The sequence below is a fragment of the Setaria viridis genome, chromosome 2, assembly GCF_005286985.2.
Source record: "Setaria viridis chromosome 2, Setaria_viridis_v4.0, whole genome shotgun sequence".
In the NCBI taxonomy this organism is placed as follows: Eukaryota; Viridiplantae; Streptophyta; class Magnoliopsida; order Poales; family Poaceae; genus Setaria; species Setaria viridis.
Genome location: NC_048264.2, coordinates 23,579,487 through 23,650,083, shown reverse-complemented (window position 1 = coordinate 23,650,083; position 70,597 = coordinate 23,579,487). Strand labels below are relative to the sequence as shown.

Here is a 70,597-nt window from a genome sequence, read left to right as displayed (position 1 = left end):
TGTATCATGATCAGACACAATGGTTCATGGCACATCATGTTGACGCACAATTTTCTTGAAAAACAATTCAGCAATGTGTGAAGCATCATCACTCTTATGACAAGGAATGAAATGAGCCATTTTGCTAAAGCGATCAACCACAACAAAGATTGAATCCCTCCCCCTCTTTATTTGAGTTAAACCAAGAACAAAGTCCATAGAAATATCTTCCCATGGCATACTAGGAATAGGCAAAGGGGTGTATAAACCATGAGGGTTCAAGCGTGACTTAGCTTTGTGGAAGGTTACACAGCGTAGGATGTATCTCTCCACATCTCTTCTCATCTTAGGCCAAAAGAAGTGATTAGCCAGGACTTGTTCCATTTTCTTGGCACCAAAGTGGCCTATTAATCCTCCGGCATCAGCTTCCTGCAACAGCAAAGGATGAATAGAACAATCTGGAATGCATAGTTTGTTAGCTCAAAACAAAAATTCTTCATGAAAATGGAATTTTTCCCAGCCCTTGCCATCACAACATTTAGAAAACGGTTCAGTTTGACACTTTCCAAACCAAGAATTTTAGCATCAAGTTGAGAAAGCAAAGTATGGCGTCGTGATAAAGCATCATCAACAACATTTTCCTTCCCTTTCTTGTACTTGACAATGTAAGGAAAAGATTCAATGAACTCACTCCATTTAGCATGTCTTTTGTTTAGTTTTAGTTGACCCTTAAGATGTTTCAAAGATTTATAGTCTGAATGTATCACAAATTCTTTAGGCAAAAGGCAATGTTGCCAAGTTTCCAAACTCCTCATAAGAGCATAAAGTTCTTTGTCATAAACTAAATAATTGAGAGTTGGACCACTTAGCTTTTCACTGAAGTATGCAATAGGCCTCCCTTCTTGCATGAGCACGCCTCCAATCCCTACACCACTTGCATCACATTCAATATCAAAGGTCTTACAAAAATCTGGAACTACAAGAAGTGGGGCTATTGTCAACTTCATTTTGAGCTCTTCAAATGCCTTCTCTTGTGCTGCACCCACTAGAATGGTACTTCCTTCTTTGTCAACTCATTGATTGGGGCAGCAATGGTACTGAAATCTTTCACAAACCGATGGTAGAAGTCGGCAAGTCCAAGGAAGCTCCGCACTTGGCTCACATTTTGTAGAGGCAACCATTCATGAACAGCTTGAATCTTTTCTTCATCAACCTCCATGCCTTGAGCTAAAACAACAAAGTCAAGAAAGACTACCTTGTTAGTGCAAAAGGTGCACTTGGCAAGGTTAGCATACATGCAATCCTTTCTCAAAACAGCAAGCACACATTTTATATGTTCAACATGTTCATCAAGAGACTTGCTGTGAATCAAGATATCGTCAAAATAAACCACAACAAACTTGCCAATGAAAGCTCTAAGCATATGATTCATCAATCTCATGAAAGTACTAGGTGCATTGCTCAATCCAAAAGGCATCACCAACCATTCATACAACCCAAACTTAGTTTTGAAGGTTGTTTTCCATCCATCACCTTCTCTCATTCGAATTTGGTGATAGCCACTTCTCAAATCAATTTTTGTGAAAATGATAGCACCACTAAGCCCATCAAGCATGTCATCAAGCCTAGGTATGGGATGCCCATACCTTATGGTGATGTTATTAATGGCTTGGCAACTAACACACATTCTCCATGACCCATCTTTCTTTGAAACTAAAAGAACAAGAACTGCACAAGGTGAGAGACATATTGTGGCGGAACCGCCCAAATTAACCTGACTAAAATGCACTTAAGTCGCCTGACACGCGATTATGCAGTTTAAGCAAGTCAACTTGGTCGACCGTCGGATTTCATCCGATGAACCACTTACACAGGATCGAGAAGCATTGATCACACGAAGGTGAGTAGCACAGAGATTACAACATTCCCATCACATGAACTTAGTTCAACAAATTATTACATCAGAGTTTTTGAAATTCAAACAAGTTTGTACGGTTTGAACAGACAAAATAAAACAAGCGGAAGCTAAACATCGATACACGATATCATGACGAAGCCGATCATGACATCAATAATCCCTACCCTCACCGTCCGAGGAGGGGTCTCACTCAACTGTCCAGTCCGGAGGGAGCTGGGTAGGCCAAGTGGTGCCAGCAGCCAAACTATTAACATCACTTGAAAAGTTAAGCCACAACAAGGCTGAGCAACTAATACGCAGCAAGACTGACCCGTCGGGTGGTAACTATTTTCACCAAAACCTAGACATGCAAGGCTTTCTCGCTTTGGGTTTGCTTTGCCAAAAGCGTCTATAGTCGGTCCTTACTTTCAATATTTTAGCTTAAGTTCTACGTTCTTTAACCAATCTAGATTAGCAACTTATACTAAGCAAGCATAGTTTCCAAGCAATTAAAGAACAAACACCAAGATTAATATCATCATCATGTTCCATCTTTACTCAGTGCAGAATAGCGATCAAGTAGTCCCAAACTGTGAGAGGCAGACGAATCGATTTGAGTTTATTAACCATGCATGACGAACCTAATCTCACAATATCCGCGCACCACGAGGGGTCGCTTCATTTGTCAGCCATCCCCATCAATCGCTTAGGCACGTGTCAGGGCCAACTGCCTTTGGCATGCAATGCTCCATAATCCCGGCCTCTACCGTACTATGACCGCACTTGCTGTTGGAGGTATGCCCTAGAGGCAATCATAGAGATGATGATATTCCATTTGTATCCATGATTTGTATATTGTGTTCATTGAATATCCATTAAAGGCTACTTGAATTGATTTGCAATTATGTGAATTGTATGTGAAACTCTTTACTTGTATGGTTATTCTAAAGTTGTCTCTAGTCGGAGTTCATGTGAGGACACACATGAATATTAGACTAGCACATGTATTAGTTGATGACTATGTTTCACAAAGTCATGGACATGGAGATGTTGAACTAATAATGTGGACACATGTGGAGACATGTGTTAGGACTGACCCAACACGAGAAGTAGTTCTCTCTTTAAACAACATATACGCTTTGTCCTTAGACCTGAGATTGTCGCATGTATTCTAGATGTGGATCGACCTACTTAGGGGCTATCAAACGCTACGCCGTAACAGGGTAGTTATAAAGGTAGTTTTCGGGTTTGTCAAGAAGCATGCTATGAGACATGGTCAATCAAGATGGGATTTGCCCCTCTCTGATTGAGAGTGATATCTCTGGGCCCCTCGAGTGATCGGATCCGAAAATGCATGGCCATGCTACGTACGGTTAAGAGTTAACCTACAAAGGGATTCCGAATCACAGGATCGAGAAAGAGCGGTCGGCTTGAAGCTAGACCAAATATCGTGAGGCAAAGGGAATAGCATGTATATTATGTTGTGATGGTTCGTCTGATATGATCTTCGTGTGCGTATAGGAGTTGGCACGTCTTGCTAGAGGCCGCTACCGACTATTGGGCCGAGTAGGAGTACTCGGGCCATGTCTATACGTATCCGAACCTATAGGGTCACACACTTAAGGGGCTGGAAGCCCAATTCGGATCTGATCCGAGTTGGATTAGGTTTAGGAGTACTAATGGGCCTCGGATCCAGAGGCCCATCAGGAACCTCTATAAATAGAGGGGTGGGGGCGCCCTAGGGTGGACACCTTTTGGCTGAACACTCTTGCCGCGCCTCCCACGCCCTCGCCTGTTGCAACTCGCGGATCTAGCAATCCGGCTTGCGACGCTTCCTCCCTGCACGTGTGGATACCTTGGAGGTGTTGCGCCTGCAGCACTTGGACGAGCCGCCGACGAGCTACGACGAGCCGACGACGAGCCGCGGTACCGGAGGCGATCTTGCTGTGCACGTGGACGAGCTGCTGAGGAGCTGCTGCACGTGATCGACTACGTACGACTACGTGATCGTCTTCACTGCACCGACGCATATCTACATCTTCCGCACCAGTAGTGCGTCGAGTGGTAATCCCGTGATCCTTATACGACAGTTCTTCCTGGTTATACGCGGTAGAAAATTTTGTTTTGCGCTAGTGTAGCCTACCTCGTATCCCAACAGTGGTATCAAGAGCCGTAGCTGCTTAGTTTTGGATTCGGGATGTGTGCATATGGAGATATGCGAGTTCTCTGTTTGATCTATGTCCTGATTTCGTGCCCTTGCTGTAATGGTAGTGTAACGACATACTCCTACCGGTCGGTTTCCGCCATCGGAGTTAAGTGATACACGTAAATCCAATTGCAGTAAGGGAAGATCAATATGATTGGTCAAATCGAGATCCAGGGTCATTCGCCAGGCGCATTAGATGTGCAATAGTAGATAGGATCTACTGCCGGGGTCGGGATTTTGCCGTATGCGTATGCTTCGGTAAATCAGCCGTAACTTTTCGGTACGATCTCGGATCGAGGCGATTTCTATACGAAAATTGATCTACAGAAAAAGTTACACATGAATTTCAACCGCTTTGCCGTTTTCGGCGAAATTAGATTTGCCAAATTCGGCTTGGAAGATGGAGTTTCGGGCCTCCGAAGTTTGGAACGTTAGGACGCCTAACTCTATTTTGCAGGATGTATGCATGTATCTTGTGATCAGTATGGCCCCCTTGTGTATGTGATGCATGTGTGTAACTCATTCGTGACCTGCGTGTCGCGCGTACGGCAACACGGCAAGAGCCATATGTGTTGTCACTTTATTGTAATTAATGGTCTGCGTACCAATCTGTGATGATCCAAGCAACTATGTAATCTTCATTACTAGATTCTTTACTAGCTATTAGGCGTAATAGCATGCTCTAGTTCTTGGAGGACTCATCACCAGGAGGATGGCGCACATGGAACATGGAGATGGAGATCACCATGGTGAACAGGTTCTATGGAGATGGAGATCACCATAAGAAAAACGGGCCATACTGTGTCACAACTGTGTGAAAGCTATTCTGTTTATGTTTTACTTTCTGCATGCTGTGATGTTAGAAGTAGAACGATCCCTCACAAAGTTTAAGTTAGTATGCCCTCCCAACTAAAACTTGCACTGTCCCATGTCTTGTACAATTAGTGGTGGGTCTATGAAATTAGGGTGCCACTAGTTTTCCTTGACTAGACGGGTTTGTGTCGGACACTTACACGCATAAGGGTTGGTTTGCTTAACGAGGTCATCTTAACGGTTAAGGACCTTGGGGCATAAAGGTTGGGCGCCGAGACATGGAGATGTCACCCAACAACAGGAGTCATATGTGATATGATTAGCAAAAGTTGCTTACCGATCTACCTCGTTTGCTAGCGGTGATGCTAAAGCTCACTAGTGGACTTGTTAGTTGTGGATCCTGAATCACTAAGTTTCAATAGAGGGATATTGATTTTAGTGGGAGTAGATTCTGTTAAAATAGTTTAATGTAATTTGCTCTATCATGGATACGTTTGTCTTAGTGTATTTTGCATTACTTTTGTTGTAGATTAAATGGCACCTAGCAACACCACCACATCGTTTGCTTTGCGTTCGGTCCTTGAGAAGGACAAGTTGAATGGAACAAACTACTCGGATTGGATCCGTAACCTGAGAATTGTTCTCAGGGCTGAGAAAAAGGAAGATGTTCTAGACAACCCACTACCAGAAGAACCTGCTGAGGATGCACCCGCTGCTGCTAAGAATGCTTACAAGAAAGCATGTGATGCTAACCTCGAAGTAAGCTGCCTTATGCTTGCTTGCATGGAACCCGAGCTGCAGATGCAGTTCGAAACAAACCATGAGGCGCACGATATGATCGTGGCGCTTAGAGACATGTTCCAAACACAGGCCAGGACTGAAAGGTTCAATGTGTCTAAGGCCTTTGTTGAGAGCAAGCTAGCAGAAGGCGCAGCAGTAGGACCACACGTAATCAAGATGGTTGGTTACACTCAACGGTTGGAGAAGCTAGGCTTCCCACTGGGCCAAGAGTTGGCCACTGATTTCATTCTTTCGTCTCTTCCGCCCAGCTATGGGAACTTCATCTCGAACTACCATATGCATGGGACGGAGAAGGGTCTGAATGAGCTGTGTGGTATGCTCAAGACAGCAGAGGCTGACATGAAGAAAAGCGCTAGTACCAGCCATGTGATGGCGATACAGAACAAGCCCAGCTTTCAGAAGAAGGGCAATTCTTGGAAGAAGAAGGGCAAGGCTGGAACGTCCAAGCCAAACCCACCGCCCAAGGCTAAAGCTGGACCTGCTCCAGATAAAGAGTGCTTTTACTGTCATGAACTTGGTCACTGGAAGAGAAACTGCAAGCAGTACCTAGCTTCGTTGAAGAACGGCGGAAGTAAGAGTACTTCTACCTCAGGTACGCTTGTTGTTTATGTTATAGACAACATATTTCTCGCTGATACAGTTATTAATTCTTGGGTATTTGATACCGGATCGGTTGCTCATATTTGCAATTCGATGCAGGGAATGATAAGAAGTAGAAGCGTGGAAAGAGGAGAAGTTGATTTCCGCGTGGGCAATAATGCAAGAGTTGCTGCTTCGACCGTCGGGACGATGCAACTCCACCTCCCGTCAGGATTTATTATGGAGTTGAATAATTGTTATTTTGTTCCTAGTTTAAGTCGAAACATTTTATCTCCTTCATGTTTGATGAAGGATGGTTATTCATTTGCGAGTGAAAACAATGGTTGTGTGATCTCTAAGAATAATATGTTTATGGCTTTTGCACCCATTGTGAATGGATTGTTTGTTTTAAATCTTGATGGTTCACCTGTCTGTAATGTAAGTGCTAAAAGGCCTCGGCCTAATGATTTGAGTCCTACCTACTTGTGGCATTGTCGTTTGGGTCATATAAGTGATAAGCGCATGAAGAAGCTCCATTCTGATGGACTTCTAACTTCGTTTGATTTTGAATCATACGAGACATGTGAGGCTTGCTTGCTAGGCAAGATGACCAAGACGCCTTTCACAGGATTTCCTGAGAGAGCAGTAGACTTGTTGGAACTCGTACATAGTGATGTATGCGGACCAATGAGCACGACGGCTAGAGGAGGATTCCAATACTTCATAACTTTCACTGATGATTTTAGTAGATATGGCTATGTCTACTTGATGAGGCACAAGTCTGAGACCTTTGAAAAGTTCAAGGAATTTCAGAATGAAGTTGAAAATCAGTGTGGCAAGAAAATTAAGGCCTTACGATCTGATCGTGGAGGCGAGTATTTGAGCCACGAGTTTAGCAATCATCTAAAGAGTTGCGGAATTGTTCCACAACTTACTCCGCCTGGAACACCTCAGAGAAACGGTGTGTCCGAGCGACGTAATCGAACTTTGTTAGACATGGTTCGATCAATGATGAGCCAGTCGGACCTACCGTTGTCATTTTGGGGATACGCTCTAGAAACAGCAGCTTTCACACTAAATAGGGTACCATCTAAATCCGTAGTTAAGACACCATATGAGATATGGACTGGAAAGGTTCCTGGTCTGTCTTTTCTAAAGATTTGAGGATGTGAAGTGTTTGTCAAGCGACTTCAGTCGGACAAGATCACACCCAAGTCGGATAAGTGCATTTTCGTGGGATATCCAAAGGAAACTTTGGGATATTATTTCTACAACCGATCAGAAGGCAAAGTGTTTGTCGCTCGGAACGGGGTTTTCCTAGAGAAAGAGTTTCTCAAAGGAGAAAAGAGTGGAAAGACAGTGCATCTTGAAGAAGTTCAAGATGAGCCAATCGGGCAAGAATCAATGAGTGATGCTAACGTAGCAGAACAAGTTGAGATACCCATGGCAAGAGAAGCACCGCCACAACCACGAAGGTCGGCAAGGCTCCGCGAAATGCGGGAAATATTATTGTTGGACAATGATGAGCCTGCGACATATGCAGAAGCAATGATGGACCCAGACTCCGAAAAATGGCAGAGTGCCATGCAATCCGAAATAGAGTCCATGGGAGACAATCAAGTTTGGAACTTGGTTGACCCGCCTGATGGTATTAAAGCCATAGAGTGCAAGTGGATCTATAAGAAGAAAAAGGACATGGATGGAAATGTTCACATCTATAAAGCACGACTTGTCGCAAAAGGTTTTCGACAAGTTCAAGGAGTTGACTACGACGAGACCTTCTCGCCCGTAGTGATGCTTAAGTCCATTCGGATTATTCTAGCTATAGCTGCATATTTCGATTATGAGATATGGCAGATGGATGTCAAGACAGCTTTCCTGAATGGAAACTTAGCTGAGGACGTGTATATGATACAGCCCGAGGGTTTTGTCGATCCGAAAAATGCTGGAAAGGTATGCAAGCTTCAGAGATCCATTTATGGATTGAAGCAAGCATCTAGGAGTTGGAACATTCGTTTTGATGAAGTGGGCAAAGGGTTTGACTTCACCAAGAACGAAGAAGAGTCTTGTGTTTACAAGAAGGTTAGTGGGAGCTCTGTAGTATTTCTAATCTTATATGTGGATGACATATTACTGATTGGAAATAACATTCCTATGCTTGAGTCCGTAAAGACTTCATTGAAAAATAGTTTTTCGATGAAGGACTTAGGGGAAGCGGCATATATTCTGGGCATTAAGATCTATAGAGATAGATCGAGAAGGCTTATAGGTTTGAGTCAAGATACTTACATTGACAAAGTGTTGAAGCGGTTCAGCATGGAAGAGGCAAAGAAAGGGTTCTTGCCTATGTCACATGGCATACATCTCAGCAAGACTCAGTGTCCTTCGACTGCTGATGAGCGGGATCGCATGAGTAGAGTACCATATGCCTCGGCTATTGGATCTATCATGTATGCAATGATAAGTACTCGCCCAGATGTTTCATATGCGCTAAGTATGACAAGCAGAAACCAATCTGATCCAGGTGAGAGTCACTGGACAGCGGTGAAAAACATTCTTAAGTACTTGAGAAGGACTAAAGATATGTTCCTCGTCTATGGAGGTCAGGAGGAGCTCGTTGTAACAGGTTACACCGATGCTAGTTTCCAAACCGACAGAGATGATTCAAAGTCACAATCAGGATTTGTGTTCACACTGAATGGTGGCGCTGTTAGTTGGAAGAGTTCCAAGCAGGAGACGGTGGCCGATTCTACGACAGAAGCCGAGTACATCACGGCTTCGGAAGCCGCGAAGGAAGGTGTTTGGATAAGGAATTTTCTCATTGAGCTTGGTGTGTTCCCGAATGCGTCCAGCCCATTGAATCTCTACTGTGATAACAATGGGGCAATTGCGCAAGCAAAGGAGCCAAGGAACCACCAGAAGAACAAACACGTAATGCGGCGATTTCATCTCATTCGAGACTTCGTTAACCGGGGTGAGATCAAGATATGCCAAATACACACGGATCTGAACATTTCTGATCCGTTGACAAAACCACTCCCGCAGGCTAAGCATGATGCGCATGTAAGAGCTATGGGTATTAGGTACCTTCTAGATTGACTCTAGTGCAAGTGGGAGACTGTTGGAGGTATGCCCTAGAGGCAATCATAGAGATGATGATATTCCATTTGTATCCATGATTTGTATATTGTGTTCATTGAATATCCATTAAAGGCTACTTGAATTGATTTTCAATTATGTGAATTGTATGTGAAACTCTTTACTTGTATGGTTATTCTAAAGTTGTCTCTAGTCGGAGTTCATGTGAGGACACACATGAATATTAGACTAGCACATGTATTAGTTGATGACTATGTTTCACAAAGTCATGGACATGGAGATGTTGAACTAATAATGTGGACACATGTGGAGACATGTGTTAGGACTGACCCAACACGAGAAGTAGTTCTCTCTTTAAACAACATATACGCTTTGTCCTTAGACCTGAGATTGTCGCATGTATTCTAGATGTGGATCGACCTACTTAGGGGCTATCAAACGCTACGCCGTAACAGGGTAGTTATAAAGGTAGTTTTCGGGTTTGTCAAGAAGCATGCTATGAGACATGGTCAATCAAGATGGGATTTGCCCCTCTCTGATTGAGAGTGATATCTCTGGGCCCCTCGAGTGATCGGATCCGAAAATGCATGGCCATGCTACGTACGGTTAAGAGTTAACCTACAAAGGGATTCCGAATCACAGGATCGAGAAAGAGCGGTCGGCTTGAAGCTAGACCAAATATCGTGAGGCAAAGGGAATAGCATGTATATTATGTTGTGATGGTTCGTCTGATATGATCTTCGTGTGCGTATAGGAGTTGGCACGTCTTGCTAGAGGCCGCTACCGACTATTGGGCCGAGTAGGAGTACTCGGGCCATGTCTATACGTATCCGAACCTATAGGGTCACACACTTAAGGGGCTGGAAGCCCAATTCGGATCTGATCCGAGTTGGATTAGGTTTAGGAGTACTAATGGGCCTCGGATCCAGAGGCCCATCAGGAACCTCTATAAATAGAGGGGTGGGGGCGCCCTAGGGTGGACACCTTTTGGCTGAACACTCTTGCCGCGCCTCCCACGCCGTCGTCTGTTGCAACTCGCGGATCTAGCAATCCGGCTTGCGACGCTTCCTTCCTGCACGTGTGGATACCTTGGAGGTGTTGCGCCTGCAGCACTTGGACGAGCCGCCGATGAGCTACGACGAGCCGACGACGAGCCGCGGTACCGGAGGCGATCTTGCTGTGCACGTGGACGAGCTGCTGAGGAGCTGCTGCACGTGATCGACTACGTACGACTACGTGATCGTCTTCACTGCACCGACGCATATCTACATCTTCCGCACCAGTAGTGCGTCGAGTGGTAATCCCGTGATCCTTATACGACAGTTCTTCCTGGTTATACGCGGTAGAAAATTTTGTTTTGCGCTAGTGTAGCCTACCTCGTATCCCAACACTTGCACCCACATGATGCACCATGGGAATGACATTCCAAGGACAGCCAGGGGAGTATGCCACGCCCTAGTTCAATCAGGTACTAGGCTTCCCCATCCCATACTAGGTATGAGATTAGTGCTTTCAAACACTTGATCACAAACGCCGATACGTTTCGACCTTAGTCCAATTTCATTTAGACAGATGGGGCAATCCACCAAGTATCAAACCTAAGCCTGACCCCGTCCGTCGTCCTTATAGTTGCAACATAAATAAAACATCCAACTCCTATAACTCGCGAGTGACAGGAAATCACTTGACTTTTACTGGGACCTATTAAGCATTGCAACTACTCGACCTTAGCAACTAGTATTCAGATCAAGGTACTAAGTTCATGCACCTACGGTTTCAATCAACTCCTACAAACGTAAATGCACAATCTTAAGCATCAACAATTGGCATAAATTTAAAACAGGGAATTCATGCACCGGGGCTTGCCTTCAGGAAAAGTTAGCGGTTCCTCAGGGTATTGATCTAGCTCGGGCTCACCCTCCAAGTGATGAAGCTCCGCGGCGGGTTCTTCCTCCGGTGCAGGGTGGAGCTCGTAGGTTCGGTCAGCGAGATTAGCTTCTATACGACATGCACATGCAAGAGTTTAGTTGTATTCGCACGTGTACCCAACGATGCAAGGCATGGCTTAAGGTAGAAAGGAAATTGCATAAAGGCCACATTCACCTCGACAAGGTTTTAACTTTCTTTAACTTCAAAAGAATGTGGTCGGTTTAAACTTGAGGTTGACTTTGATGGCGATTGTGTACATATATAGCTTCTTACAACTTAGAGTTGCACAAAGAGAGTGCAAGGTCGAGTTTGGGGTGGTTCAAGTGCATTAAGAGAGTTACTTACTTCTGAATATTTTTATGTACCTCTTCCAATTCCACTTATTTAGCGTATTAGGATTTGTGCTTCTTTTTATTCCTTTAAGTCGATTAACTAACCAAAAATGATTTCATAAACAAACAGTAGCTAAAGGTACTGAGAAAATTATAGCACCTCACGTAATCAATTGATAAGTTACTGTAAAATTTTGGAAGCCATTGGATTACCCCAAAAGGAATTATATGCATTTCATTATTAAAGGTAGCATGAGCTTAACTTTTTCTATCTCCAAACTTACAATGAATCAGAGGGTGAAATCTTACCAGTATGTTGAAGGTGTGTTACAGGAGCTTTGGTGAATTTTTCATGATTTTGGAGAAGGACAACTATTTTCCCTATTTACCTTCTATTTAAACATGCTTAACCAGGAAGGTGATTTTCTTTCTGATTTTTTACCACAACTCATATTTTTCCTGTAAACTATGCTGCAAAACAAACTCAACCCAACTGGTTTCATATTTTTCTGAGCTCTGGATCAAAACTTATGCAAAAAGGAAGATTTAACCCTAGATTCCAATTAAAAAGTTAAAGCAGTGACTTTAAGTTCTAGACCAGAGCCCTAATTATTTTTCTGAGCTTCTACTCATAGCAACAAGCACCACAAAGTTGGTTTTACATTTTTCTCACTTTTCTTCTATTTCCTATGATTTAAAAGGCCTAAACCAGAATTAAAAGCATAGGATATTATTTACAATAGTAACATGAGCAAACTTATTTTTCTCAGGAACTAGACAGAACAAGGATTCCAACAAAAATGGTTTGACATTTTTCTGATTTTTCTATGATTTACTGGGCATTTACAAAGTTTAATCTTTTTTCTGCTGATTTTTAAACTAAAACCGTGGCAAACTTGCATTCTACCCCTAAGTCTAAGGTTTAAACGCGTAGGGGTCACTGAGTTTTGCGCCCAGGCCCCTGGAAAGATTGGGGAAGACGCGATGTCGTCCCTGGGGGTGCGCACGGCGGCAGCGGCGAAATCCCCGGCGGTTCGCCGGCGGGGACCGGGCAACAAGTTGCCGGAGAGGCTCAGGGGCTCACCTGAGCTTGACTTGGCGGGGTTGGGGCAACGGAGATGGTCGGCGAGGGTCAGAACATGGCGGCGGCGACTGGGCTTGGCGGGTGGCGGTGAAGGCGGCGTTCCGGCACACTAGCGGCGTTGGGAAGGCCACGAGCTGCTCAGAGACGTGCGCGGAGGGGTGGCGAAGCGGGCGGAGAAGTCGTCAGAGTGCGGGGTGGTGTGAAGGTGGGAGCTCCATAGGAGCCTAGCGGCGGCGCAGAGGAAAAGCAGGGGCGCGGTGAGCGGGAGGTGGCAAAGGGTGGCGCTAACGGCGAGCTCGGCCCTTTTATAGGGCAGAGGTGGAGCAGGGGGTCGAGGCGGGGCTCCGGTGGCGGGAGGATAAGGCCGTGGGATGGTGGGTGCGCGGGCGAGGTGGCCATTGGCCAGTGATGCCATTGGTTGGGGGAAGCGGAGCTCCGGGCGCGCTCTTGTTGTGGTTGGCCTCGGGCGAGGTGTGGCGTGCACATTTGTGGGTAGGCGAAGCGGAGCGCCAAGGCTCTGGTTGGCCGAGCGGGCGGAGGCGCGGGACTACGGCGGCGTGGCGGCTTCTCCGGTGAGCGGGCAAAGCTCTGGTTGGGCGGAGCGGATGTGCGGCAGGGGCGAGGGATGCGCTGGGCCGGTGGTTGGCTAGCCCGACGCTCGCCCCGTCTTGTCGCAGGCACGGGTTGGGCGTCGAGGCTCCCGCCCTGTCGCTCTCTCACCGGGGATACGGCACCGGCGAGCTGCCAGTGGCCGGCGGCCACGTGGCGCGCGGCGCGCGGGCGAACATGCCCAGGCGCGCTGGCGTCGAGGCCGTGTCGGGCAGCAAGCTTGACCGGCTTTGGGAGCTCCCCTCTCAAGATTTTTAAACTAAATGTTTAAAACTCCTTTAAGCAAACTTGTACAACTCTAGTTGTAGTTCAAACTTTATTAAAAGTGTTTGTTCAGATTTTGAAAGGATTTTGAGATATCTCGAGCCAAAGTTTGCCCAGAACTAAAGTTCTCGGACTTAGGCATTTTAGCCGAGTGAACGAAAATTCAGGAGTTTAGCTATCTTTGACTCAATTTTTGGGCAGCTTCTGAGTTGAATTAGACCAAAGCATTATTGAAGGAGTTACTCTTCAAACTAAGGACTTCAACTTCTATTAAGGGTTTTTCTTGAGTTTAGTTCAAAAAATTTGGAGGAACGCCCTCGCCAAGAGGCGTACTCTGGACGGTTTCCATACTTAGCGTTGGAATGCCCAGGGGGCTGAGTTGACTGTTTTACCCGACTTTGATCAAGATTTTGAGCAGGTTCAGATTCGATTTGGACCTAGGTCAGTGTAACAAAAATGGAACACACTCAAGGGACTACAACTGTTATTAAAGGCCGGAATTGACGTTAGATATGAATTTGTGAGATAACAGGTTGTAAATTTGAAGGAAAACTCAAATTCCAGGACTTGGTGGTTTATAGGGTTCTATAATATTTCTGTTTTGACTCCTGTTTTTGACCTTCTCCCACTCCGAATTAGTCAAAGTTTCTTTAACAAAAGTTGTTTGAAATTAAATGTTTTACAACTCTTATTTGGGCAAAAATTTAAGTTTGCATATAAAATCTCAAGTTTTATTTTAAACTCCAAAAAGATCTTCTTAGGGTCAAAATGAACATTTCACCTCTTTTGCTTAGTGACTAACCACTTGTTTAGGTTTAAAAACACTTAATTAAGGTAGAGTTGTTACACTTGTGTAGCCGATGCGTGGTCTTGTGTAACCGGTGGGATGTCCACATCAGCATCCTGGCGGTGACAGATGGATATGTGCACATGGAGTTCTTGTCGATTAGAAAGCCCAATTCCTATCTTCGTGTGCTCAATTGGGAGACCATGATGCGGAGCGTGTTTACCAACAATAATACTACCAACAAAGTGTCACACCCAGTTTTAAAACAAAATCAAGTGCTACCTATATGTATGCTAGAATCTAGTTTCATACATATCGTGAAACCATTAGTGAATAACAGCAACAATATCACATAAAGGAAGATAAATAAAAACTTACGAGTCTATCAAAGATATACAGCTTAATCCTGGAAACGGAGACTCCAAACTTCTCAGGCAATCGACTGGGGGCTGCGTACACCTAGAACTCAGCATTATCTTCAGAAAACTTCACACACCTTCTTCTTCTAAGTAGTACTAAGCAAGGGTGAGTACACTTATGGTTGGTACTCAGCAAGGTCACAAGAAATAACTAGAATATCGATTTAAGTCCATCTTCAAGTTTATTAATCATGTGAGGGTCCAGGTTGCTCTTCACCATGAGCACGACTAATATACCAGTTTTACACTCTGCAGAGGTTGTACACTTTCACCACAAGTCGCGTAAAAATTCATAAGAACTTGGACCCAATCATGTTGTGCAAAAGTAGGCACTGATCACACTACCAAGGTGTGATTGCATAGCGACGCTACGAGGCCTTTATAAAGATTCCCTAATAAGTGGTAACCCGCTAAGGTTTCAGTGTCTGGCGCGCATAAACCTCCCTAGTAGGCATAGTGTCTTAGCAAAGCTCACTTCCCAAGAGGACCGGGCTATACAACGACTCAGCCCCCCTCTTGCTCTTTCAGCAAGATTACCCCAAATTAGAGTCTCTAAGTAATTAGCCAAGACCAGAGCCATATAGTCTTGTGGTTGCACTGTTTTTCTGGTTGGTTCTCCATGTTCCAATTAATACATGGTATTCTTGTAAAACAAGCATAGATAGAAGGATGATTAGGGACACTTACATTTCTCCAATGAAAAGTTACTCTGACAGCTCTTCAACTCTTGCTATCTTGAAACTCTTAATCTTCAAAGCTTTCGAACAGCAATCCTCTACTCGAAGCAATCACTGGCACAAACATACAAGCAAACAAACAAGTACAACTAAGAACAATACACCAAAACAAAATAAAAAGCTTTAAAAGAGTAATAAAGGATAGGGCTCGATTCTAAGATCAAGAAGGCACAAGAAACACTAAAGACAGAACTATGGTTGAAAAGACAAAGCTATCAAGAGGTTTGAATTATAAGAGGGAATAAAAAGACTATATGCTTGATCCATTTCAATTAAATAAAACATGCACATAGATTATTTCGGAGAAATACAACATTTGGAATTAAGCAAGTTATATATTTAATCATTAAAAACATGATAAACTTAATCATATTTTATTTGTAAATATTCAAGTACAAGTTATGCCAATTTAACAACTAACTTTAGAAACTTAGAGCATGTGTAAGACATCTAATCGGATAACTTTGTATTTTGATTTCAACTGAACATGTTAATGTGGAAAAGGCATTTAGAATATTATTAAGCATATTAACTTTATTTATGAAAACTGATGTATAACACTAGATATCTTTTATTTTGAAAAGCTGGTTATCAATAAGAATTAACCAATTAAATCTTAATTTATAAAAATCAGGATAGAACCTAATCAATTTTTTTATTTAGAAAACTAATTGAATAAGAATTAGTCAAGTTAATATTGATTATGAAAGACCGATGTAAACCCTACTTAAATTCTCATTAAGGCATTCAAATAGGCATTAATCAAATTTATTTTTAAAGAAATGCATGATGGAAAACATCACCACTATTGTATAATTTATGTTATCATGAACCTAACGCAACTTGAACGGATAGAAACGGAGCTAAAACGTGTAATCTATGAGTTAAACAAGGTTGCAAGGACCTAATCATGATTAACCGCAGACTTCAGGGGCTTGCACAGAAAATTCACAAGCCACATGAAACAATGCTCATGAATAGATCTAAGATAAGGGTTAGATCTACAAAGTTCACACCTTGGGGTTCGGTTGAAAAGATCTAATCTCTTCAGGGGGTAATTACAGGGTTCTTCAGGGGCCTAGACGCAAAACCACCGTCTCATCTTCAACCTCCCTCCACCCGATCAATCCCGTGCCGGCGGAGGGACTCCGACCAGTGGCGGTGGAGCTCGGGTGGCGGCCAATCTTCTTGGTGGCGGTGGCGCTCCGGTCCTCCGGCTTCCCGCGGACCACGGTGGTGCTTGCGCAGGCGCGGCACAGGCGGCGGCGGGCGGTGGCGAGCGATGCACGGTGCAGGTGAGCGTGGGCAAGCGCAATGCAGCCCGGGCGTGCGAGGTGCGAGGGCGGCAAGGGCGTGCGGGGTTCGGGCGATGCACAGGAGGCAGCGGCGGCGGCCAGGCGTGCGGGGCCTAGGCAGCGCTAGGCGATAGCGGCCGGTGACGCGAGCGGCGGTGCAGCGCAGCGCCAGGCGAGCCGGCGGCGCAAGGGAGCAGTAGCAAGGCGAGGATGGGCACGAGGCGACGCGTTTTATAGGCACGCATGCCGAGGTGGCGACGGCGGCGGCGCCCGATGGGCTTGGCGGGCCAGGCCCACGGGCTCGACCTGATAAGATAGATTTTCTTTCTTTTTTTTCTTTTTTTGCAGAAAACATTTCCTATGTAAATAAATATCCAGAAAATCTAGATAATTCATTTAAGCCATGAAAAATACTTTGGAAATCCCAAAAATTCCATGAAAATTCCTTGAGATAGATTGGGCCACGAGGAGTCCAAATAAAATACTTGGAGCTCGTGAAAATGAAACTAGAGCCCTCTGATAAATAGATTTAGCTCTAGGAAAATGAGAATAAATTTCAGAAAAAGCTGAAAAATTCTCAGAAGAACTTGGTCATCGTCTAAACGCATTTTGAATCCTTTTCTTCACTCATGGAATACCAAGATGTATTGGCATGAATGCACACACAAAGAATAACTTTATTTAATTCAGAAAAACAACCTATTTTTTCCTATACTAAATTTCCTGTAAAAAAATAAATGTTGGAAAAATTTTAAAATTATGAGAATATCATTGTTTATTTATTCTTTTTAATCACATCCTGAAATTCGAAAAATTAAGGTGTGACACAAATATAGAGGTCCTGCGTTTCCTTTCTCATCCCCTTGGGCGTTCGGCTTGGCGCATCTTGAGAATACCCTGGGGTCACATCCACCAAAGTTGGTATTTGGCGACATGTTTATGTCGAAGCAGTCTCGTGGTACTGCAGGTAGTATAACACACATACTATAAGATCTTTAAGCAACTATATATAATTGTGTCCGTTTCCTTTTCTTCTGTGTGATTACTGTTAAAATGATTAAAACTGAAGGTTCTTTTCAACTCTTTGATTCTCAATTGTCAGTGTATTGCTAGCAGCATAAGACGTCCTTTCCCGAAGGTATCTTGGAGTCCTGCGGCATACTAACTGTCTTCTGCCAGAATGCTGAGCTGGTGTAATGTAGAGCACACCTCATTTTCCCACAATCTGACGGTGCTCCATGTTAAGCCAGAGTGAACAGCATGCTGAGTTTGTCATAAGGGACAGCCTCATCACTGCCTTTTGTCCTCGTGAGGCTGATCAAATGGTCTATACACTAGTAGAGAATTGGCTTTCCATGCGCCCCCTTTTGTCCCGGTTTAAAGTTGGCCCGGGACAAAAGGTTCACCAACCGGGACTAAAACTCGGTCACTGGTGGGGGGCTCACCAACCGGGACCTTTTATCCCGGTTGCAAAGACTAGTGGGAAAAAAAGACTCTGAGAGGCCTTTTATCCCGGTTTGAAACACCAACCGGGATAAAAGACCCCCCCTTTAATCCCGGTTGGTGCCAACCGGGATAAAAGGGTCAAGAGCCTTTTATCCCGGTTTGTAATACCAACCGGGATAAAAGGGGGTCATTTATCCCGGTTGGTGTTTCAAACCGGGATAAAAGGGTCCCCAACGAGGTGACTGGAAGGTGACTGGAAGAGGATTAAATCCTCGAACCCTTTTATCCCGGTTTGTAATACCAACCGGGATAAAAGGGGATCTTTTATCCCGGTTGGTGTTTCCAACCGGGATAAAAGGGTCCCCACGAGTTAATACAAAAGGATAGCATCCCCTACATACTCAGATGTGGTGTGTAGGTGGGATGGCAAGGAAGCTACGCGCGAGGCTGGAGGCTGGAGGTATTACCAACCGGGATAAAAGGGGGTCTTTTGTCCCGGTTGAGTGACCCGGGATAAAAGACCCCCCTTTTGTCCCGGTTGGTTTATCCCGGATGGATTTTCGGGATATTTGCACCTTACCAACCGGGGCTAAAGCCCAATTCTCTACTAGTGATACAAGAGAGCTCGCAGCACAAAGCGGTTTCAAATGTTGTCCTGATGCCCACCATTCTTAAGCGATGCCATTAGGAGTTCAACATCAAAATATTTTACACATATAAAGATATATGGAGCAATGGATTGGTAGAAACTAATAAAATGAAATGGCAAATTGAGTTTTGGGGGTTGCCACTAAACAAGGTGAACATAAGAATCAAATAAGATGGAAGGATTCAGGTCTAGCTTGATGCACATAGATGAATGGTATATGAAGGGGTTGAAGGATATATGAGTTGGTAGACAGAGTCAATGAACTTTACTATATAGGCAATCCGCTTCCGGAAACCCATAGATATACCCCATCATGTACTATGTTATGGTGAACATAGAAAAAAATATCAAGCACAAAGTATTTCACCTCACAGTCCAGCATAGTGAAGCATCATTTTCACTGGGACATGCCTGTTGTGGGTAGCATATATGCTAGTTTTAACCTCTTATCATAATAAAAATATAGTTTACTGTTTGGTAACATGCTTAATTATTTCAAAGAAGATGCACGTGTTGTAGGTTAATAATCAGCAACTACTTGGTGCAAAAGTTTCTTTTCTACTCGTCTCCTATTTATTCTTCTTTGTGACCATGGCTACGACCATAAAAACTGAAGAAGCTTCTCATCTCTTTAGTTCTTATAATTTTTCCGTCTTGCTAGCTATTAGCTATTACAAATATCCTCCCCCGTATTAGCTAGGACTGATGCAAGCTACATTGCTGTCCGCCGGCAGAGAGTTCCTCTACATGCCAAGGCTCTGTGCACACTTGATCTTACCGTGAAGCAACACAACGGTAGAATCACACCGGTAGCTCAGTCCATGTTCTACCTGGCTGCCAAGCTAAGGAGCACAAAGATGTTTCTAGTGTTCTCCTGATGCCCGCCATTCTTAAGTGGTGCCACTAAGACTTTGGTGCCAAAAATATTCAATATGGTTGGAAGATATGAACATGTATGGAGCAATGGATCGGTAGAAACTAATAAAACAAAATGGCAATTTGAGTTTTGGGTTGCCCGTTGTCACTAAACTTTTCCTCTCTTCTTTTTTTTTTTATGTATGCGGCCCCCTTACAATAACATCGGAGAATAAACTTACGTTGGGCGTCATGGAAGTGGTCATATATAGGTCACAAGAGAGCTCGAGTTGTGTGTGGTGACTAGTGAGCAAGATATGATCATGAATGCAACCTCGAGAATATATATAAGAATGAAATATGAAGATGGAAGGGGCAGTGAATCTCACTTTATTTGAATGGACAAAAGGTATATGAATTGGTAGATGTAGTAGTCATCAGCCCTCTAAATCCAGTTAAAGCTCTAGAGATATCATTTTATTACGCATCAGTAAGAAATTAAAAAAATCAAGAACAAAGTTTCACCAAACCCAACAATCTGTTTTTTCGAATCATCATGAGCCTTCATTACAAATTTTTCATATACCAACAAAAGAAAAATCGACTATACATGATGTTTTATGCACCACCAATGATACATATACCTTCATATATTGCCCAGCAAAATTCCACAAAACCAAAGTTAGGCACACTATCATCAAGTTAACACTAAGAAATAAAAGAAAGAATGCCTCTACTGATAAATGATGAGTTGTGCTCACACCATGTAACTTCACACTTACCTTTTGTTGCAATTGCAATGCTTTATTTAGTGTCTCAAATATACTGGCAACTGACATATTGATGCCACAAGAAGCCTGACAATAATTCAGGTATTTGCTATCTATATAGAAACTAGAAAGAGACTAACAAACATTGCTAACTGCACATCCTTCGTTCTCACCCACTAATGTTCTGTTTGTCCACTAACTGATCCAATTGAACTACCTTTGTGAAAACACTACGGATTTTAAAACAATATGCCTGGTTTCATTATTCATTTAGGGCAATAAACAACCATCCAGTTCCTTGGTTGATGTTTAAGGCTAGTCCCAGTGCAAGGTTTTATCGCACTGTTTCCAAGGATGCCACATCATCCCATGAGTGTATTCTCATGAATGAAACAGAGAGTCCCAGTACATAGTTTCATTTCACGATTTCATATGATGACCATGACATTTAATTGTGAGGCATGTGATTGGATATGGTTAGATGAAATGAAACTCTATAGCCCCCAATGCAAGTTTCATAGTCTTGGAAACAGTGTATACACAGTTTCATCCTGATGAAACTCCTTCCCTCTCTCACTTCATAACTATCATGCCATGTCATCACATATGCTGATGTGTCACTGTATTTAATATGCATGAAACCAATATGAAACCCCCACTAGGATTAGTCTAATAGACAATGCTCGTAGTGTGCAGTGCATTTCAGCTAGTTATTAGTTCCATTTTTTTGCGAACATATATTTCATTAAGAATTGATACAGCCTCGAGAAAATTGAACCCTTGAGGTGCAAAGTTACAACACTACACCACACAGACCGTGGTACATCAGCAGCAAAGAAGAACCTACACCACATCACACCGCCACAAACAGTCTCCTTGACAGGCACAAAATCAAGGGAGGATTCATGCTGTGAATACCATCTGTAACACCCCGCTTCAAAATCTGCTTACGACCCAACTCCTCACGTGACACGGACCCGCATACGCATAGCACCTCTCTTACACTTTCGTCCTCGCTTCGTATAAAAGGGTTAACCTGGAGGTGCTATATTTGGAATGACAAGGATTATAAGCTGACCCTTCCCCCTAAACTTCCAAAGTAGTACTAAACCCACCAACGACAACCATAATTAATTGAATCACATGGACCAACAACTTCAACTGCTATAGTATATTAGGCTGTGGTATTACAAGTTCTTTACAATAACGTGCGTCAACTTACTCCCACACAGAAAATAGTATAAGGTGGGGTTATTGGTGGGCGTATCCTCCAGCCAGTAGTAGTGGTAGGAGCCCAGGAAAGAGATCAGATCGTCATAAAGCAGTCGACTGAATTCGGCTAAAAGTCCTCGAGTGCCCGAGTTTATTTCAGGAAATAAAACAACTACTACTAGTTGTGTACGAGCTCATTTATAATAAAACAATTTATGCGTGCACAGGACGACATTGGACTCTCTTGGTGCTGCAATCTTCGTTTTCCCTACACCACGACAGATTTTGGGATTGTGATTGTTGTTTTACTTATTGGGGCACATTCTGCTGCAAAAAGGCAATCAACAAGACATTCCCGATAGAGATGTTCTTCCGATGCCTCTGATTCCAAAGAAGGTGCACAAACAAATGTCGCCACTAATGAATGTTTAATTGGCCATCCGAGAATAAACTTAGACGTTAGGCTACATGGAAGAGGTCATATATAGCTTACAAGAGAGCTCGAGTTGTGTGCGGTGACTAGTGAGCAAGATATAATCATGAATGCAACCTCGCGAAATAATGGGCCTGTTCGCTTCAGCTTATAAGCCGGCTGAAAAGCTGAAACGGCTGATTTGTTGTGAGAGGAAAACACTGTTTGGTGGCTGATAAGCCGGCTGAATAAGCTGAAGCGAACAGGCCGAATATATGAAGATGGGAGGAGCAATAAATCTCACTTGATGTGAATGGACAAAAGGTATATGAAGAGTTCGAGTGATATGAATGGGCATATTCAACTTCATAAACCAACATATATATAGTATACCAGCAGTAGTTGACACTCCAGCATGCTGGTTCGTTCTCAAGTTTAATTTGAGCATTCACTTTAAATTATTGTTTATATAAGGGTTTGTGATAATGCTAAATATCATAGTTTGAAAAATGGTGATGAACACAGAATACCTAACCAATACCCTACTCCTTTAATCTCGGTTTGGGGTACCGTTTCCAAAACCAAGTCTAGAGGAGGTTTTGGAAGTTGGAACAGTACAAAAATAAGGTTCTCTAGTAGTGGTCAGGGGCGGATCTAGGGCCCGGGCTGCCTGGGCTGCAGCCCGGGACGAAACCATGGAGTCATTTTAACATATGTAGCGTTTAACCTAACAAAATGAGGCTTAGGAGACAAGATTAGACTATTTTGGGCGTGATTCAACAGCTCAACCCGGAGCACAGCCCCATTCTGAATCCGCCCCTGGTGCCTTGTGGCCAGCAAGGAGCAAGTCATATAGATCTAGGCCCGTGACAACAAAGGTGGATCATCGGGATGAAAGTGGTAAGAATATTATCCATCCGTTCGTCCGACCGAAGGGGTTCAGATACCCAAATGGATAGTTCGTATCCGAATCCGGACCGTACCGTATCTGAATATTCAAAGTTAGATATTTAATGTGCGAGTAGGATGAATACCATTATTCGCCACATCTTGACACTATTCATATCCATATTTGATCTGAGAAGAAGTAACTATCTGTATTCTTATCCGTATATATTCGTTCATATCCAATCCATTTTCATCGCTAGGTGGATGGCTGATCAAGAAGCAGGACTCATTGGTATAGCAATTTGAGTTGTCGAAGCTGCAGCGTAATGAGTGACGAAGAGGGTGTGATGGTGACAGATGGAGATGTGCACATGGAGTTCTGGTCCATTTCAAAGCCCATAGAGATCATGCATTTCCTTTCTCCAACCCATTGGCCGGTCGGCTTGGTCAAGATGAATATCGCTCAGGGGCAGATGAGAGACCAGTTGAAGAGTTTTTTTTTTTGCGTTTTACCCTCATAGATGAGGCAGGGGTCCAAGAGTCTCCATTTGGAGTTGCCCTAGGAGTAGCTTCAGTGTTGAGATTTTGAGGGTGCTCTGAGAAGAGAGAAAAAGATTCCTAGGGTGCTACACGCTGGAGAGGAGGGTGTTCTAAAGCATCAGGTGCTACAAATTAGTAGGTGGTAGGGTATGAATTTCAGTGAGTGAATGGGGAGAGATAGAAGTTATTTGATGAATTTTTTATTCAACATGGAATCTACTTTTTAAATAATATTGTGTGGCTATATACTGAAGTTTAGTAACTATATCAATTGTCACATTCGTATCACCACTCTCACGGTTATACGTGCGGCTGCTCTAACCTTGTTCATATCACCACTCTTAAGTGTCGCACTCGTACTGTTCTGGAGTCTGGCCTGATGCCCTGCTGTTCACGTGAGGTGTCAGCAGTCTTTTAATGCACATGGATCATGGATGGCGTGTGACTCCCACCGGTGTGTCACGTCAAAAACATAACTCCAGGAAAGGATCGCGGTCACTACCCCAATAATGGCAGTGATGGATGACCATGCGTTTTCTTGGAAAAATAAAAATCTATGGGACATGATGAGGGTGCTGGCCTCCCTCCAGTTTTCATGAAAAGAGAAACGTCGCCCCCGTGCATCAATTCTTATTTTTGTAGCATACTTCTCTTGCTCATCTTCGTTCTTGCATTTCACTCGACATGCATTTCCTCCACCTCCTTGTTGTTCTTGGACTCCATTATTTCTCCACGCACACTACCTCGAGCTCGGCTGCCACATACACACTTCCACACGGACATGCCCTCACCAGCAACAAGATGCTTGTCTCTGGCAACGGCAAGTTTGCACTTGGTTTCTTTCAGACAGGCAGCAAGTCCTCCAATAACACCTCAACTCTTACCTGGGCATATGGTTCAACAAGGTCCCCAAACTGACTCCAGTGTGGAGTGCCAATGGGGATAACCCGGTCTCCGAACCCACGTCGCCAAAGCTCGTCATCTCCGGAGACGGAAACTCACAGCCACATTATCTGGTCTACCCAATGCAACATCACAACCAACAAGACCATCGCTGTACTATTGGACAATGGGAATTTTGTTCTTCGGAGCTCATATAACTCTTCAGACATATTTTGGTAGAGCTTTGACCACCCGACAGACACCCTTCTCTCCGGTGCAAAGCTTGGCCGGAACAAGATCACAGGTCGGAATCACCTCCTTGTTTCAAGGAAGAATACTATTGACCAAGCTTCATATTGGTCTAGTTAGGAGTGGAACAGTAGATTCAGTTTCTTCAGCTCAATACCGGAGATTTCAGGCCCTACTATCTGTAATTTTACATTTGTCGACAACGACCAAGAGGTTTACTACATGTAGACCTTGTTGGACAATAAATTAATATGATTGGCAGGATCTGCTAGATGTCTCTGGCCAAAGGATATCGCGCATATGGAACTCGCAGGATTGGGTGAAGTTTAGCTACGAACCAAAATATCATATGCTGTCTGTGGCCCTTTCCCAATCTGCACAGGCAATCCTTAGCTCTGGAACATCCTCTATCCTACTCAATGGGGTTTCATGAAAAGTTTTCCATTGCAGACGAGGTGTTAGGCAAGGAGACCCTCTGTCCCCTCTTCTTTTTATTCTAGCAGCAGATCTACTCCAATCTATCCTGAACAGGGCTTAAGATGAAGGAAACATCCGACTACCAATTCCTCAAAGAGCTGGTCAAGACTTCCCAGTGATCCAGTACGCAGATGATACCCTGCTGGTTATGGAAGCTAACTCTGCCCATCTACTACATCTCAAGCAACTGCTCAATCTCTTTGCTGATTCGACAGGGCTCAAGGTTAACTACTGTCATGGTCCTACTAAATACCCCCAAGAGAAACTACAACATCTGGCATCAACTTTTGATTGTCAGGCTAGCTCTCTACCCTTCACATATCTAAGCTTGGCTTTGGGATTGACAAAACCAAACATTGAGGAATTTTTCCCTCTGATTAAGAAAGTCAAAAGAAGGCTAGAGGGCATTTCAAACATGCTATGTCAAGGGGGCAAATTAAAACTGGTTAACTCAATATTCTCATCCACTGCAATGTTCCATATGGCTACCCTTAAATAACACAAAGGAGTGATCGACCATCTTGACAAATACAGGAAGCATTGTTTATGGTGAGGATCTGATCTTTCTTCCAGAAAACTGTCCAAAGCAGCCTGGCCAATGGTATGCCTGCCCAAACAACAAGGAGGGTTGGGTGTCATCAATCTTAACACCCAAAATGAAGCACTACTATTAAAATTTGTGCATAAATTCTTCTTTAAGACTGATATCCCATGGGTAAACCTAGTCTGAGACAATTATTATCATAATGGGAAACTACCTGGACAACAGAAAAAAGGTTCCTTTTGGTGGAGAGACATTGTTAAGCTTCTGGACAAATATAAAGGAATAGCATCAGCATGGGTTTCGGATGGTGACACTGTCTTATTCTGGCTAGACACCTCGAACGAACAAGTTCTATCCCTGGAATTCCCGCAACTTTTCTTGTTTGCAAGGAAACAAATGATTACATACAAAGAGGCAATCAGCAGACCATCCCTATCCCACATCTTCCATTTACTCCTCTCAGAGGAAGCTCATCACCAACTTCTTGACCTATAGAATAGATTAACAGACATCAACACCCAGCAGGATGGTGATCAGTGGACTTATATCTGGGGCAGCCCCATCTTCTCGGTGGCAAGAACCTACAAAGCTCTGACGGGACATAGAAGTGTTCACCCAATATACCATTGGTTATGGAAATCTAAATGTCAAAAGAAACACAAAGTATTTTTCTGGCTCCTAATTAAAGACAGACTAAGCACCAAGGATATTCTAGGTAGGAAGTCAATGATCCTTGATTCCTACACCTGTGAACTTTGCATTTTACAAATAAGGGAGACAGTGGCGCATCTTTTCCTAAGATGCAACTTTGCTAGAGCTTGCTGGTCCTCCATTGTAGTTACATTTGTGGCCACCAGGAAACCGTTGCTTATCCTCAAACATATCAAACTAAAGCTAAATGTCCCATTCTTCATAGAGGTCATTGTCATAATGACATGGAGCATCTGGTCCGTCAGAAATGGTTGGACCTTCAATAATATTCCTCCATCCGTGCAAGCAGTAAGACGAAAGTTGTTCTCTGAATTGCTTACTGTTTGTCTCCATAGAGCTAAACCCTCATAGTCCCAGCTATGAAGGAGTGGCTAAATGCCTTGTAATTTATCTCTCTCCCACTTTTTGTCTTTTCTCGCCTCGTTTTATTTCTTGTAAACCTTTCTTTTGTTAATATATTTCAGTAGGGGCTTGCCCCTCCTGTTTCCTCAAAAAAAAATCTGCACTAACAATGCAAATACATTGTGTGAATGCATGAAGGGGTTCTCTGTAAGGTCGCCTGAGGATTGGAAGGTTGAGGATAGAACAGGTGGGTGTACAAAAAATACTCCATTGAATTGCAGGAGTCACGGTGACAAAAATAGTACAGGTACCACAGACACATTCTACTCTATACCAAGCATTAGGTTGCCATATAATTCTAAGCGTATTCCAAATGCATCAAGCTGGACTGTATGTGCACGAGTTTGTTTGAACAATTGCTCTTGCACTGCATATTCCTACGGAAAAGATGGGTGCTCTATCTGGCATGATGAACTGGTTAATGTAGCTGCTGATGGTAATGGAGAAATTCTTTACATTCACCTTGCTGCAAAAGAAGTGCAAAATCGGAAAAGCAGTATAAGAGGAATGATCACGATTGTTGCCATTTGTGCAATCTTTGCATCATTGGGTTTCATCTTTCTAATTTTGATTTGGAGGATGAGATTAGGAAAGTGGGGTAGGCACACAGTGGACAATGATATGGGCAGCACTGGGATCACTATATTCAGATACACTGATTTGAAACATGCAATAAAAAATTTCTCCGAGAAGCTGGGTAGCGGAAGTTTTGGTTATGTATTCAAGGGGTACTAAGTGACTCGGTAACCATAGCAATGAAGATGTTGCATGGTGTCCGCCAAGGAGAGAAGCAATTCAGGGCTGAAGTGAGTTCGATTGGAATCATCCAGCACATTAATTTGGTTAAACTTATTGGGTTCTGCTGTGAAGGTGATAGGAGGCTCCTTGTGTACCAATATATGCCAAACCATTCTCTCGATGCCCACCTATTCCAGAATCATGGTACAGTTTTGGAATGGAACAATAGATACCAGATAGCCCTTGGAGTTGCTAGAGGGCTAGCATATTTACATCATAGCTGTCGAGATTGTATAATACACTGTGATATCAAACCTGAAACATACTTCTCGACACTTGCTTTGTTCCAAAAATTGCAGATTTCGGTATGGCTAAGTTTCTAGTCATGTTGTGACTACAATACGAGGAACTATTGGATATCTTGCTCCTAAATGGATTATGTAAGGAAAATGGCCCTAGGCCATAATGATTTCGGTGATTAATAACAACATAGTCATTGGGACTAATGTGTTTGCAAGATGAACCTTTGTAAGTGTTTATAGGTTCCAAGGATGAATTACCAAATCATCAAATGATAAAAAAGAAAGACTTAGAAGAATTCTATGGCATCCAAATGATAGCAAAAAAAAATCCAGAGATAGTCCTATTCTAAGGCTTACAAATGTGGTAATGAAGATGGGATAAAGACACACGAAGATTTGAAGCGAATGCTGCTGGAAATATGCATCGACATATTCCACCGATTCATACTCTGGTAACAGTAACCATCACCGATTCAGTTGGTGACCACAGGCAGGACCAAGATAGGCGCGTGCACTATTACCACCAATTCATACTCTAGTAACAGTAACCGTCACCGATTCAGTTAGTGACCACAGGCAGGGCCAAGGTAGGCACGTGCATTGTTACCACCGATTCTTACTCTGGTTACTGTAACCATCACCGATTCAGTCGGTGACCACAGGCGGAGCCAAGGTAGGCGCATGCACTATTACCATCGATTCATAATCTGGTAACAGTAACCACCATTGAATCAGTCGGTGATCGTCGGCTTGGGCTCAGATCGGATCAAAATTGGCTCTGGAAGTTTTGGAGTGTAATTAGGCCTCACCGATTCGTATTCATATGGTGGCTAAAGTGACAAGAGCAGCGAATGAGTCGGTGATACGCATAAAGTTACAACGGCTATGTAACGGCTAGTTCCTGGAGTTGGGGCTATATATCCCATTGCCTGGCTATATGGAGAGTGTTAGAGCTTGGAGAAGCTATAGGCTTGGTTTCCACATTCACAAAAGTGCTCTATCCACCAAAGTGCTAAAGAGAAGATTAAGGCAATTAGCCTAAGGTTTAGATCTTGATTAGTGCTAGTTTAAGCTAATTAGTGCATTGCTTTAGGGATTACCCTAGAGTTAGGTGAGGTTTGCACACCTCCTTTGTATCAGTGCTTGCACGCACCAAGAGTTGTAAATTCGAGGCTTGTAAGTCTTGCGAGACCCTCCTACCGCGTTTGTGGACTGACCGCTGGTGCTTGTGATAGGGAGGAGAGGCCCTAGGCATTTTGCCGAAGCTCTACCAAGTGAAGAGCGGCAAGGAGCATCCGGGAGAGGCTAGGCGGAGACCCACTTGCGTGTGGGGAAGGCCTGTTGGCTATCCTACGGAGTTGATCGGGGAGTTTATACCCTTGCGCAGGCATTCCCTTTGAGAGGGGCTCCAACAACGAGGACTAGTGGAAAGCGTTGCTTTCTGATACCTCGATAAAAATCGTCGTGTCATCACACTGGGAGTTTGCCTTCTCTACCTCATTTACTTCCACATTTCATATTGCACTTAGATTTCCACGTTTACCTTTCTTAGAATTGCTATGTGTAGTTTATAAGATTGGAACTTAGGGTGCAAAACTCTTTTGTGGTAGATAGCAACACATAAAAAAACCTAGTGCATATCTAGATAGAAATTGAAATAGGTTTTCATATGTTCTTGGAGCCTAGTTTTTAGAACACCCAATTCAACCCCCCTTCTTATGGTGTCACGGTCCCTTCAATTGGTATCAGAGCTGGTGGCTCATATCCAAAACCCTTGGCTTCACCGCCATTGAGCAAAATGACATACGAAGAGGTTAGGAGTGATCTCGGTAGGTCTCCACACTTTGACGGCACTAATTCCCCTATTGGCATGTTCGCATGTCATGTTTTCTAGAGGAAAAAGGCTTAGGTGTTTGGAGAGTGATGAAACATGGAATGAATCCCCTAGCTCGGCCGAAAAAACCCACTAAGGCCGATGAAAAAGAGTTGCATCTCAATGCTATTGCTCGAAATTCAATTTTTGAATCTCTTAGCATTGAGGTGTTTAATAGTCTATGAGCTTGGAAGTGCACACGAAATATGGACCACGCTCGTAAAGCTCCATAATGGCACAAGTGATGTTAACTTTTGATTATTTCAAAATGTTGCCTAATGAATTAGCTATGACATGTATTCACGCTTAAATGTTATTGTCAATAAGCTAAATGCAATAGGTTTGACCAAGCTATCCAACGCGGACATCTCAAGAAAGACCATCCAAATTCTTCCCAAGGATAAGTACACCGCCATCGTCACCTATTTCCATTGCTTCGAAGACATGAACAAGTTGAAGCCAACAAAGCTCTTGAACAAGATCATTGCCCATGAGCTATCCATGAAGATTACCAAAAGCCCTTCTCCCTCAAGTCAAGATGTGGGCACATCAAGCAAAGAAGAAAAGGAGAAGGAGAAGGAAGAGAAAAGTGAAGATAAGCAAGAATCTTCCACATCAAGCAAGAAATCTCAAGAACAAGAATCAAGTTCAAGCTCAAGCTTAGTGAAACTTCAAGTTCAAGTGAAGAAGAAGAAGAAAGTGATGATGAGGCGGAAGATGAAGAGAATGATCAAGCAAGTAGTAGCAACTCCTCCAACGATGAAGAAATCAAGCAACTTGTAAAAGGAGTGAACAAGCTACTCAAGAAGCTCAACTCCAAGGGTGTCCCTATGGAACCATTGGTTCGCCGCAACCTAAGAAAAAAGAAGAAAGAATATCTTGGTTATGGAGAGGAGGGACATTACATTGAGTATTGTCCGTTGATGGAGAAGAGATGCAAGCAAAGAAAGAAAGAAAGAAACGAAAGGAAGAAGGAGAAGAAGGCAAGCAATAAGAAGACCTTCACAAGTATTGCAAAAGGTAGGTTTGATATGACAAGCTCAAGTGATAAAAAAACCCATCGCAAGCCATGTGCCTTCTTATCATCATCAAGCTCATCGCACATTTGCCTAATTGCCAAAGGTATGAATAAGAGCGATGTAAGTGATGATGACTCCTCCACTTCCATTCATGAGCTTGCAAGAAACCAATGTTTTTTAGCCTCTACTTTCCTATTTGAGAAAAGGCCCTACTATTGGCCAAAATATCTGAGCATTGGGCTTATTGTTTTGTTCTTTCATGTGAAGTCAGATTTGTAAAACAGGATCTTGTTTGTAGTCAAGAGGTAGCAATAACAAAACTCCTTAATAAAAATAAGGAACTCAAAGAAAAATTGGCTAGATCATCATCCAATTGTAAAGAATTGGCCGAAAATTTGATGATATCATTGACCAAAATGATGAGCTAACTAAGAAAATTGAGGTCAAGGTAAAACTACCTCTAACAAGGCATCCACATCCTTTCAAAATAAATCCAAAAAGGATGCCTCTACTTCATGCATTAATTTAATTGATAAATCTTGCTCACCACGTTGCAATGAGACTTGTGCCAAGAATGTTGTTGTAGAAACATGTGATGATCTCATTGCTCAAGAAAATGATGAGGTCAAGCAAGAAGTGGAAAGGCTCATGAAGGACTTGAGAAGGCTCAAGGGCAAGGTGAAGGCTAATGAGAGCAAGAAACAACCTTCTGAAGTTAACCGTCCCAAGATGGTGAAGAAGCTTGAGAAGGGTGCAACCATTACTTGTTACTCATGCCAACAAGAAGATCACAAGTCCTATGAGTGCAAGAACAAGAAGGGGGAGCAAAAGAAGAAGGTCAACTCCAACCTCAAGAAGAAAGATGACAAGGCGGTGGCTCACTTGATCAATAAGCAAGACAAGGGGTGGAACCAACCTATTTGGGTGCCCAAGGAAATCAAACATCCGATGTGACCGAACTATAAATGAGGACTAATTCGCGAGATGAATTTATTAAGCCTAATTAGTCCATGATTAGCCCATGTGATGCTACAGTAAACATGTGCTAATTATGAATTAATTAGGCTTAATAGATTCGTCTCGCGAATTAGCCCTCGTTTATGCCATTAGTTTTATAATTAGTTCACATTTAGTCTTTCTAATTGGTATTCAAATATCCGATGTGACCCGAAATTTTTAGTTCACGGATGTAAACACCCTAACTCATGTTAGGAAATAATTTAATAAATTAATGCATCCAATGTGAGGAATATTAGTTATTTTCCATAGTTTTATGAAAAAAATTTGGCACCATAAAAATTTTAAACTGCAAGTATTCAAATGTGGTTTTAAGAAAAATGGATTCATCTTCATTTATGTATCACTAGGAAAGGTTTTCATGATTTTTGAGGTGATTCGAAGGTTATTTCGCAAGTGCGTACAGAACAATGCGCCTAGAAAATATTTCTTCTAATATACTACTGCCTCCAACTAAAATTACTATTTGTTTTGGCATATCTAGATACATATCAAAAAGCTATGTATCTAAAAAAGTCAAATAGAAATTTAGAATGAAGGAAATATACTACAAAGAGATCTTCGCAAAAGGAAAAAAAATGTAGAGGAATAAAAAGCTACTTCCTACACCGAAGAGCTAACTTAGGGCTAGGGATAAGGTTCGTGCTTACGAAATTGGTCTCGAGCATTTCACAGCCTTGCCCACAAATAAATTTTATTTGATTGCCTCTCAAGCGTGAAGCCAAGGGAACGTGACACGCTCCAAACTGTTCGTCTATGCCCAGTAGAGGCGTACAAAAAATGAGTGCATCTTGCTTCGGTTTGCCGAGCATAGAGGGCACAACAATTCTGTTTCCAGATAAAAGGAAAAAAAGACTAATTCTGAGATGTACAAGGACAAGCATTGAAGTGCTAAATCTGCACATACCTAGCAAAGTTGACCAGATCATGATCATCTGACAGAATTAAAACATCAATCAAGTAGTTGAAGATTGGAGCCAGGTATTCCAAATGAATTGAACCCTATAGTAAAATTCCCCATGAATCGTTTGGAACTAAAAAAATCCTAATATAAGGAATTGGAATAGCATGTTCCACATAACTTCTAGAAATGATTTAACTTGAGGTACAAGTTTTATCTTTTCCTTTGTTCCCATCTCTATTACTCCTGCACAGCAAGATTTCAAAAAAGCCTGCTAGAATCAATTAAAGCAAAACATGCATAGCAAGATTTCACATCAGTTCGTTGCTTCTCCCGGATGCCAGGTATCAGTATATAACTCGCATCCATACACTGTCAACCATTACTCCATTAGTAACTCATGCTGCATGAGAGCAATTTCTTCTATGTTGTTTACACATACAGATGGGGCTTCTTACACATAGCAGCTCTCGTCGCCAGTACCAAGGTTTTGCAGAGTGTCTATGCATCCTTGTTAATTGTAACTAAAGGTGCAAAGGATTGCGCGTTAATCAGAGTACTTGGAGGCTGAAATCTGTTTTTTCCTGTTAGGCCCTCTTGGAGAGATGAGAGTCTCCCTAATAAGCGAGTTCCTGCAATCAGAATCAACCTTCATATTCAGCAAACAGAATCAACCTTCACATTCAGCAAAAAGCAAAACCAAGGAGCAGCCATTACGTTTCACAAAAAGAAAAAAAAGGAACAGCCATTACAATTAGTTTATGTGCAGTTAGAAGTTAGAACTGGGTTCACGATTGGCTGCTCACCAATCAAATAACCGTTTACAGAAGCAAAAAGGACCACAACAATCTAATGCATACATTCAACAGCTTAAACATACCTTGACCAAGGAAGCATATTGACAATCAATGCAAACCCCTCTAGTGGTACTACCTTCATAACCCACTCTATCACTAAAGGTGCCCATTAAAAAGTTGGCATGGTGTAGACTACACAGAACCAGTACAATGGTTATCCAGAAATAGTCGATCTACAAAGATTTTCCTATAAAATTTAGCTAAAATTAGAAAGCTACTAATGGCATTTTCCTTGTCCGCCATACTGTAGAATGTACATGTAGATAGTGACTTCTTTGCAGAAAACTGATTTTCATTTTCTCAGACATAACATTGTTCTAGATATTTGAATGTAAGGTTTGCAACGATTTGCACTACAAAGGGATATTACTTAATCGTCTATCCCTACATGATACCTACGGCCTAGGCATTAAACATATGTACTCCCTCCGTTTCAAAATTGTTGTCATTCTAGCTTTGTCCTAAGTCAAACACTTCTATCTTTGACAAGTAGTTCCTAGAAATTTGTATAGTTTAAGAATATGTGAATTATATATTATGAAATAGATTTCTCATGGTGAATCTAAAAACATAAATCTTATGACGCTAAACGGTACACTTTTTTAAAAAATTGACAATCAAAATAGAAAAGCTTGACTTAAGACAAAACTAGAATGACAACTATTATGAAACGGAGGGAGTACAATATGATGCTAACTGTACACAACTACATAATCAGCTGCACTCCACATTGATTTTCTGATTTAAAGCTCTACCACAAGTTATAATTGTTAGTGTAATCCTTGTTGCATGTTAGTGTGGGTCATGTCTTGCCTTAGAGTACAAGTCAAGTTGTCTTCAGGTGCAAATCAACAAGTCAAGTCTTTGCCTTACGTTGTTAGGAAAAGCCTTAAGTCTTCATTAGCAAGCCATGGGGCTGTCTTGTTCTATAAAATGAGAGGTGGTGCAGCAAGTGAAAAGAAGAGAGAAGGGGGAGCAGTTTAGTGTGTGAGTGAGAGAGTGGGATTAATGTTGTGAGTGGACAGTGGTGGTGAGTAAAGCTGATCAGTTTGTGGGTGAAGCAAGTTGATCAATGTGTGGGTGAAGCACGGAGTGCGTGCATAGTGAAGCATGATTAGTATACAGCGTGTGGCTGTATGCAATGTGGAGCCCGTGCATGCAACGTGTGGCTGTGTTGGTGAGCTAGCTGTGTGAGTGTTCTTAGCCGGGTTGTGCGGCTGAGTCACAGCTTAGCGTGTGCGTGTTTGTGGTGTTAAAATATGTGTAACCATCGTGTTGTAGTGTGGTGATATAGTGCAAAAGTGGGTGCTGGTGTGCAGCGTGACATAATGTGTGTGCTCTCCATCTGTGAGTGTTTTTCTAGTGTTAAGAGTGGGTAGTGTGATCATGGGAGCTGGTGAGGCTTAACAGTAATAAACTGCTGGAACATAGTTTAAATAGGGCCCTGAACTAACAGTTCAACTCATGGCATGGCAGCTTCAAGGAAAAGCTTGTCCAGCCGATACCATGATTATATCTAGGCTTGTCATGGAAATAAAAAGAAAGACATTGACTGCTTGTAAATCTGTGGAAATTTAAAGCGTCTAATACTAACCAACCATTTAGTGGTGACAACCATAACCTGGACAGTCCTGATTTCCACATAAACCAGAGAGTGATGTTTCATTCTCAAAAACTGTGCTTGGATTAAAAGTAGATGCACAGGCAACAACAGAACATGAACATATAAAGGAGCAGAGGGAACCTCTTCCAGGACGTTGTGAAAGCAGTTATGAAGAGAAGGTTCAGCAACGTAAGCATGTGATGCAGAGGTGCAGTTAATATGCCCAGAATTAAATTTACAGCACATGCCTCTAAATCTACAATGACAAACAAAGAAACATAAAGTTAGCTCACGTGGATCAATTATAGCAATTACAAATCTAAAAATGTACTGCAATAATAGAATGTAGCAATAACGAGCAATCAGGGCGATGATCTATTGCACAGTTGGGGCAAACACAAGTAGAACTCAGAAGTCTTTAGCCCTAACCTTAATGAGCTAAAGATCAACTTAGTATGATTCTGTTTACATGATTCAAATTAATACTACTGCTATCCAAGAAAATAGACCTAGCGGACCCCCTCTCTCTTTTTTTTAAATAAAGCGGACCCCTTCTGATAAGAGCATTTTTTTGACACCTCTCCACTGGTTACAACTGTAGGACCTGTTCATCCCTCTGACAACAGCTTGTTTGCATTTCTTAGAACCCCTGTTTTTCCTTCCTTTCTATTGAGCAAAACATTATAAATAAACACCAAGTGAATCACTCAGTTTTGTGAAGAATCTAACCCTACATAAGGGGAGCTATAAACCATAGAATCCATCTGTCAGCACTCAGCAGCATCAGAAGAAATAAAACTCAGAAAACATGTTTAATGTCCAACCCAGCCTCCCAGGAGTTTGCACCAGCCAAACATACAAAGTCAAACTAGTATACCAACGGACTGGTTTTCCACTGTGGACAGTAGAGAGGAGGCGAAAGGAGAGCTCATCGATTCCGGCCACATCTGGCCCCTTTCCTGCCGTCTCCAGTATGCCGGTTGCATGGATCAGGGTGAGGACCCATCCTTGTACAGATCTACTAGCTTTTAGTCTCTTTAGTATCATTTTAGATGTACTTTCAAGCTCCTCCTGGTTTTGCCACCCATCACCTTTCCTTGGAGGTGATTTGTTCTCTGGCATCGGTCAGTAGCTTGCCTTTTGTCTTCCTCGTTATCCTCCCCAATGAGTGTACTCCCCCCTTTTCTTCTCTTCTGTTGCTTCAGACAAGGTACAGCAGAGGTGTTCTTGCTGTTGTGCTTCTGTTGCTGTGTGTACCCATGGATGCTAAATTCCTGGTTAGGGTCGATCCCTATATGCTGATCCCCATGGTTGACTGGGGAACTCTCCTTTGGTTGAGCGACTTGAGCCCATTGTTGTTCCCTCCAAATCTACGGCTAGAACCCCTATTACCTCGATGACAGGTGCTGGATTTGAGGTGACGGCTGGGTGGACCGCTGGCCAGTCTATCGGTCAGCACTGATCCCATCAACGACGCTGTGGTTCGGCTTGCCGATCACACCGCAAGGTTCCCTTGTGGATGGAGGTATCCATGGTTGTTGTCCAATATCTGCAGCCTTGGTAGAGTTCGTCTTTCTGCTCGGAGTGTCTTACATGCGGAGAGCAGCAGTCTTTGTTGGCGGCTGCGATGCTCTTGGAAGAACTATAATGTTGTTTGCTATTTTCTTTTAGGTCTTTCTAGCCTGCCAAAAGGACTTTTATGCAATTTCTACCTTGGGCAAGGGCCCTTGTGTAAAAAGGCAGTGTACCTCCTGGGCATTTATCCTTAAAAAAAACTAGTATACCAACCAAGTAGCAAACTGAAACTGCAACCTTTGCCAACAGGAGATTGGACACAGTAAAGCAATTCAAAGATTATCTATAGACATCTGAATGCAATTTTCTGTTTATAACTTCCCCTACCATCCTGGAGACAAAAAATTGAACCTGGCTAATCAAGATCCAATGCAAGGTAGGTATCACTGAAAAAAAAAAAGATCCAATGCAAGGTAGGTATCACTCAGACTTTGTCTAATTATGCCTAGATTCAAACCATGTTCATCAGAGACCTACCAATGGTAGGAAAGTAATACCTCATGAGTCATGAATATTGTCCCCAGCAGAGGAATTCAAGCCCATGCTTGCACTGTTGTGTTGAAGAAACCTAAGCTTCCCTTCCTGTTGTTCACCATAAGCATATCAGCAGATCATAAATGATTCCATTTTTGTAGCTGATCTGACTTTTTAGTTACCTTAGTCCCATAAACAAGACCTGCTCCAGGGGAAGGATGAAAACATGCAACATTGACTTCGTCTCCAGCACTAGGAAGAACTCTTACAAGCTCCATGTCTGAAACTCTATACACCTATGATAGTGGAAAGTAACGACGATATTAATGCATACAGATTCTAAAACCACGAGGTTGTGCTGCAATATAATTACAGTTAGTAAAGTGCATATACTTTCAACAATCATAAATAAGTATTGTGAAAGCAAAAGCAGATTGGCCATCATTCGCATAATAGTTTATTAATTCATATAGTTGCTAGTAAGTAACTAACATGCTTACCCCAACTTGCTTGGGAGGCATTGTTGTTCCTGCCATTAGTTATTAATTAGCAACCAAGATATGTTCTACAGTAAGTTAACCATATATACCTCCAAGACTCTGTACAAAGGAATTCTCGTCTCCCCATCAATTAAAATGGTCCTCAACAGTGAGTTATGTTGCCGACCATATGCCAATAGTATGTGTTCTGATGTAGGTGAAAACTGCATTGTATGAAAAATATCACGAGGCAGAAAAAACAAACTTCACTCACATAAAGCCAAATTAAATAATCAGAACTGCAGATTTATAACACATAAGATCACGCATTGCTCTGATGCTAAAGGACAATCAGATTGACAGTTCACAAGATTGATATATAATCATCCGACGTTAAGTTAACGGTCTCAGAAGAGGAGGAATATGTGAGAATGTGTATCTGTTGCTTTAAACAAGCAACCATCACACAGATAATGAAACAAATAACCTTAAAAAAAGAATGGAAGGGATAATAAAAATTGAATAAAAGTTAAGCAGTGAGCCAGTGAGCTGCCAATATCGCTCTAGAAAGGAATACATGGGAACACATATTTGCCTCTTAAAACAAGCAACCACCTCATAAATAAAACAATAACACACAGCTGAAAAAACAAAGTTCAAAAAAATAACCTGGACGGAAGTTAAACAGTGAGCAGCCTTTACTGCTCTAGATGCAAGAACTGTCCCAAACCTAGAAGGGCATAACTGAAACATTTATATTAACCGGTCCATTTGTAAATAGCCAGATAAAGGATAGATGATGAAAAGTGCAGCAGCAAGCATACTAACGTTGCCTTCTCAAGTGAATAGACCCGAAGCTCATATACAATTTGGCGAGAGGGAAGTGTGTGACGAGTTGGTGATGTTCCAGCCCCAGTAGAATCATAATTGTCATGCAATTGACTTCCATGGTCACCGTCTCTTTGTGGCAGCACACATGCAACACAAGCAACCAAAAATCGTCCACAGGGGGAAAAATGGGTACCCATTTCACTGCAGTAAATGTAATTGTAACTTCAAGTAAATAAGTCTCAAGCTTCAGCTGCAAATGTGATAGAAATGCAATGCAATGTCATCAAGACAGCTAAACAATATAGTTAAAATGTACAAATTGCAGCTGTTACTGTTTTCTAGTGTAAAACTAATAGCAGCTGATTGCCACTAATAGCTATGAACTAGTTCAGGATTAGCATAAGAAATAATAAAGAATCAGCCTTTTGTGTGTCGTGCATCAAATACATTAAGAAACAGCAGTAAAAGATCTAGTCAGTGATGCACAAGAATGTTTAAAGTGAAAGAAGGAACATTGTGGCACCTGCAAAGTACGGCATGAGGAACTGTCAAGAGGCATGCCTCAGGCTCTAATGCAATAAATGGATCCTTGATGTTGTGACGCCATATTCTTAGTTTCACCGCACAAGGTAATTCAGTGCCATTATCAAGCAGAGAGGTAGCTCGCTCTGACCCAACACCAAATGAGACAGCATGAGTACCAAGAAGGGAGCCCCCAACCCCAGGTACAGAGGTCATTGACCCATCAAAACTATCAGCATTGACTGGAACTGATGATGAAGCACCAACATGCTCAAAATTATGTGTGTATGGTAGTTCACTAATCAAGTTATCTACCCCAGAACTGCCAAGGAGAGGTATGTCTCTGAAAGCATAATTTTTCAGAAGTGCAGGGGTCATTGTTGAATCTTCAGAATCACGGTCGTGAACCTGTGAATGGACCTACTGATGAGTTTAATCACAACACATTAGACGAGGAAAAGTGTGACTGCAGTGGACACAAAATTCCACCTCTGCTGTAAGTAGATATGGAGCAGCATGGGGGTGAAACTGCACAGCTCTCAGTGAACGGCGTGTTCTTAGTATCATTGGAGGGTCCAAAGCTCTGCTATTGTAGTCCCATATGAACAACTGAAACGTGCGTTTGTAGTTTGGACATTAGTATATATTATTTAAATAATTAATGCTGAGTCAAGAAAAATAGATTCTTTAGTAAATTCAACTAAAATTCTCAGTTCTCACTTTGTGACCTGATGCAACGGCCATAAGCTCCCCTGTTGCATGAAATGCAATTGACGCAATTGGCCTATCTGTAGAACAAATTTAAATTTTAATAAGTTTTAAAGAGTGTTGCTTCAGAAAAATCCATAATTAGGGAAAAATAATGGGTCTGTCAAGAATGATTACAGAAGCCAAGTACTGTAGTGCAGTGTGATGTTTTAGCATCCCAGAGACGAACTTCACAATCCAAACTTCCACTAGCAAGAATATCAGAATGCAGAGGATGGAATCTAACCTGGAAAATAAACCCACTTTAATACATAAAACCTCAGAATAAAATTGGTTTGCAAGAAACAGTATTTTTCATATTGAGATTAGCTTCATTTTAGCAAATACTTTATAATTCTTCCCTGAACTAATAAGTTTCTGGTGAATAAGTTTGTTGTGAAATAGAATTCACAACATTGAAACATAGATGACAGGTTAGTATTAAACTGTTGATCACTAAATAAACATTACGAACAAAACTATTTAGAAGAGATTTAAGCACATGAGGAAACAAAATACAGTAAGAATAACGCTACCGTACCACCCATGGAGTGCGCTGATGCCCTTGCAATACTTTCAAACATTTCCCAGTTTGGTAGTCGATTATTTTAACGGTATGGTCACCACTGGGGATAAATAGATGTTAGTCTACATGTTTTTTGGTATCTATAGATTGTATATTCAGCAAGTTAATGAACCTACTGCGTAGATGCAAGGACTCTTCCATCTGGACTGAACGCAGCTGCAATGGTTGCCCTTGAAGCAGGCACAAGAGGGCAATATTTGGCACACCAGCAGTGCAAGGACTGTGATTCTGCCCTGTAAAATTAAAGTAAAAAAAGCTTATAAAATCATTAATTAAAGCAAACAGTGTGAGCTTTTATAAAAAATAATTCTTAAATACTCATTTTGGTAAAAGAAAAATGACCGCTTACCAATAAAGGAGATCGTGCTGAGCATCTGTAACCCAAAATTCTAATTCAGTGGAACCAGTATCACATCTTGGAGTTTTGGTCCACTGAGTTTTAGCTTGGTGTTTTGTTCGAGGTGAGACCTCCCGCTGAGCTAATAGATCAAAAATGTTTCTGATAATAAGATAGGGAAAAAGAGTCACGCTCAGCAGATAATTGCATCTTAGTTAGAAGGAAACTGTTTGGTAACAGATATTTTTCATTGGCGCTTTATAAGCAGAACCTCACTCAATATATTTCAACAGGATAAATAATAGGAAGCAAACCACAATTTGGGGTTCTAGTATACCTGCCACAGGGTATTCATACCCTCTCCCCAAATCCACACCCACTTCAAATGGGGAGGGTATGGGTAGAAAATTATATACCCATTAGAAATGGGGAGGTTACAATTTATCCATTGGATATGTGTGTGTGGCACAAAGTTAATTATCCATTGGATATGGGTGGGATTGGGGAGGGTAAGGAGTGGATAATAATTATTTGGATTTGGGTGTGAACAAGAGTGGGTTTGCCCATACCCTCCCCAGTGGCAGGTATAGTTCTAGGTACCTTGACATAATGCAACAAAAGTTTCTGCAGCTCAAAATACTAGAAAACAGCAATATGTAAGCATCAGTTTTACCTTTGCCTTGATCTTCTTGCTGTTGATGCTTCATGTCTAGAAACTGAACTAGAAACTGATTCAGGAGCTGAAGTGTGCTTCCAGTTTTGTATCCAACTTTCTGTCATTTCAGAAATTTAACAAATCCCACCTAAAATGAATTTAACAAATACAGCCATAAATGTGGTGTTCATTACCTCTTAACATTATAACATGATAATAACTGAGAAATTTGCAGAATGCATCATGAATTTAACAAATACAGCCATAAATGTGGTGTTCATTACCTCTTAACATTATAACATGATAATAACTGAGAAATTTGCAGAACGATGCATTCAGCAAAAAATGAATTTAACAACGTAGGGAGGATACTAGCACAAATGTCCAAAGCTATGGAGCCTCAGGGCACCATATGCTTTGATATTCTTAACATGGCCAGTGGTGACAAATATTGATTCCTGATTTGAAACAATCATCTCATTTGCAAAATAGGTGTTATAGATTTCAAGTTAGAGCCACGGATGATCATACTGCAATAATAATTTGTACACCCATGATGAAATTTACCACCATGGGGTCTATAGCCTATGCTCTCGCATAGATACATGCATGCTCCCTCCACAAGATCACATTCCTTTTTGTGATCCTTAGGTAGCCAACATAATCATACACCATAGGCAAACGTAAACACCAGCAAGCAATAGACTATCAGCATACTACATGATAAGGGTGGGATACGTAAACATGGGAAGTTTAATTCTGCATCATACTTGCAAGTAGAAACCAACAACCACGACGACCTCCGTGCACGAAAAAAACGCAATGGAGCGAGCTCCAGTAGCCGGTGGCCTGCGAGAGCACCTGCTATTGGACAAGGCACAAACAAATGCATAATACGGCCAACACAGAGGACGGGCAGCAAATTGAACGAACAAATAAGTAGGCGAGGGTAAGAGGATGATCCTGATTTGGGAAATTCAGACCGAAAAATGGATCACGGATCCGGTGGCAGCAGCAAAACCGATGGCCTAGGTACTACCACTCCCAACCCCAATCCGCCGCCCCCTAGGTGCCTAGGTACTACCACCCCGCTCCAAACCGACCGACCGAACCCCACCCCTTCGCCCTCCTCCGGAGCCGAAAGCGAATTACAGCCGCAGGAATTCGTCGGAAAAGGAAGCGCGAATCGCCCACGGCAACGAGCCGCAGCGTGGAATTACCTGAGCTTGCGAGGGCGATGGTTGCCCAGCGACGGCGGCCCAGCTCCCGGCGTTACCACCTCCCGCGGCGGCCCGGGGGCGGGCCGGAGCAGCCGGAACGTAAGGGTGGGCGTGGGGATGGAGGCCGCGCCCCTGCCGCGCGCCGCCGGCTTGCAAGGGAAAACCAAACCCTGACAAGCTTGTAACGGCAACAAGACAGCAGGGGAAACAAAACGGGACACGGCAGACTGGGGTCGAGGAGGGAGGAGCGGAAATGTCTCGCGCACGCGGAAATTGTGTGCTGCCCCCGTTCAAATCTGGGGAATTGTCTCCACTCTGCAGGTACATTTGAGGGAGGAGGAAAGTCGATTGCATCCTCAGCTTCACGCCTTCTGAATATTTTGTTTTCTCTACATGCATGTACTGCAACCATCCTGAAATTTTGCACAATAATGCAATGCTTTATTCCCCATTGGTAGAATTTTTTGCTCATAGTAATTTTTTTTGGAGATTTTGTGGAATTAAGCTAAGGGCAGAATTGCCTTTTTCCTTCTCCAATGTTCTTATAGACAAAACCACGATTTCTTATAGACAGCCACGTTGAACTTATATCATCAAGACAAATTCGCCTCTCATTTTAAATTTTTGTCTTCCCACCTTTGATAACTCAAATACACCACTTACAATGCGTTAATTGATACCTACAAGGATCCATTGCAGCAGCCCACTGTTACATGTCTAAATTTTGCATGCTGAAGACGCAATACATAATGATTGATCTGTACATAGACCACAGCCCACTGTTACAAGTCTAAAGAACTGGTAGCTAATATTGCAAACCCATCAGTGCAAAACTGTAAACACTATGCATACTTGGGTACGAGGCACAGGAAATTCCCAACACTCTTGTCAAATTTTCTTACTGGAAGGAGGATAAGATGTTATTATGGACGGGGTCGGATAGGTGTTCAACCAGGTTCTGAACAGGGCCCTTGCCAGTCACAGCCGCCTGAATGTAAAATCCAAGCCATGCTACCATCGCCAGGCGACCGTTCTTGATCTCCTTCACCTTGAGCTCTTCAAATGCCACAGGATCTTTGGACAGGCCCAAGGGATCAAAAAGCGCTCCTCCTGGGTAGTTTATGTCACCAGGAAGATATATTCCCAGTGGTTCTAGTGCCTCGATCCCACAGTACCTCGCATATTCAGGTCCAACCTGCAGAAAAATCATGCGATGGTGATCTTATCGAGTGTATTTATTAACCATTTGAAACAAGGAATAGCAAGGGAATGATGTGGCAGTGGAATATTCTTACAGGTTCAAGGAATTTCTGTGAAGTGACTGTCTAGGTTTCCAAAGCGTTTACAAACATTTTTTTTTATAAAAATCAATGAAACAGCTGGATACCTCCATATGTGCAGCATAAAAGAAAAATACAAAACAAAATGGCACCAATACCTTACAAGGTCAATGAATTTTCGTGGAGTACCTCTTTATATTTTCAAATTGTCTAGACATCAGTAACAACGAAATCACTGAGACAGCAACACCTAAACTGCTGGTGAGATCTACAAATCTAAATGCACAGGAAGAAGAGAATAAGGAAGACAATATTACCATCAAGAGGGCTTGACAGATAGCAATTACGATGACACCTTGACCTCCAGCAATACGGAATCCAGGAATCCCAAGGTAATCAAGGGTATCACCCTGTAACATCGAGTGAACAATATAAGGGGAAAATGCTAGATGAAAACGACCTTGAGAATATTCTATAACATCCAACAAAGATATTTTTCTTTCAAAAAACTCTTCAAAAATTCCAGATGTAGTGGATTGCATGTTCTACACCTTTTCAAATCTGATGGTCCTCTCAATAACATTTTGAAGATAATAAAAAATGTATAAGCAGTGAAATGGTGTTTTGACAGCTTGGCATTTATTTTTCTGTTTTTCTGTATTGCAGATGTGATAAAATTTATATTCGAATCTGTCTTTTCACTTTTTGTTCAAAATTTCTAAGTTTGATTTTCATGAAAGTTCTAGATACCGCTGTAAAGCAACACAACAAAAAAAATTGTATCAATTACAAATAAAATCCCATGTTTGTTAGTAGAGCATGCATGCCTATTTGTTGGCAGCTATAGCTCCCTCTATTGTATCTCCAAGATGCTAGAGCAAACAAGAAGGCTGATCTGCCAGCATTTTTAGATTTTTTTTAGTTTCGTCAGGAACTGCGACAATGCATTGCTTAGTGGGCAACAGGTCATGCTAGGTTTTTTTTCCAGTTCTGGAATTTGCAGCAATGCAGATGACTAAATTTCAGATGCTGAACATCTATTTGCCTATAGTGAGTTAGGAGCAAATGGAAGGGATGAATCATGCAAAAGTGAATGACAAAAGAAAAAACCACATTGTGTTGTGATATGCCAGACTTAATCTTCTAAACGTGCAATGTACAATTCTAGTATAGAAATTATGAATTATGCTACATGAATTCAAAATTGGCAAATGTGAGCACTGAGCACCAATGTTTTACCTGAAGTTTTGCATAACCAACTTTCCACCAGACAGGCTCAACAAAATGAACTAACCCAAATAGATCTAATAGCTCAGGAATAACAACACCGAGAGCAGCAAGCATGGCCCACCGACAATGCAAAATCTCAAAGCTGCAAGGTATCTAGTTGGTCATTACTAGGAAAGTATATATTGTACAGAGAAAAGTAAAAGCACTAACAAAGCTACAATGAAAAGGTATATACATCATGGTTTCAGAACTGATGGTTGGTTTTGTGAAGCTGCCAAAAGCAGCAGCCTTGTTGATCACAACTAGGAAAGTATAAACTGTGCAGGGAAAGTTGAAGGGACTTACAAATCTACAATGAAAAAATAATCACATCATGATTACAAGAGAAATAGTTGGCTTTAAAAGCTGGCCAAAGCAGGACACCATAATGCTTCACTGATAGGGACAAGCACAACAATATATTGCCTGGTTACACGATACCAACATACATATAGTAGATGCTATAGGTTCCATCAATGAAGGAATTGTTTAATTTCGTATGAGTATAGCACACTAGCACTACCTGAAGCAGACAAACAAGCTAGATGCAATGTGCCGGTTGGAATCATGCGGGTACTAATTGCTGTTCTAGTGCTACTTGTTTAAGGGAGACAAAAGAAGGCAATACAATTAACTGATGAGAAAGAACAATGGTGACATACTTAAAGTAGTTTGCGAAAGCAACGGGATCCCTGCCCAGACCTGCTATATCGAACCCATAATCTCCCGGGTATTCTCCCGTCAAATGCTCAGGGTAGTTGTAAGGCACGGGACCAAGCCACCGCGGCCGATCTCCGCCGTACCAAAAGCTGCAATGGTTCCAGCAAATTTGGAGTCAGCTAGCTGCCTATCTCAGACAAATGAAACGTTGTTTTCCCCCTTCTATTGAAGCAATAGGATGGTACCTGTTGTTGCGGGCGTCGCGCGCGGCAGCGCGGAGCGCGTCGGCCTCGGCGGCTGCGGCGGCCTTCCTTTCCTCGAGGCGGCGGCGGAGGCGGGCGCCGAGGGGGCTGTTGGCAAGGGCCTTGACGGCGGTGAAGGGGATGGCGGAGAACACCAGGACGCCAGCCAGCTCCTGCCACGACGCCCGCACTGGCGTGGGACTCCGCCGCCGCCTCAGCCTCTGACGGGCGACGGCGCCGGGCGGCGCGGCGGAGCGGAGGAGGAGCGGCGGCGGCAAAGGAGGCATGGAGCTGCGGAGGTTGGACCCACTTGACAGTGTCAGGAGGAAAATGCTCGAGCCGAACCGGCTCGAGGAGACCGGAAGGAGGAGGGGGCAGCGCCGCAGCCACGTGTCGGGAAAAACAATCACAAGCTGCTGGGCCCCGAGGGCTCCCGGGCGCGCTAGCCCTTGCCATCAGGTTCTTTTCTTTTTCTTTCTCCTCCGGAAATGCAAATACGGCAACCCGCGAGTCCACGAAAAACTACGATCCAGCCGTTTTGAAAAAGATCCAATAAAAAAATAATTTTAGAAATTTGGCAGCCCTAATTAGTCCTTTCCCCTTTATTTTCATAATAGGGAATTCACTTTCACATTTATAGAGTATTAGGAAGAGTTGATGCAGCAGATTCCCTTTCCTATTTTTCCTTTTCAACTTCTCTTGCGCACGGGATCCACATGTCAGTGATATAATTATTTTTCTTTTTTTCTTCTTATCCTTTTCCTTTCTTCCCTCTTCCTAGCCAGGGATGAGCAGCTAGAGGGTGGCTAGCGTAGGGCCGGAGGGCAGCATGCGGTGGTGGCCCGAGCAAGGCTCGTCGCCATGTAGGCGACCGGCTGCGGGTGGGCAGTTGAGCGGTATCTGGTCAGGGGCAGGCAAGTGAGCGGTCAGGGCATGCTGGCGAGCGGCGCGTGGCGACGACCGTAGTGGATAGCCAGCAGGTACAGCGCAGGCTAAGTAGGGGTGGAGCCAGGAATTAGACTTAGGGGGCTAAGCTAAGGCAAATCAAATTGAGAGACAATGATTTTGTTTGGGACAATGTCTACGAGGTGGCAGCAGTTAAAACTAGAGAATTACAAAACCTAATTACTAGAAAAACATTATTTGAAGGCTAAATGATAGTGATTGTCCTAAATAATTATTGATAAGTCTACATAATTGATGACTTAGTAAGTACTAACCTTGGATATATGGATCATTAGGGGGGCAATGGCCCCAGCGAGCCTCCATGGCTCCGCCCCTAAGGCTATGCATGGTTAGCAGTCGGCCTCGCGGGCAAAGTGTAGGGCTATGCACGGGCAGCGGCCGGCCCCATGCGGCATCTCTGCAGCGGCCGGCGATGTTGGAGGGCGGCGCGGCTGGCACCGACGGTGCCGGCATGGAGGGTTGGCAGATCGTGCGGTCAGGAATCACATGCGGTTGTAGAAAAGGGGGAGAAAGGGAGAAGGAAAAGGAGAGGGTAAATTTCCCTTTAGAAAGGGGAGAGGGAGGGGATAAATGGGATTGAGAAAAAAAAATAAAGGGGAAAGGAATTTGTTACAGCACGTTTTATGCTTCTCAATCCTCTTTTATGGCTGAAAAGTGAAAATTGGAAAGGGGATCTTTTGAAGTTGCTCTAGGGATCGTGTTCCATTTACATGTTAAAAATAAACTTCTGATCGTGATTTTGGACAAAGTCTGATTAGTTAAATCCACACAACAAACAATAAACTAGAGTATCGCACTCTTAACGAGACAGATGGAGTAGGGTATTCCGGGTCATAATGGTTAATAAGAACAAATTTCTATTGTTAAAATAAATGCAAAGCAAAATTATTACTAGAGAAGCGAGTATTCCGGGTCATAATGGTTAATAAGAACAAATTTCTATTGTTAAAATAAATGCAAAGCAAAATTATTACTAGAAATAAATGCAAAGCAAAATTATTACTAGAGAAGCAGAGAAAATGTAATAAAAGAAAAAAGTCCATTTTACTCCCCTCACCTATCCACTTTGTCTGCTTAACCCTTAACAAAATTTAGGCTTACCTTACTTCCCTGAACTATTTTATTTGGTCTAATCTAGATTTATCTTTTTTCTCCATGAATGAGTTGAATTTTGAATTCAAATTTTGTGAGCAGATACAAAACATGATACCTTATGTTAAAAAATTATACTACGAATTTTCATAATTACTTTCATAGGTTAAAAATACTTAATACAAAATTGATCTTAGATATACAAAACTATATGAAAAGTAACCATAAAAAATTCTAAAGTATTTTTTAATGTAGAGCATCAAGTTATAAATCAAGTGACAAAAATCTGAAATTAAAACTCAACTTGTACGTGAAGTAAAAAAAAAATGTAATGAGGAGGTAGATTGGACCAAATGATATAGTTAGGGTAAAGTGAGTCTAAATTTTACTTAAGGGTTAAATGAACAAAATAAATACATATATAGAATGCTAACTGCGGCAGCGATGCAGGAGTAGTCACTGCTGCAGCAAAAGAATGCTAACCAAATGGACTTTTTCTAAAGAATGCTAACTGCAGCAGCGATGTTGGTGTAGTCCCTTCTGGATCCGGAAATTTTCCTATGCGCCGAAAACCGCCAGGGAAATAGTAAAAAATCGTCAGAAAAATAAATTCTTTCGGGCAACCGACAGGCAAATACCGACGGGGATAGAGAACGAGGAGTTATCATGTCACCGTAAAAAATATACTCGACACACAGGAAACAGTGGTTTTCAGTAGTGAGTCCCTAGTGATCATAATTAATTAACCACTAGTCAAAATTTCGTTGTCCCTAATAAGTGCGCAGTGCAAAATTAAAGATAGATAATATTCCACTTTCTACCATGGCTGAAGAAAGAAACAATTGAATATATCATCAGATCATGCTGATCGAGTCACACTCCATATTCCTTATGTTGATGGACTACTAGTAGTACTAGCTAACCAATCCGCTCGCTCATCAGTTAGAAGCTAGCTAGCAGCTAATCAGCCGGGAAAGCTCTCATGGCGTGGCTCGCCGTTGCAGACTGACTAGGACGACATCCCAAGATGGACGGACGACGTTAACGTTATTGTATGAATCAGATTCCCCACAAGATGGATTCGTAGTCAATTCACTACTCTCACTCTCTCTCCAACGCACTCAGTTACATGCTCACACATATCAGTCTCACTCTCGGTTACTCAGCTTGATCTCGGCTATTTTTACGTATCCATGGATGCCGCAAGCAAGAAAGCCTACGTCATCGCCATCACGGTGCAGGTGATCTTGACGGGGATGGCGGTGATATCCAAGGCGGCTTTCAACGCCGGGATGAGCACCTTCGTCTTCGTCTTCTACCGGCAGGCGGCCGGCTCCATCCTCATGCTGCCTCTTGCCCTCTTTCTCCAAAGGTGATCTGACAACCACCTACGAGCTCCTACTATATATTCCCAATGACACCCTTGAGATAGATAGCTGATCAAACAAAGGTGCCCGCGGACGTCCTGAGTCTGTTGCTTCTCATCTAATCCTTCGCAGGAAGAATGCGTGGTCGATGCCGTTTCCGTGGTTGCTCAAGCTCTTCTTGTGTGCCTTAGTCGGGTATGTACCTCGATCGGATTACCGTACGTATACTTTCTGTTTCGTTCGTCCAAACTAGGAAAACGGTATCCGTGCATGGCACAATCAAATTATACTTTGCAGTTTGTAGCTACCTTTTGGCACTCACTGCTGCTCTTGATTTCTCTAGGAACACGCTGAGCTTGAGCCTGTACCATGTAAGCCTCAAGTTCACATCGGCGACAGTGGCTGCAGCAGCAGGCAACTCGATGCCCGTCGTCACCTTCTGCTTGGCGCTGCTACTAAGGTACACCAGGCTCACCAGCAATGGGTAGCTGCTAATTGACTTGCCTCAGTATGAATAAATGAATAATTACATGCTTAATTTGGATTAATTGCCATTGCACGACAGGATGGAGGTGGTGAAGTTGAATGCCTCCGGCATAGCCAAGCTCGCTGGTGTGGCGCTCTGCCTCGCCGGTGTCTTCGCCATCGCCTTCTACTCCGGGCCTGCACTTAGCCCTGTCAACCATCAGCGCGCCTTCCACACCCACGCTTCCGTCTCCGGGCACGCAAACGCCTCTTCCAAGACGACATGGATCGAAGGGACGTTCCTCATGGTCCTCGCCAACATGGCATGGTCCGTATCCATCGTCTGGCAGGTCTCAACCTCTTAATTTCACTGTCAGTGCCTGCATGAATGAGCTGTTCAGAAGATCAGAACTCCTGATTAACTGGTAAATTAAATTAAATGCAATGTATTCTGTCAATGCAGGCTGCTCTGCTCAAGGAGTTGCCGAACAAGATGCTGGTGGCCACTGGGCTCTGCGTTTTCAGTGCTGTGCAATCCTTCATCGTTGCAGTGGCAGTCGAGAGGGACTTCTCCAGGTGGCAGCTCCGGCTGGACGTCAGCTTGCTCGCCGTCGTCTACGCTGTAATAATCATTGTCCTCTCGCATTCATTATATGCAGCTAGTTCTTGTTTCTTGGGTACACATTTCAACTCCTATAGCACCAGCATCCTCTTTTTAGCTACCCCGCCTCGCCAGCATGCAATTCCCTGTAGATTTAATTCTGCTAAAGCCTTTGTTTGTTGGGTTAAGAATTACTAAGTTCAGTAGTGACTTCTGAGGGATCTAGCAAGATTGTCCTACTTTAACCATTTCTGCAGCTAGTATTAAATAGGTTAACTTGCTGCTACAATAACCAACACGCCAACTTACTTTGTAGTTTTGGATGGATCAACAAATTTCTCAGGGTTTTGTGGTGGCTGGAGTGTCCTACTACCTTCAAGCATGGTGCCTGGAGATGAAAGGCCCAGTCTTCTTCGCCGTCTGGACCCCGCTATGCTTCGTCCTCACAATCTTCTGCTCTTCCTTCTTCCTGGGAGAGATTGTTCCCCTTGGCAGGTAATGAGAATCACGACAAAGGATGGGGTGCGTAATAAATCATAATTCTAACGAGTCTATGGAACCAAAGAATCTTATTTCTTTTCGCTTTTGTTTTGAGGGCAGTGTTGTGGGTGGAATCCTGCTAGTTGGAGGCCTCTACAGCTTGCTGTGGGGTAAGCACAAGGAGACTCCGGCTGTGTCCCGCGGTCAGGTGAATATGAGAGATTGTGCGCAAGATGAGGAGGAGCACAATGAACCAAACAAGTATGAGCTAGAGGAAGCAACATCAGCATCTGCAGGTGAACAGGAAGTCTGATGGATCACTGAAGCAAGCATGTGGGTCAAAACCACTTAAAGAGCGATTCCCAAGTTTGTATAATATTACTTACTATCCTCGCACGACTGTGGCTAACGTTATGAATCAAATGTCACTGAATATTTCCTTTCAAAGGGTGTTAATTGGGGATAAATTGGTGGCTTGGAATAACATGGTGGCTAAAGTAGCTGACTACTAGCTAACTACTAAGAGAGACAGGTTCCATTGGGAGCTACATAATAACAGCATGTTTTCGGGTTCGGTCTATGTACCAATATATGATGAACCAGGGTACCCCTTTCACCCAAAATTTTATTTGGAAATTTAAAATTCCTCTAAAAATAAAGATTTTCCTTTGGTTCATCCAGCGGGTAGTAACAAAGGATAATCTAGTCAAGAGAAATTGGAAGGGTAGTAAAAAATGTTGCTTTCCTGATAGTAACGAGACAATCAAGCATCTGTGTTTTGATTGTCATCATGCAAAAGCTACTTGGAGGATTGTTTATATTGCTACCGGGTTGACTCCACCTAGGTCTATAAATCATATGCTATGGAATTGGTTAACGGGCATAGATAATAAGATAACATGTTTGATCTTTGTGGGGGTTGCTGCTCTTATGTGGGCGATTCGGTGTACTCGAAATGGTATAATTTTTGAGGAAAAAAAGTTCACCTCTTTTATGCAGCGGTATTCAAGGAGCTTATTGGCTACGATTTTGGTCCCTGTTGCAGCGTGAAGACACAAGGGAATCAGTTCAAGTGGCGAGCAAAGCACTGGAAATCATCGCTTTGGATATCTTCGTCAAAAACGGATGGAGAAGTAATAATAGATTTTGCTTATAATTTTTTTCTCTTAAGATAAGTGAACTTTTATTTTTCATTTTGGTGATCAGCTTTTAAGCTGAATTTCCTATAAGAACTTGGCTATACGCGGTTGCAAAGGGTAGAGACAATTCCATTTTCTATAAAACTTGAAGCAAGCATGTTACCCACCTGTGCTAGAGAAATGATCATTATAGTCCCGGTTGGGAAACCTCAAAGAGCTCGGTTTTCCCAATCGGGACTAAGAATTCAGGAGTAAGTCCCGACCTAGTTTCGGTTATTGCACCCGGAACTAAAGAGTTTTGCGATAAAAAAAGTATTAGAAATTCCCGGAAAGCTCCCATAAATCACGTGATTTTTCGCGCAAAATATGCACGTGCATGGTGCGTGGGATTCGAACCCCCTGTTGCCTCACGCATAACTTCCTTACCATCTCACCTATGCAGCCCATCTCACTGAGTAGAGGATGCTATCCTTTTGTAATCACCCGTGGGGGTCCCTTTAGTCCCGATTTGTAATACAAACCAGGACTAATGCCCTGAGAGGCTTGAGTCTGGGTTTGTAACACCAACCGGGACTAAAGGATCACCTTTAGTCCAAGTTTGTGTTACAAACCGAGACTAAAGGGGTCTTCACGGACTGTGAAATTTAGATCTGGGACTAAAGCCTCTTTAGTCTCGGGTCTAATTCATTCTGAGATTTTTGTTAAGGATCGAAGATCTTTTCTCTGCTAGTGATATGCTTTTTAAATATCTGGTGTTTACAATGTACACAGGGGTAATCCCACCAGAAAAAATAGCACCCCTGATTATCACCAGAGTACCTTTTTAGGAATAGAAACATTTTACATCTTATTAATAGAGATAAATAATAGGCATTGTAAACTATGATGCGTGTTCAATTTCATTAAATAGCCCTAAGTTGTGACTGAACATGGGTAATAAAACTCTGAAAAAGAACTTGACCAAATCCAATACGGAAATCCTAGAACATAGCTTCCTCTCACTTTCTAGGTGAACCCAGAAACTGCTCGTACGTACACTACTAGATTTTTACCCTATTTCCACGGAACACATTGAAACGACACAAAATTTATTGCTACAGATAGGTGTTATTACCACCAACTTGATAAATGATTGCAATATGTTGATAATATAGCCACAAATATCTTAAGTTGCCATAATCTTGAATTTCATGGCAATAAGTAGTTGTTATTGCCACCATTTACAAAATGGTTGCGGTTAGTTAATAACATTGCCACAAATTTCTTACGTTATAATAATCCTGACTTTCGTAGCAAAATATTGTTCTATATTGCAACAAAAAACTAAATATTTGTCACAAGGGAAATATAGTTGCAATACATGTATACTATTGCTACGTTTTCCATCTATTACCACATTTTTTTGCATTATCATTGTTAAGAGAAGGCATAAAACATAATTATTAGGGGAAAAAGGTTGTAATAGGGCTAGTATTTGGGAGAATGTCAGAGGAACTTTTGCAAGGGTGAATAAGCTAGTACTTGGGAGAATGTCAAGGAACTCTAAGTAATCAAGTTATCAAGAGTCAAGCAATGCAAAGTATCAAATCATTGTTGGATCAAAAGGTGAAGTGACTTATCGAGGAAGAGTGCAGGCATCGAGAGCCAAGAGTGATATAACCCCTTTAGGAGAGTTTGCTTAGTTCGCCTAAAAATCGACATGGCTGAATTAATAGCTCCAACGGCTAGTTGTTTGGGCCAGGATGATTTAGGTAAAAGTTAGCAAATGCTTGAGTTGAGTTGAGTGATTTAGTTTGTGAGAGCACTTAAGAGTAATCCTATGCCTTGAGTATTTGTTGGCAAGTCAAGCAAGTCATGAAGCATTTACTCTTGGAGGTGAAGCTCCCAGTCTTGTGGTGATGTACGTGACGTTTGTGAAGTCTGTGGTCTTGTACCTGGAAAGAAAACGATCTAAAAGCAAGTGGGTCATCGAAAGCGGTTGAAAGAGATCCATCTTGAGCTTGACCTTTGGATCACTTAAAGCCCCGTATCTCCAATATAATTTGGTTTGGCTCACACTTGATTTCAAAGCTTGCAATTGTGCTTCTACTTTTATTTATTTGGGTGTGCTTGTTTTTTGCAGGAGCTATGTGAACTTGTTGTGTTACAACTCCATAAGCATATGTCTATGTGTCGTTTGGGCTAGAACTAAAAAGGTGGGTCATTTACGATTTGACTTGCGCATCTTTGTTTAAAATGGAATCAATTTTGCAAACCGGTCTAGCTGGTTTTTTTATTGACGTGTGGATTAAATTTTGTAAATTGCAAGTTTCACCTATGCACCCCCTCTAACGTCATCTTGGGCGTTCAAATTCCATATATTAATAATATATTAATAAGGACTTATTTGTTTGAGCTGTAGCTTTTGAGCTTTTCTGAAAAGCTACTACTGCCTTTTTATTTCTGAAAAGCCAATAATAGCTTTTAGAAGATGCGTTTACCTTTTTGAGCTCAAAAAGTTACAAAAAGCTCATCAAACTGAGCTTTCTAGCTTTCCATATAAACTCAGCTTTTCTGAGTTTCCACCTTTTTGGAATCTACATGAGAAATTTACTGTTTGTTGCGCTTCTGGCTTTTCATGCTGAGAAGTTGCCACGAAGCTCAAACAAACTAGCCTTAATTGTGAGGATATGAATATTGCAAATATTTGATTAATCTGTATTCAACCTCATGGGTTATTCATATAGAGTAGACTAGAGCAAAGTGTGGCCCGGGCCGGGCTAGCAAAAAGCTCTGAATGATTTGGGCAAAAAAACATGACCAAGCCCACGAACAGCTTTTGAGCTAGCCTTTTTTGGGCTTTTTTCGGGCCAGGCCGTTAGATCTTTTTTATTGAAAAATAAATTAAAAATATAATCTGGTCAAAGTTGGCCAGTCCGGTTTTTTTGGGTCAGCAAAATGTGTGCCACGCCTGACCCTGTTAAGGACACGGTCCAGGCTTAGCTTGACGGGCTCGGACCGGGTCAAGTTTGCTCATATCTAATATAGAGTACATGGTACTCTATTATTTCCAAATGATAGGTCATTTTAGTTTTTCAGATATATAGATACATATCAAAATTTATATATCTAAGTAAAATTTGAAATGAAGGAAGTCATACACAACTCAAAGGCCACAAAGAATCTTATTTATGTTTATAGGCTAAAGACAATTATGCATTTCTCGAACTCCATGTTAACTGTTTTTTGTTAAGGAACATGCTATGAAGACCACGATCCTTATGTGCCTTTTCCTTTAGCGCAACTAATAAAAGCATGCTTTTGGAGTTATTAAGCCACCTCTCTTGGGCCACCTTCCTTCCCAATTGTCACTTACGCGAGTTGCCCCTTCAGTGGGCCTTTGTTTTCTATTTGGGCCCCTTTATCAATTTTGGAAATTAAAGTCTATGTACTTTCCTAGCCCAAATTCGCGATTCCTGTCGTCTTCAACCTCACGAATAAACTCCTGCCTTGCCTGCACCACCGAAATTCCTATATAGCTTCCGGAAGCCTAGAAACTATCCGCCTTCTGGAGCTTGAGATTTGTGCAGCCGCTCAGGACCGCAACATCCCCACCATCTTCTTCCATCCTGCGCCTCTAACCCTACCCCATCGCCCCGCACCCCGTAAGCCGCCTCACTGTCTCCGCACGCAACTGCTGCTTTCTCCGTGCGCCTTCACCACCGCGTGCTCGCTGGAGCAGCCGCAAGCAGCCGCGCTTCGGTGGCCGTGCGCCGTGGCCGCTCCGGCGGCCGCGTGTTGGGTTGCTCCGTCTGGCGCGCGCCGCGGTTGTTCCGGCGGCCGCGCCTCCCTGACCACGCGCCATGGCTACTCCTGCTACCACGCACCGCCCCTGCGCGCGCCTCCGTCGGTCCGTCCATCTCGCTCCACCCTGCTGCGTGCTGTCGTCGGAGCTGCACGCCCCACCGCTGTTGGAGGAGATGAAGACCCTGATTTGTTTTTTAGAAAAATGAAAAATGTTGATCCAGTTTTTGGTGAATGTTGAATCTTCGGTTAAGATGTTGAAATAGGTTTTTAAAAATGTTGAAGGTAGTATTTCAAAAAAGTTGATCTAGCTTTTAAAAATGGTTGAATCTACTATTTTCAAATTTTCAAATGTTGATCTATTATTCAGAAAATATTGAAATCTACCTTTTTGAAATTGTTAATTTAGATCTTTAGTTTAGTTGGGCCTAATGTACAGTGCATCCATGGCACAAATTCTTTTGGGTGCGTTCACTGTAAGAAATCTGCCTGTCTATGATGAACTAAAAAGTTTCATAAATGCGTTTTTTCATCATAAACCGTGATCTATTACGTGACAGTGATGAAAACCCTTCGTCATTAGTCAAGCATCATAAACCGCGACCAGTGATGTTCCTTATTTCGGTATGTCACTAGGATAATAACGAATGAAAATTCATCCCACAAGTTGTCATAAACTGGCTCCTGCGTATCATGCCACGTTGGACCACAGTCTGATGTGGCATGATGGTTGTGATGAACTATTTCGTTATAGATTGAATTATCTTGTTTCCAGGAGGCAATCCGACAATGAAGTCCATGCTTATATCCTCCCACTTCCACTTCCACGAGGGAATAGGTAGTGGTTGAAGAGTGCCAGCTACCTTCAAGTGGCTTGCTTTAACTCGTTGACATGTGTCGCATTCCGAGACATAACATGCAATATCTGGTTTCATTCCACTCCACCATAAATTTTGTCGGAGATCATGGTACATCTTGGTACTACCAGGGTAAATCGAAAATTTAGAGAGATGTGCTTCATCCATGATTTGCTTTCTGAGATCGGGATTGGCAGGGACAACTAATCGGTCCTCATAATGCACAACTCCTTTCCAATCCTGCCGGAAATGCTTATATCCTTCATCTTTTTGTAATAGCTTTTTCTTGATGAGCTTTATTTCCTTGTCCTCTAGCTGTGCCATAATGATTTGATCATCCAAGGTGAGTTCGATAGATATGTGACTCAATGTATCGTGAGGAACAATCTCCAAATTGAGTTTCCTTATCTCATGGCACAAGGTCAATGGGCCTTGCGGCTAAGAGCATCGGCAACGATATTGGTCTTTCCTGGATGATAATGCATTTTCGGATCATAATATTTGATCAACTCCAACCATCTTCTTTGATGCATATTTAAATCAGTTTGGGTAAAGATATACTTGAGGCTCTTGTGATTAGTGTAGATGTTGCAATGTGTACCCATCAAATAGTGTCTCTACATTTTTGGAGCATGTATAACCGCTGCCAACTCAAAATCGTGAGTAGGATAATTATGCTTGTGTGGCCGTAACGCTCGTGAAGCGTAGGCAATGACTCGGTTGGCTTGCATAAGAACACATCCAAGTCCAGTGCTAGAAGCATCACAATAGACGTCGAATGGCTTAGTCATGTCTGGCTGAGCTAGAACCGGGGCAGAGTTCAGCAGTCTTCTCAACGTGTGGAAGGCTTCCTCACATTTTTCACTCCACACAAATTTTACTCCTTTCTTCAGCAGTTTAGTCATTGGCTTAGCTATCTTTGAGAATTCATGAATGAATCGCCGATAGTAGCCTGCTAGACCGAGAAAGCTTTGAATTTGATGAAATGAAGTGGACGTCTTCCGGTCCATTACTTCTTGCACTTTGCTTGGGTCAAGAGTTATGCCATCGCTGGATACAGTATGTTCCAAGAATTTAACACTATCCAGCTAAAATTCGCACTTGGAGAATTTTGCATAGAGTTGATGATCCCTTAGCCATTGAATAACAATGCGAAGGTGCTCGGCATGTTAATCATCATCCTTCGAGTATACCAGGATGTTGTCAATGAATACCACGACGAACTTGTCAAGTTCGGGCATGAACACCGAATTCATGAGATACATGAAATAAGCGGGTGCATTTGTGAGCCCGAAAGACATTACCTGATACTCATATAACCAATTCCGTGTAGAGAAAGCAGTTTTGGGAATATCACACAGTCGGATCTTGATCTGATGATAACCAGAGTGAAGGTCTATCTTGGAGAATACTCTTTCTCTGGCTAACTGATCGAAAAGAACATCAATGCAGGGAAACAGATTCTTGTTTTTGATAGTGACCGTATTGAGAGGTCAGTAGTCCACACACATGCGTAGACTCTCGTCCTTCTTCTTCACAAATAAAGCTGGACAGCCCCAAGGTGATGTACTTGGGCAAATGAAACCCTTTCCAACAATTCATGTAACTAGGTTTTCAATTTTGCCAGCTCTGCGGGTGGCATCCGATATGGCCTCTTTGAAATCGGTATCATGCCTAGTTGCAACTCAATAGCAAACTCAATATCTCTATCTGGCGGCATGCCTGCCAAGTCTTCTGGAAGCACATCGGAATACTCGCATACCATCGGGATGTCTTCCAGTCGAGTTTCAACCACTGGATAGGCACAAGAATTTATGCACTCTCGGTGGGGTAGGTGTATGGTTGAGCTGCCGTACAATGGTGAATCTATGTGGATGACTCTGGTGGAAAAATATCTAGTGTAACTCGGTGTCAAGTCATCCAGTCCATACCCAAAATAATATTTATCCCTTCTAAACCGAGGTAAGGAGGTTTTCCTTAAAAAGGGTTCTACCTAACTTGATAGGTTCATTGGGGTTTATTTGGTATGAGGCTATTTTCCCACCCAGGGTAGAGATCATATATGACCCTTTTGTGTGATAGAAACTCAACCCACATCTAGCACTAGTTTTATTCCTGATGAAACTATGAGATGCTCCCGAATCAAACAAAATAAGGACGGGTTGGTTGTAGACAGAGAATGTACCCGTCATTACTGGTGCACCTTCCAGGAGTTCTTCTAGGTGGATAAAGTTCAACCCGCCCTGCTGAACTTGCACTTTCGGCCTCTTCCCTTTGTTGACTATTGCGTTGTTCTAACCAGACCACTGATTTTTGTTCTGAGGGCAATCCTTGGCGAAATGCCCAGTATTTTCGTAGGTGAAGTAATGGTTTCCATTGCCAGGGCGCTGCGGCTATGGGAAATTCGATCGTGGCCCCTGAGGTTGAAATCCGGGGAACCAGGGCACTGCTTGCTGCGATGGATGAGGGACACATCTCCCAGGCTGTGTGGGCTTGTGAGGTGCTGATGGGGGAACCAACCTAAACTTCTAAGCAGGGGCACTAGGTGATGGCATTAGAGCCTTCCTCTTCTTATCGGCCTTGAGGGACATTATGCAATCTTCCTGTGATATAGCCAAATTCACCAACTCATTGTACGTGTTGACTTTGATGGGGTTTAGCCTCTCCCGGAGCTTAGGACTCAAGCCCCTACGAAAATGGTCTCACCTTTTCTGATCCGAATCTGCATGATAGCCCGCGTACCTGCATAGGTCATTGAAGGCCTGCGCATACTATAGTACGTTGTGGGTTCCTTGGGAGAGTGCGAGGAACTCATTGAGCTTGCGTTCCATTAATCCCTCAGGGATGTGATGGCCCCTAAACGCTGTCTTGAATTCCTCCCAGCTGAACACATGGTCGGCTGGCAGCATCGCATGATAGTGGTCCCACCAAAGACGGGCAGAACCATGCAGCTGCTATGCTGCGAACCAGGGCTTGTTCTCATCCGGGCAAGGTGCGGTGAGGAGCGAGAACTTGGACTCAAGGGTATGAATCCAGGCATCTGCATCCAGAGGCTCCTCTGTCTTGTTGAAGAGTGGGGGCTGCATGCCCAAGAAATCCTCAAATCTCGCAACATGAGGCTGAGAGGGACTTTTCCTCCTTGTGGCTGCTGCTGCTGCCCTTGGACGATGTGTCGCAAGAGCTTTGTTTGCGCAACCAAGATTGCCTCCAACGAAGGCGGGGGAGGCGGTGGTGGAGGGTCCTGCCTCTGTCCGCTGCCGCTTGGTGAGAAACTGGAGGGTGTTTGATGAGTTCCATGCACAATCTGCAAGAGGGTACTTTTCCATTAGTCACATAATTTAGAAACTTGTTCAAGCACAAGAAAAATTATGGGTGGAATGTAAGTGTTCATCTTGCAGGCAGCATTGCGATAAAAACAGCAATACAACTTATTGAGTAGGTGCATATCTCTGCTTTCTAGTGCCCATTGTTTCTCATCTTTGGTCAGTAGCTAGGAAATTTCATACGAGACCACTTTCTTATGACGCTCGCTGACCGAAACAGAAGGTAACAAGGGTGAAAAATTAGTTTGGTGCTTTGCTGTCCGGGCTGTTTATCAGCAAGCTGAGCTGTGAAGTTTTTGTTCTAACTCGAGTTTGACAGATCTAAAGGTGCTGAAATTTTACGAGTAGTTAGAACAAAAGTTTTCTCACAACTTTGGTATCCAAGTCACAGCTCGAAAGTGATTGGAAACATGGATAAAAACTGAGATAAAACAGCTGCTGCATCCTGCCGAGTTTTCCAGAATTACAACGCTAGACATGTCGAAAGCATGTTCATGCATACATCAGAAGTTCATGACAGAAAGGGTACTCAACTCAGGGCTGACCTATTACATCACCATCCAAAATATAGGTTACACCAACGAGTAAAACAAAAGAATCCTACTCAAGTCTAGACATACGTCTAAAAGTCGTCAAGGTTGCCTACGAAGCTAAGCTGAGCACGGGGGAGTGAGCAGCTCCACTCGGTGGTGGTGGTGCAATGGCCTCAAAGTCCATACTCGAGTAGCCCTTGATCTCCTCAGCTCCTCCTCCTCCTCCATGGGCTCGGCCTATGCCTGCTGTGCACGTAGTGCATCCAACTTTACGTGATGCCCATCTAAGTGCTCGTTGGCATTGGCTAGCTCCATATCTATATCATAAAGCTGATCTGCTAATAGCTCTATATCATGCTCCATATCATCCATCTCCTCCTGTAAATCTGAAGTCTTAGTCTCCATGTCTATTATCTAAATACCCTTCTGCACAAGCTGAAGAGACAAATCCACCACCTCACCCTGTACTGCAGTGAGGGTAACCTGGGTGGCCTGTGCGAAGTCGGTTAGCGTGGCTATTGCTCTGCCTTGGAGATTATTCAGCTGCTACAGTGCATTCATGCACCTAGCTGAAGCAAGGATCATCTGTTGAGGCTGTAAGAAACTCATAAGAGACATGTTGTCCATCCTATCAATCCAATCGGCATCTCTTGAGTCTCTAGCCAGAAACAAACCAATTGGGTCCAGTACGATCTCAATCGGGTAATGATGGCTGAAAAGCGTCAACCCCTCAATTGCTACAGTCTCCCATGTGTCCTCCAAAGTATGCCCAACGACCACGGTCTCCAAGCGTGGCAATTGGTAAAAAGTTTGGTATTCGAAGGTTGACCTAAAACAGATTCTATCAAGGTGATCTACTCAGATTTTTACCAGGTGGTCTGTGCTGGAATTTTCAGAAACAGTGCCGTGCAAAACTGAACATAACTCTCAAACCAGTGATCCATTTGAGCTGAAATTTTATCACAATATTCTATGCTTAGTGCTTAACAACTTTGGTTTAAGGGTGCCTAACAGAAAAAGTCCTTAAGATGGTCGAAAATTTAAAACTCCAACAGGTGTGCAATATGTTTTCTCAGCCAATAGGGGGTTACCATTCTGGACATAACTCGCAACCTTCTTGGTCAAATTTTACAAATTTTTATCAGGAGCTTGTTTAGAAAATTTTAGACAACTCTCTTATACCAAGTTTCTGGAGCAACCTAAGGAATCAACTCAAAAGATTTTAACAACACCAACGTTGCTGAATTGGATCATTGAATATCCTTAACTCATACAAGCTTATTAAGGAACAATATGCAAGATTGGTTTGTCATTTTTTAAGTTGCTATTTTTATTCATGATGCATGCACGTCCTATTCGACCTCACAAACAGAAATAATTGCCAAAAGCTTTTGACTTATGTGGTTAGTGGCAATGGCGAGGAAACATTTACAGCTCTCACTATAATAACTAGTCGAAATTTTCTATCCATCGTTAACATACGCAATCGCGGTTAGTGTACCTGCAGAAAATTTTCAACCTGAACTTTTCATGCTAGCACGTCACAAAAGCGTCCACATTCATTACTATCCACTATAGGAACAACACCCGTACGATTATCACTGCACAAGCAACATTCATACACTTGGAAGCGTATTCACATTTATCCAACCATTATGTGCCGCCCTCATATTTGCATATGAGGTCGGGGGCATGTTACGGAATTGCCATACTGCTGCGTCCAACCATTATGTGCCGCCATCGTATTTTCATACGATCCCGGGGGTGTATTAAGGAATGGCTACACCCATGCGTTCCAACCATTATGTGCCGCCATCATACTTTCGTATGATGCCGGAGGTATATTAATGATCGCTATACCCCTGCGTTTTGTGCTGGAAGTCGGTATAAATAACCAATAGTTAATAGCCACCTTAAAATGACCCAAAAATTCTCCTAGGGCTCCTCGTACTAAGTTCATACTTATCAAACTTACGAATTTGCAAAACTCATTTCTTGCAAGTTTTATTTAGAAAAAGGTGTTTATGGTTTGTTGTTCTCTCTATCATGCTTTCAAGCTCTGACAGTTGTGGTGGAACCGCCCAAATTAACCTGGCTAAAGTGCACTTAAGTCGCCTAACACGCGATCATGCACCTTAAACAAGTCAACTTAATCGTCCGTTAGATTTCATCCGATAAACCACATACTCAGGATCGAGAAGCATTGCTCATACGAAGGTGAGTGGTTACAGAGATTACAACATTCCCATCACATTAACATAGTTCAACAACTTATTACATTGTTGGGGATCACCCAAAAGCATGGCTACCCTCAAGGTCGGTCGAACCAAGCAACACCACGGGACCTCGCAAAGCTCACCACTTTGGGAATAATTTCCCAGCTTCGGGGTGCCATGTGAGGCTCTGAGCCGAAGGTAAGGTGAATCGACATTTTTCCTAACCTGATAATCTTGCTTTAGCATCAATCTGCAGGAAAGAAGACAAGAGCGATCGAGGTTGAGCGAGCTTGGGGTGAGCGGTTGAGGACAACGCCATGCCCAAAGCTCGCTTAGGCCGCTAACCTCGGGAGGAAAATCACTGGCGAGAAGGCCAAGGCGCCCGAGGTCAGGCTAGGCCTCATTTGTGAAGCTGGGAAACACGATGGCGTGAGCAACAAAAGGAGCCCAAATCACGGAGCCTTGTGATAGTGGAAATCACGGGACTGTCAGAATAGCTCTAAAAATGTGACACACGAATGACCTAAATGTAAGGAATATTCTGGGAATGTAGTAGTCGAGCGAGGGCAACTGTGTAAAGTGCATGGGCATTCCAGGCACTATAAAAGGGGGGGCCTCCTCCCATTGTAAGGGGACACTACATAATCAATGAAGTGACGATTCATGTTCTTATTCCTCTTTGTTAATCTCGTTGAGTCTTAACTTCGCAAGGAGTTACGACCCAACATTTGGCGCCCACCATTCTTTAAGCCACCAAGAAACCCATAATGCCACCGCAAAAGAAGAAAAAGACCACATCCGAGCCTGAAGCTGCAACGGGAAGACAACTTGTTTCATCCGAGGTAGTTCAGCAAATCACCTCGGATAGGGAAGAGGGCTATAGGAGAGTCGAAGAGGTCCTTAGAGCAAAAGCACGGAAAGCAAATGTCGCGTCGGACACCTACAACGAAGATCAGCCGCGAATAGATACAGAAGATGAAGCCCCAAGCAACCCAGAGGATGAGCTAGCTTCGGTCTTGAGGCAGCTCAAAGAAATGAAAAGGCAAAAGGAAAGTTTTGCACAGCAACTGCAAGCTCAAAGAGAAGCAGCCAACAGGGCAGTAATGTTGAACGAGGCCAAAAAGGAATTAGAAGAGTTACAGCGAGAATTAAAGGAACTCGAGTACCTTCAAGGCACACCGCAACAACCAATGCTGCCATCTATCCAAGCCTTCAACACTGGTTCTACACGGGTCATATACACCAACCCCAACTTCGGTCCGCACGACCCTCCACCTGCACTGAATACATGTGGAGTCTTCGACAAGAGCTCCCCACTGTTAATCGGACTTCAAATTGCCCCATGGCCTGCCACCTACAAGTCAATTGCCTTGCCTAAGTTCAATGGCCAGATAAACCCGTGACAATTTCTAATGAGCTATGAAGCTGTTGTAGCCTTGGCTAGGGGGGATGATGTCATACTAGTAAAATCATTTATCATAGCTTGCGGAGGGGCAGCACTAAACTGGTACTCACTGCTACCTCCACACTCAGTATGCAGTTGGGTAGATTTGAAAATGAAGTTAACTCAGAACTTCCAAGGCTTCCATCAAACCATGACTGGTGAAGCTGGCCTTTTCCATTGCAAACAAAAAGATAAAGAGCCCCTTGCCAGCTATGTCAAGAGATTTGTACAGCTTCGGTTGCAGACGCCACATGTGGCTAACTGTGTCGCGATTTCAACAAGCATCGTGGGGCTCAACCCAGGACCGACAGCGTCGAAGCTAACAAGAAAGAAACCCAAAACAATGGAAGCACTATTCACGGAGTTGGAGAAATACATCAGGTCAGACAAACCATAGATGAAGGTTGGCCGAAAGAAATAGTCACAAGCAAACAGAAAAAAACAGAAATTGGTAGGCTTCGCCGTACAATCACACACAGAATCAACCCCACCGTGTGATGACAATTGAAGTCAATCAGCCCTTGCACCAATCCCAAAATCACAACCACAACCAAGCTCAAAACTAGCACCACCAAAACCATAATAGCTTCACCAACAACCACAGAGGCGAACACAACAGCAGAGGAAGAGGTCGAAGCAATGGCCCTCCGAAGCCAAATAATTAGCCCAAACAACAAAGGCCATTCCATTGCATATTCCATGGAAAGCAGTTCAATCATGTAACTGATTGGTGTCCCATAACTCTAGAAGCCGCAAAAAGAGAGGTGAAAAAGAAAGCAGCCGAAGAAGCTGCAAAAGCACCAAAAACCATCCATCACACAACCTTCTATCCACATCCAACATATTACCCAAGCCCAGCTAGCCTCTCAAACTTCCAACCACCGATAACCTGGCAACCTTCGCACACCTTCCAAACACAAATCAAACTGCAAAACACAAACATACCACCTCAACCTCGCCACGAGATACCGCTACTACCACCAAACTTGCCAAACGAAATCCCAAAAGCTGAACCAAACCCACCAAGCAGCAATCCTAACGCAATACCAACTTACGGCACGATAATGCCTATCTCCGGAGGGTCTTCACAATCTGACTTTCACGAAGCAAACTCCAACCCCATACCAACCTTCAGCATGATAATGCCAATCACTGGCGGATCCACCCTCGAGTTTGAAAACAAAAGTTAGAAGCGAGACTACTTCAGACAAGTAAACACCATCATCCTCGATGGCCCCCCAGTGAAGCCAGAATGGGCGCACATGCCAATCACCTTCACAGAGAAGGATTTCACATTGAAAACAGCCTCGCACAATGATGCGATGGTGATAGAGGCAATTATCGCAAATTGGAAGATAGGGAATGTCTTGGTTGATACAGGCAGCTCTATAGATATCATATTCACTAATACCTTCACAGAGATGAAGATTGACCCTCACCTCCTCGAACCGGCCGAAGTCCTATTGCTTGGCTTCGGCGGCAAACCAGTTAAAGCTCTTGGAAAAATTTCCCTGCCAGTGTTGTTTGGAAACCTTGACAACGCGAGAACAGAGCACATCACTTTTGATGTGGTCGAAATGTGCTACCCTTACTTCGCCATCCTCGGGCGAGGTTTCATAAACAAAATGGATGCAACCATTAGACAACTCTTCCTCTGTATGAAACTATCAGCCCTCAAAGGAGTGATCACTATGTATGGAGATCAGCAAATGGCAAGAAACATTGAGAGGGGTTCAACATCGGGACAAAAGAATGTCCACCATCTCGCAGCTGCAAGTGAAGCTGAAGAGCACGAAACGAAAAAGCCCTATGTCGAACCCAAGAGAGACAGAAACAAAATAAAGATAAGTGTAGACGGCGAAACCAAAAGAGTCCTCTTGGATGGTTACATCACCGACAGGTACGTCACTATCGGAGCTAACCTCGAACCCAGAGAAGATCATGGGCTGATCGCATTTTTGAACAAGAACAAATATGTCTTTGCCTGGTTCGCAAGCGATCTCCATGGGGTAGACGGAGAGATTATTGAGCGCAGCCTCGACATTAGACCAGGGGCAAAGCCAAAAAAGCAAAAGCTAAGGAAAATGTCTGACGAGAAGGTCCACGCAGTAAAAGCAGAAGTGGACAGACTACTTGAAGCCAACGTGATCAGGCCCATCCTCTATCCAGAATGGCTTGCCAACACTGTACCTGTCAGGAAAAACAAAATGGCTGATGGAGAATGCGTATCGATTTCACAGATTTGAACAAAGCTTGCCCCAAAGATTATTACCCGTTAGAAAGGGTCGACAAAGTTGTGGATGACGCTGCCAACAGCGAAATGCTCTCGCTATTGGACTTATTCTCGGGCTATCACCAAATTGGAGTAAAAAGGAAGATGAAGGGAAAACAGGCTTCGTGACACCATTCGAAACATTCTGCTTCATGCGAATGCCGGAGGGACTCAAAATGCAGGACAAACATTCTCGAAAATGACTATCATTGTACTAGCAAACCAACTTCACAGGAACATTCTTACTTATGTCGACGACATTGTCGTCAAAAGTGACAAAAGGGCCGATCATATCCATGACCTTGCCGAAACCTTCGGCAACCTAAGGGCAGCAAATCTGAGACTAAACCTTGAGAAGTGTGTTTATGGGGTTTAGCAAGGCAAGGTATTGGGCTGTCTAGTCACCACCAAGGGCATCGAGGCCAACCCCAACCAAATTCAGGCACTACTCGACATGAGGGAGCCAGCTGCGGTCAAGGACGTTCAGCAGCTGACCGGAAGAGTGGTTGCCCTCAATAGATTTATCCCCCGTGCTGCAGAGCGAAGCTTACCCTTCTCCAAGGTCTTACGAAGCTCCAAAACCTTTGAATGGGGGGGAAGAGCAGCGTCAAGCATTCCAAGAACTCAAGGACTACCTGTAGTCTATGACAAAGCTATGCCCCCCCGAACCCAAGTCACCACCGTTGCTCTACGTCTCAGATTCGGCATGGTGGTAAGCACCGCCCTGATTCTGGAGAAGGAAATCGACGACAAACTAAAGAAAATTTCAGTTTACTCTGCATCTGAGGCCCTTAGTGGCTCGAAGATACACTATTCAGAGTTGCAAAAAATCGCTTACGCAGTGGTGATGGAAGGATGCAAACTGCGTCATTACTTCGAGGGACATAGGATTGTGGCTGTCACAAACCAACCTCTCCATGATCTTTTCTCCAATAGGGAAGCTTGGGGCAGAATTGTTAAGTGGGCATCTGAACTGTCAGAGTTTGTGGTTGATTTTGAAAGAAGAAGCACCATAAAGTCCCAAGTCCTGGCTGATTTCATCGTTGACTGGACATCTCCAAAAGCTAGTCGTGACGACGTTGAAATACCTTGGGTCATTTATTGCGACGATGCCTGGTGTTACAAAGGGGCTGCAATAGCAGCAATCGTAACCTCGCCAATTGGCATAAAAATAAGGTATGACGCGAGGCTAAAATTCCCCGAAGGAACAAGATCAACAAACAATATGACCGAGTATGAGGTGTTGCTTATGGCATTAAGAAAGATGAAAGCTCTAGGTCAACAGGCCTTCATAGTGAAAATAGACTCTAAGGTGATCAAAGAGCACATCGAGAAAGACAGCAAGGCTAAAGAGCCAAAGCTCGTGAAGTATCTCACAGTGGTCAGAACAATGGAAAAACATTTCACGGGATTCACCGTCAAGCATATCTCGAGGGCAGAAAATGACCAGGTGGACAAACTCGCAAAAGCAGCAGCCCAGAATGAACCAATTCCTCCAAACACGTTGTACGAAGTCATCAAGACCCCATCCACCAAAGAACCAACTCTGAAGTATGCAAATGTGACCCAGCACTTCAATTGGCGAGCCAAGATAATGGCATACATGAGAGGTCACTTTGAGCCTTGCGACGAAGTTGAGCTCACTAGGCTCAAGCAAAAAGTAAGAGGATATGCAATCATTGACGGAGAGCTTTACAAGGCTAGAATCTCAACACCCTGGCTTCGTTGTGTCGATGCTGAAACAGACAAAGATCTGCTGGCAGACATTCACAAGGGTTTTTGCGGATATCACATTGGCTCCAGGGCTCTCGTAAGCAAGGCTATCAGGCAAGGATTCTATTGGCCTTCGGTTGTACATGACGCCCAAAACCTTGTCCCAAACTGTGAAGCCTGCCAAAAGACAGCAAACCAGAGACATTCACCATCTCTCTCAATACAACTCATACCACCATCATGGCCATTACAAAGGTAGGGAATGGACTTGGTCGGCCCACTCCCAACAGCTCAGGGTAATTGCAAATTCGCAGCTGTTGCCATAGATTACTTCACAAAATGGATCGAGGCCAAGCCCCTGGCAACGATTACCTCAGCTTCAGTACAAAAGTTCTTTTGGCAAAACATCATCTGCAGATTCGGAGTACCAAGGGAGTTAAACGTCGATAATGGCAAATAGTTTGATTGCATCGATTTCAAAGAATTTTGTGCCAGCCTCGGGACAAAGGTCAAATTCTCCTCGGTTTACCACCCGTCAAACGGCACGGTAGAAAGATCTAATGGCTTAATCTTCTTTGCAATGAAGAAATGTCTATTCAACCAAAAGAAGGGAAAATGGGTCGATGAGCTCCCGATGGTAATTTGGTCGCACAACACTACCCAATCCCGAGCTACAGGCTTCACGCCATTCAGGTTGCTTTTCGGGTCCGAAGCCGTAACACTAGAAGAAATCAAGAACAGCAGCCTGAGAGTGATGTGGACTAAGGACATCCAGGATGTCATCAAGATCAAAAAGGACATGATCAAGCTTGACATCATTCAAGCTTCAGATAACATTGATAAATACAAAAAAGAAACTAGGAGATGGAGAGACAAGAAAGTGTTGCACAGAGAAATCAAAATCGGTGACCTCGTCATAAAAAGAAAGAAGAATTGGGAAAACCCCGACAAACTGCAAGAAGCATGGGAAGGACCATACATTGTTAGAAAAAGTAACAGGCCAGGTTCTTTCATCTGGCGGACCAAGTTGGCACAGAGTTGCCACATTCTTGGAACACAGACAGTCTGCGAAAATACTATCCATAGAGGTCTGTCACCTTTGGCTTGTGGAACTATAAACAATGCCGAAGGCAACAGCTTTACTTTCTTTTCTGCATTTACTTTTCATGTCATAGAGTCTAGACTATACTCTTTTCCTTGCTAGGAGGGCTCCATTTTGGAGGCAAGGTTTTTAACGAGGTAGATCCATGTAAAAATTCCGGATGCATAATAAAGTAAAGTTCCCCCTACAGTTGCTTTCATGCGGAGGAGAAAAGTACATTTTCCATTTATAGTGCAATAACAAGTTGCATGACCTCGTGCTTTCATGCAAAGGAGAAAAAGTACATTTTCCATTCACAGTGCAACAACAAGTTGCGTGACCTCACGCTTTCATGCAAAGGAGAAAAAGTACATTTTCCATTCACAAAGCAACAACAAGTTGTGTGACCTCGTGCTTTCAAGCAGAGGAGAAAAGCATGTTTTCCATTCACAGAGCAACAATTTGCGTAACCTCATGCCTCGTATTGTTATAAAATGCGCTAGATGCACAAATTAAGTGTTATAAACTTCTCTCCCCCACCCCCCTTGGGTAAACCAGCCTACTCTCCACACCGGCAACACCCTTAGGAAAAGCTTTTCACCAATCCTGCTTCGCCCAAAGCAACCCTTCTCAAAGATAGGCTCGTCCCAGCATGCTCTCTTTTCTCACAAAAGCCCAAGGGTGGGGTGATGTTTTTTTACAAAGGATTACCCTTGCCTGCCTTTCACGACAAAGGATCGTGGCTTCAGCTCAAGAAAACTACTCTCCGCATGAGTGCCAAGAAGGGAAAGACATCTTTTAGTTCCCCTTGCGAAAGCTAGAGAGGGGGGGGGCGAGGGTGACATTTTTTCAAAAAAAAAGACGTGCTGACTTTTCATCAACCTTTCGCAAGGACGACCCGCAACTTCGGCCGGGCGAAACAAACCTAAAGAGGGGGCAATTCCTTTTGGCAAAATCAATCCTCCGCCCTCCGCGAGGACTACTCGAAGCTTCGACCTGCCACCCTATTCACGAAAGCTCTAGCAAAACACTTTACACCAAGAAAAGTCACAACACAAACTCTAAGGTTGAAGCAACCCTAAGTTGCGATATCAACCAAACTCTTGTTACCTTCTAAGTCAGCAAAACCCAGTTTCGAGTTTTGTACCGACTTATCTACTTTGTAGAATAAAGCGCGCTCCAGCCATTTTCTTCCAAAAAAGAATCAAAAT

The 70,597-nt window shown here is 43.1% G+C and overlaps 5 protein-coding genes and 2 pseudogenes across 16 annotated transcripts; 5 read left to right on the top strand and 2 right to left on the bottom strand.

Annotated features, from left to right (window-relative positions):
* Positions 1 to 24,244: 24,244 nt before the first annotated feature.
* Positions 24,245 to 24,988, top strand: LOC140221876 (S-locus-specific glycoprotein S13-like; annotated as a pseudogene).
* A 1,836-nt stretch (positions 24,989 to 26,824) lies between these two features.
* On the top strand, positions 26,825 to 30,563 carry LOC140221875 (G-type lectin S-receptor-like serine/threonine-protein kinase At2g19130; annotated as a pseudogene).
* Positions 30,564 to 32,976: 2,413 nt separating this feature from the next.
* Positions 32,977 to 42,842, bottom strand: LOC117843551 (uncharacterized). 7 transcript variants are annotated; one of them, XM_034724179.2, is made up of 17 exons: positions 42,604 to 42,841; positions 42,154 to 42,244; positions 41,402 to 41,531; positions 40,741 to 40,890; positions 40,508 to 40,624; positions 40,347 to 40,431; positions 39,944 to 40,052; positions 39,779 to 39,846; positions 39,548 to 39,667; positions 39,060 to 39,466; positions 38,534 to 38,737; positions 38,375 to 38,435; positions 37,816 to 37,929; positions 37,409 to 37,522; positions 37,250 to 37,334; positions 35,319 to 35,433; positions 32,977 to 33,349 (listed from the first exon to the last, which is right to left on the bottom strand). In XM_034724179.2, exons 3-15 carry the CDS (start codon positions 41,506 to 41,508, stop codon positions 37,251 to 37,253), a joined length of 1,740 nt encoding a protein of 579 aa, XP_034580070.1. In that variant the 5' UTR covers positions 41,509 to 41,531; positions 42,154 to 42,244; positions 42,604 to 42,841; the 3' UTR covers positions 32,977 to 33,349; positions 35,319 to 35,433; position 37,250. The 7 variants fall into 7 exon arrangements, with proteins under 7 accessions (XP_034580070.1, XP_072148280.1, XP_034580072.1 ...); XM_072292179.1 differs by lacking the exon at positions 42,604 to 42,841 and adding an exon at positions 37,080 to 37,138 and having other exon boundaries at positions 42,154 to 42,464; XM_034724181.2 differs by lacking the exon at positions 42,154 to 42,244 and having other exon boundaries at positions 42,604 to 42,842.
* A 340-nt stretch (positions 42,843 to 43,182) lies between these two features.
* Positions 43,183 to 46,341, bottom strand: LOC117843554 (chlorophyll a-b binding protein 7, chloroplastic). Its single transcript, XM_034724190.2, has 5 exons — positions 46,058 to 46,341; positions 45,815 to 45,961; positions 45,123 to 45,255; positions 44,201 to 44,293; positions 43,183 to 43,798 (listed from the first exon to the last, which is right to left on the bottom strand). Exons 1-5 carry the CDS (start codon positions 46,339 to 46,341, stop codon positions 43,502 to 43,504), a joined length of 954 nt encoding a protein of 317 aa, XP_034580081.1. The 3' UTR covers positions 43,183 to 43,501.
* LOC117843553 (WAT1-related protein At5g64700) lies at positions 46,340 to 52,326 on the top strand. 6 transcript variants are annotated; one of them, XR_004637762.2, is made up of 9 exons: positions 46,340 to 46,513; positions 49,279 to 49,484; positions 49,612 to 49,674; positions 49,823 to 49,939; positions 50,045 to 50,294; positions 50,408 to 50,566; positions 50,889 to 51,040; positions 51,146 to 51,391; positions 52,071 to 52,326. XR_004637762.2 is itself a non-coding variant. In XM_034724186.2 (9 exons), the coding sequence occupies exons 1-8, from the start codon at positions 46,340 to 46,342 to the stop codon at positions 51,336 to 51,338; spliced, it is 1,314 nt and encodes a 437-aa protein (XP_034580077.1). In that variant the 3' UTR covers positions 51,339 to 51,358; positions 52,071 to 52,326. The 6 variants fall into 6 exon arrangements, 4 of the variants coding, with proteins under 4 accessions (XP_034580077.1, XP_034580079.1, XP_072148282.1 ...); XR_004637761.2 differs by having other exon boundaries at positions 52,025 to 52,326; XM_034724186.2 differs by having other exon boundaries at positions 51,146 to 51,358.
* Positions 52,327 to 65,582: 13,256 nt separating this feature from the next.
* LOC140221874 (uncharacterized) lies at positions 65,583 to 66,566 on the top strand. Its single transcript, XM_072291836.1, has one exon. The coding sequence runs from the start codon at positions 65,583 to 65,585 to the stop codon at positions 66,564 to 66,566; it is 984 nt and encodes a 327-aa protein (XP_072147937.1).
* A 732-nt stretch (positions 66,567 to 67,298) lies between these two features.
* Positions 67,299 to 68,406, top strand: LOC140221873 (uncharacterized). Its single transcript, XM_072291835.1, has 2 exons — positions 67,299 to 68,252; positions 68,338 to 68,406. The coding sequence occupies exons 1-2, from the start codon at positions 67,299 to 67,301 to the stop codon at positions 68,404 to 68,406; spliced, it is 1,023 nt and encodes a 340-aa protein (XP_072147936.1).
* Positions 68,407 to 70,597: the final 2,191 nt, after the last annotated feature.

Coding starts and splice junctions, on each gene's coding strand:
- LOC117843551 (XM_034724181.2), bottom strand. CDS start 41,508: ATGACAGAAAGTTGGATACAAAACTGGAAGCACACTTCAGCTCCTGAA. Junction 40,053..40,346: donor ATCAGCGCACTCCATGGGTG/GTACGGTAGCGT, acceptor TTTATTTTCCAG/GTTAGATTCCATCCTCTGCA. Junction 38,738..39,059: donor CCTCATGCCGTACTTTGCAG/GTGCCACAATGT, acceptor CATTTACTGCAG/TGAAATGGGTACCCATTTTT.
- LOC117843553 (XM_034724186.2), top strand. CDS start 46,340: ATGGAGCTGCGGAGGTTGGACCCACTTGACAGTGTCAGGAGGAAAATG. Junction 46,514..49,278: donor GCGCTAGCCCTTGCCATCAG/GTTCTTTTCTTT, acceptor TCGGTTACTCAG/CTTGATCTCGGCTATTTTTA. Junction 49,485..49,611: donor CTTGCCCTCTTTCTCCAAAG/GTGATCTGACAA, acceptor AATCCTTCGCAG/GAAGAATGCGTGGTCGATGC.
- LOC117843554 (XM_034724190.2), bottom strand. CDS start 46,341: ATGCCTCCTTTGCCGCCGCCGCTCCTCCTCCGCTCCGCCGCGCCGCCC. Junction 45,256..45,814: donor GCTTTCGCAAACTACTTTAA/GTATGTCACCAT, acceptor GATACCTTGCAG/CTTTGAGATTTTGCATTGTC. Junction 43,799..44,200: donor TCTGTCAAGCCCTCTTGATG/GTAATATTGTCT, acceptor ATTTTTCTGCAG/GTTGGACCTGAATATGCGAG.
- LOC140221874 (XM_072291836.1), top strand. CDS start 65,583: ATGCCAATCACCTTCACAGAGAAGGATTTCACATTGAAAACAGCCTCG.
- LOC140221873 (XM_072291835.1), top strand. CDS start 67,299: ATGGTGGTAAGCACCGCCCTGATTCTGGAGAAGGAAATCGACGACAAA. Junction 68,253..68,337: donor TCACTAGGCTCAAGCAAAAA/GTAAGAGGATAT, acceptor ATGCTGAAACAG/ACAAAGATCTGCTGGCAGAC.